This window comes from Myodes glareolus, chromosome 24 (assembly GCF_982192425.1).
Source record: "Myodes glareolus chromosome 24, mMyoGla1.1, whole genome shotgun sequence".
NCBI classification, from domain to species: Eukaryota; Metazoa; Chordata; class Mammalia; order Rodentia; family Cricetidae; genus Myodes; species Myodes glareolus.
In genome coordinates this window covers 22,967,519-23,039,607 of record NC_142049.1, presented here as the reverse complement: position 1 = coordinate 23,039,607, position 72,089 = coordinate 22,967,519, and the positions used below count along the sequence as shown (strand labels likewise).

The following is a 72,089-nucleotide window of genomic DNA, read 5'->3' as shown; positions in this document are numbered from 1 at the left end:
CTCCAGTTGCTAGATCTTGTTCCTTGAACTTGGCTAGACATTAGAATCACCTGGACGCGCATTAAAAAAATATAGACTCCTGGACCCGGCACTAGACTTAGTGAATCAGAATTTCCGAGGGGAGGTCCAAGACCTGTGATTTAGAAAGCGCCCCCAGATCATTTTGACGAGGGACCAGCTTTGGAAAGGCTTGCGGGAAGTGAGTTGTGTTTTAGGACTATCTCCCAACCAAGGCAAAAGGAATCTTAAGTTATCAACGTTGTTGGGGTAGAATTGTGATTCTCTAGCCACCCGTTTGAAATTACAAAATGAACCATCTCTACAAGACCGTTCTTTCAGATCTTATAAAGAAATTGCCTCGAGTGTGAACAAAACCTCCTCGAGGCTGCTCTCGCTGTGGTAAGAACACAAATGTTCACTCACGACAGGACTAAGTCAATGTATTTCCCTGTGTTCGGGAAATACCGTACATTAACCTACAAATGTTTTAAGCTAGGAACACAAATGTGTCCACAATAAAAGAAACAAGCTCAGTATGTTACAAGAGAGAATGGATATTTCCAGTCTGTTCTTTCGAACACTGTAAAAATGGGAGGGATTAACAAGAAAAGGACAGAGGAGGGATTCGTGCTAGTGTTTGCCCTCTTAGATGTCTTTTAATTTTACAGTGTTTCTGTAGACGGCATGGATTTTAGAAACTATGAAGGGAAAAAAAATAAAGTTTGTAACTGTCTTTGGGAGGAGAAATCTGGCACTGGGATTTTTATTTGACAACCCAAGGCATCTGAGAGGAGCATTATCCCCTGTTTAGGCCATTCCATTTAAATGCTTTCATAAATATGCATACATATTTTAAAAGTTCACAGAACAGTAGATTCCAAAATGGCCTTTTCAAATATTCTTAGTGTTAGTCACCCCTCTCCCCATTCCCTTCTGGGCTCTCCCACCCCATCCTTCTCCCATATGGTCCTCCCTCCCCATGAAAACTAGAGAGGACCTGAGTGTAGCGGTGAATGTCTACAATCCCAGCCCTGGGATGGCTGAGGCAGACCAGATTGGGCTACAAAATGCATACCTTCCCTACTTTTTTTGAGAAAAAAAAAGATAAAAAAGATAAAGAAGAATTTTATTCTTTTACTGTTGTAAAAATTCAAATACCTCCCTTGGAAATAAAAAGGACAAGTTGTGATTACACTCCTGGTGTACAGAAAAGAACAGCAATGTGTATTATATATGTGCATGAAGTGTCATAATGGAGCCCATTGTTTGTGCACTTAATTTGCCAATAAAAACATGCTCTTGTAGGGGGGCAAGGGGATGAGATTCCCCCCATATATTAAGGAGAGCCAAGACTGTGAAGGATATAAATTTTTTAAATCTCTTATTACGCATTGAAAGGAGACAGACTTTAAATATGAAAGAGAAGTTAGGGTATGTGAAGAATCTATCTAGGAAGTCCAAAAGAAACTGGCTGTGTTCCTCCAAAGCCCCAGTCCCAGAGATCTGTCTGTCTTAATTTGTCCTATCTTATATTTCTCTGGACAATCCAACTATGAAATCTTGCTCACTACAAATAGCATTTCCCCAAGCCTTAACCCTAAGCAATCAGCAGTGACTGTTGAACACTGAAGCTGCCGGAAGCAAGGATGGCGCTGAAGGCTGATGACCAGGATGCTTTAGAAATGCCCACCATCTTCCAGGGGATGTTGAAGCCCAGACGGATGGACAGGTCTGTGCTCAAGCCCAGGCCAAAACACATGCCCAGGAAAGATCTGAGAAGATTCTCAGCTCTCACATCTTGCTGATCCTGGCATTGCAGAAGCAGGGGGCTAGGGCACAATGTACACTATCTGCCTGAAGGCTAAAGCATGTTCCGTCCTGCTCTAAAAGGAAGAACAGTTCTTTAGGTGAAAACAAGAGAGCATGAGGGAGCAATTCAGATTTACACGAAAATAAAAAACAGACTTAAAAAGACAGTTACATAAGGGCAAAGGTAGTATATGTGTTTTTATTGCTTTTAGGGGGTGGAAAGATGGCTCAGTGGTTAAGATCCCTGGCTGCTGTTCCAGAGATCCAGGTTGGGTTTCCAGCACCCACATGGCAGCTCACAACTACCTGTCACTCCAATTCCAACAGGTTCCAGTATTCTCTTCCGGTCTCTTTGGACAACACACACACACACACACACACACACACACACACACACACGGCACACAGGCACATATGCAGACAAAATACCCATACTCATAAAACTAAAATAAGTTGAGTCTAATTTAAAACACAGCTGAATAAAGATGTAATTGCAAACATTTTTGTAAACTGTGAATGCATAAAAAAACAGAGCAAACAAAACAAACAAACATGAAACCATGAGAGTATCTAAATAATTGCTGAGATGGCTCAGCAGGTTAAGGCACTTGCCACCAAGCCTAACCATCTGAGTTTGATGCCCAGAAGCCACAAGGTGGAATGGGAACAGTCTTCCAAAAGTTATCATCTGACTCCACATGCACACAGTAGTATGGGCACCCCTGACACACACACTGAATAAATAAATATATGTTAAAAAAATAAAAGTATATGAAAAGCTTAGGTGTCTTCAGGCTGCCCTAAGAAAATGCCACAGACTGAGAGGCTTAAACAGCAGATTATATTTTAGCGCAGTTCCCGGTTCTGGCAAGTTCAAGGTGAAGGTGCAGGCTGATTTGGTATCTAGCGAGGACACTCCTCTGTGCTTGGAAAGGGCCGCCTTGTTGCTATGTCTCTACAGGGTCCCTTTCTCCAATAAAGACACGAGCTCTATCAGATTACATCCCTACAGAGGTGGCCTTACTTGACCTTCCTCAAATTCTTGCAAGCTCGCTCTATGAATCCAGTCCCATTAGGATCAGGGAGGAGAGGCACATAAACACTCAGGCCATAGCAAAAAGTTTATAGACTATAAAAACTATTTTTACAATCCTACTGTAAATGTGATTAAATGTTGTTAATAACTGTAGGCACTGTGCTCTCCAGAGCGTGGTCATCTCATGGCTGCAGGGTGAAGCCTCTGAGCCACCGTTCCCTGTGTCTTCTCCCCTGTGCTCTGCGACTCTAACTGCTTCGGGCTCCACTTGGGAGGATGAAGTCTATTTGCCCTTCTGAATGACTTGTTTCCATTAGTGTGATTTCCTCCAGAACTCTGCTAAGATCTTAATCATCACCTCTCTCTCTCTCTTTCTCTCTCTCTCTTCCTCTCTCTCTCTCTCTCTTTTTCTCTCTCTCTCTCTCTCTCTCTCTCTCTCTCTCTGTCTCTCTCTCTGTCTGTCTGTCTGTCTGTCTCTCTCTCTCTCTAAAGGGTAACTACATAGCGCAAAAGGTTGTTAATTAGGTTCATAATAGTAATCCTCTCCCAATGTGTACATCAAAACATCACACTGTTCACATTCAAGACATGATTTCATACTTTTTTATTTGACCTCAATAAAGACGGATGAAGCTGGATTAATTATAAATGTGTGTACGGATGAGAACAAAGTGCATGAAGTCCGTGGCAATAACAGCATAAAGAAAGAGAAGGAAGATCTTGCAGAATATAATTTTTAATAGTCTCGCTTGGTCTTTATTCTAAAGGTGATTTCAATTTTTTTTTAAAGTTATTGTTCATGTGGGACAAAAGGTTGAGGTCAGAGGTCAGCTTGTCGTAGCTGGTTCTTCTATTGTGTGGGTCTTAGCTGGCTTCTCTATGCTGTGACAAAACACTACAACCAAATGCAACTCATTTCACCTTACAACCTATAAGTACATCATCAAAGGAAGTCAGGGCAGGAACCTAGAAGCAGGAACAAAGGCAAAGGCCATGGAGGAGGGCTGCTTACTGTTTTGTTCCTCATGGCTTGCTCAGCCTGCTTTCTTACAGCACCCAGAATCACCAGCCCAGGGATGGCACCACCCATAACGGACTGAGTATTCTCATATCAATTATTATCATCATTAGTAACAACAACAATAATAACAATAATAATAATAAAGCAACACAGGTCAATCTGATGGAGGCATTTTCTCAGTTAAGGTTTCCAATTAAGGTTATCCAATTGACTTTGGCTTGTGCCAAGCTGATGTAAAATTAGCCAGCACATGGGTATTGAACTCAGGTTGTCAGGAAAGGAAGTAAACACCTTTACTTGCTGAGCCATCTTGAGAACCCCTAAAGTTAAGTTTTAGAAACAGAGTAACCTCAAAATGTATAGTAGAAGATTTTAGCTAGAATACTAGGTTATATCAGTTTCATATACCAAAAGAAAATAATCACAGAATATGGCCATATCAATATGAATAGATAGAAGTGGAAAGTAAACGTATGAAAAAATGACTTACCACATGACTATATTGGAAAGTGATATTTTAAATGGCGGGGTAGTTTGAATTCATCCTACTAGCAAAAAATTAAGAACTACTGCTAAAAGATGAGGACACAAGCACCATGCATCCTGGATGTGGGGGAACCTGGTAGAGGCTGTGAGGGAAGGTTTTATCTCTGTGCTCTTTGAGCCAACAAGTCCACTTGCAGGGAGAAAAGCACACATGGGTTCCTAAAGTCAGTGTGACAAAGCGACCCAGAACAAGACACGTATCTGAGTGCAGGGGGTGAGGCACTGCCTTCCAAAAAATCAGATCTGCTAATACAGTTGATTAAATGATAAATACACAAGTGGTTTATACATTCTATACGAGTCCATCAAGAACAGTGTCTCTTTTTTTTTTTCTTGTCATAGCAGTTGATGGAAGAATTTTTGTGGAAAAAGGCTGACTCCACTAAGAAAATGGGAAAGTGCTCTCACCAAGCCTTTTACTAATAGGCTCCAAGCTTCTAAGATGCACTTGTGGGGAGGAGTCACGAGAACTCCACACAGAGGAAGGAGGTGGCTTGAAAGATGGCTCAGCAGGTAGGGCACACACATGGTGGAAGGAGAGAGGCAACTCCTCAAAACTTTTCCTCTGACCTCCACATGTGCACTGTGACACACATACCCAAACACACATCACACATCACACACATCACACACACACACACACACACACACACACACACACCAATAATAAGTCACACATCACATGTACATTAAGAGAAGAAGGAGAGGATTAAGAGAGGTTACAGCCTTTGTGGTTTGTCCTGCTTAATGTATTTTTTAACTTTTGAAACTTTGTAGGTGTATGGTGTATGTGTGTACATTTGTGTATGTGAATATGGGGATACATGTGCCATGGCCTATGTATAAGAACAGCAACCCCAGGTGTTGGTCTTTAAGGCAAATTCTCTTGTTGACTCCTATGCATACATCAGGCTGCTGTGGGACAGTGGTGTGTACCCTGTCAATTGTATTTTAATAAAACACTGTTTGGTCAGTAGCCAGGCAGGAAGTATAGGCAAAGCAACCAGGCAGGAAGTAGAGGCAGGGCAACAAGAATGCTGGGAAGAGGGAAGAGCAGTCTGCAGTCATGACCCAGACACAGGGGAAGCAAGATGTGACTTCCTCACCAAAAAAGTACCAAGCCACGTGACTAACATAGACAAGAATAATGGGCTAATTGAAGATGTAAGAATTAGTTAATAAGAAGCTAATGGGCCAATCAGTTTATGATTAATGTAGACCTCTGTGTGATTTCTTTGGGACTTAATGGCTGCAGGGACCGGGTGGGACAGAAAATTCGGTCAACACCAGGCTTGCTGATGCTCAGGCTGATGGGAATTCTCTTGTATTTACCTCGAACCTCAGCACGAACACGCTGCCATCATCAGCCTACACTCCATCTGACTTTTACATGAATTCGAGGATCTGACCTTGGGTCTGCATGTTTGCAGAGCAAGTGTTTTATCCACTTAGCTGTCTCACCAACTCAATATGCCCTTCTTCTAAGACCCTTGCCCCCACAGACACACACACACACATACACACACACACATACACATACACACATACACATACACATACACACACGTACACACACACACATACACACATGTACACACACATACACACACACAAACACATACACACACACATACACATACACACATACACACACATACACACATACACACACATACACACACACACAAACACACACACATATACACACACACATACACACATACACACACACACAAACACACACACACATACACATACACACACATACACATACACACATACACACACACATATACACACATACACACACACACACACACACACACACACACCACTGGTAACATTACTTAATTCATCTGAAAGTGGGCCGCACATATTTAATCCCTGGCCCATCAATCCTGGAAGAAGAGAGTATGCAGAGTGTTAACACCACACGGAATATTCCCACAGCACCGCTGCAAGCCAGATGGGCTCTGAGTACTTCTGGCTGATTATCTCATTTCTCCATCACACTAATTTCATAAGACAGGGACGCCTGCTGCCTCCATCTTGCAGGCTGGTCAATGCAGGCAGAGGTGGATACGAAACTTAGCCAAAAGTGCACAGAGCCAGAGCTTGAACCCCTTCACCTCAGCTCCGGAGTCTACCTCTTCCTCGCCCTACCCATCAACCGATCTCTCCCGGAAATGGAGTAGGAGAAAGTTCCCAGCACTCCCAATGCCACTGAAACTGAGCCAGCACTGGCAGGCTCTCCCTGAGTCTGCCCACCTATGCCTCTACCTCTCTATTGGAAGTCTCACTCCTCTACTCCCTGCCAGCTATTCCTTCATGGCGGGCAGACCTTCATCTTTCATCTGTAGAAAAGCTTGCCTACATCCTAAAACTGACATTTTTAGACACCATGCGGCAGAGCTATCCTGGGACGAAGAAGTCTTCAGACAGCCAGAGCCGCATTTCTCTGAAGTTCTAGAATTGTTCTCTCATGCCTGTGGCCCTCTAGACATCGCTAGCTGCTCTGTGGAGTCCCCATTCCACAATGCAACAACCGTCCAGATTCTGATGCATCCTCCTTCATTCTTCAAGGCAGCGCCAGTGTACAATACTGACATCCTTCTAGCAAGGCAGTTCCCAAATTATTCAAACCAATATAACTGTGACTTATTGTAGTAATAGATTTTTGCGGGGGGGATGGATAAATTTGTAAGTCAAAGGTAATTTTTTTTGCTAGCCCAAGTTCTCTTTTTAACATTTGGTAATATATGTATATGCACAGAGATTAATATGGAAAACATTCTAATTCTTTTAATTAATACAATTAAATTAACTAAGGAAGTACTGTAATAGAAAAAGTTGGAAATTCCTTTAAACAAAAAGGGTAGAAAAATCATCCGAATTTTCTACCAAAGTGTAGAAAAATGTACAGAAATAAACTACCTTAGTGTTTTAATATGCACCCCAGACATACTTCTATACATATGTATTTATGCAAAAATGAGATATGTACTGCTTCTAACCTCTGTCATCTAACCATGCTATAAAGAACACTGCCAATTTTCCAAGTTTATCATTGTCCAAATGTTCATCATTGGCACCGTCTTAGGGTTTTTATTGCTGTGAAGAGACACCATGACCATGGCAACTCTTACAAAGAAAAAAATTAATCGGGGTGGCTTGTTTATACCATTATACAGAAGTTCAGTCCATTACCATCATGGCGGGGAGCATGGCACCACATGGTACCGGAGAGGGAGCTGAGAGTCCTACATCCCGCAGACAACAGGAAATGAACTGAGACACAGGATGGTGTCCTGAGCATAGGAAACCTCAAATCCGCCCCCACAGTGCCACACTTCCTCCAGCAAAGCCATAGCCACTCCAGCAAAGCCAAAGCCACACCTCCTAACAGCGCCACTCCCTAGGAGATAATGGGGGTCAATTACACTCAAACGACCATGGTCACTTTCTGAATTCTACAACCCGGAAGTATTCCAGAAGATAGATACATCTGGCTTATTTCACCTGTCTCTTACTTTTAAGTATTGTATGATTGCATTTGACCAATTATTTAGTTGTCTCAACTTTTGCTTAAAGTCCCCGTCTAAAAGAACAGAATTGAAGAAACACTCTTCCGGCAATGATCCAAAGTCACACAGAATCCTTTCTCACCCTGAGTTTCATTCTCTGTTTTAGGCTTCGGTGGATAAACCCTTCTCGCCTGTCACCAAACCCTCTGACCCATCCAAACCCTCCCCCTCCTTGATCTTTCCCTCCCTCACCAGCTGCCGGCCTGCAACTTCTCTGGAGCGACTTCTTTGCATTTCCTGCGCCCACTTCTGCTGTCTCCTCTGGTCCTTTCATCGTCTGGCCCTCGGTCCTGTTGACTCAAGCGTCGTTTGAAGCCTACTGTACAACAGACACGTGTGAGGTCCCGTGGGGATCAAAGGGTGTCTGTGGCCCATCCTGAGTGTTAAAGACATTCTCGGTCTAATTGGAAATGCAAGGTACGTATAAGCAACAGTTATGGTAAATTGGCTGTCTGAGGGGGGGAACAAAACCCTTGATGCACAGGCTTGCCAATTTCCATGCTATAACATATCCCCGCCATGGCCAAGCCCCAATATGATGTCATCAAGCTAAGGAAGAGTTGGAAAGTGCTGTGCATAGATTAGCTCCAGGACACAACGGAATGGGTGAGAGAAGCTAAGATGCATGCATACACGTGTTGATGTGTGTATCCACACATACATATGCATGTGTAGTATGTATATATGTACACGTGCATGTAAATAAATATGTTCCCTAACTTCTCAGACATTGTCACGTATATGCATATAAATAGCCAGAAAAAAATAAGCAAAGTAGATGTTTCAGAGCACACAGTCACGCCATCACCACTACAACATCATTTTCAGCATCAGCCACATAAATTGAGCACATAGAATTCACCCAGTGCTGTGCCCACTGTTTAAAATATGATCTCTCTAAAATATACTCCTATGACGTGGGTGATTAGTGCCGTCCATTTTACATCACCTTTGCAAAACTGGAATCCAGAAGACACAGGTCAGTTGCCCCTGGTCATTCAATACAGTGAGTAATGACGCTAACGTTATATTAAGGTCCCTCTGGTTCTCGAGCCCAGGCTTTGGTGGCTTTGGTGACTGCCCTCTTCTGCTGCTTCCTGCTAAGGGTCTAGACAGACCCTTATGGCTCGTGCTGCAGATTCCGAAGACAGATCAGCCATGAGACAAAAGATACAGCTTGAGCTGTTTGGAGTCACGTGACCAAGCTGCTTCTGCATTGTGACATCTCTCTTCTGTGAGACACTGTAAAGAGCTATCTGTTAGCACCCAATGTTGTCCTTCAAGGCACTACACAATTCTCTATTTTCTCCTCATTCTTACCCAAAGTCTCCCTTGGGGTTTTCTTTCATTTTGTTTATTTTTAACCATAGGTTATGTGTGCCATTTGTTTATTATTCGTTTGACTTCTTTTTCAAATTACTCTCTCTTAATTATCTCTATTAATTATCATGGATGATCATTCCTTATAGAAACTGGGAGACAGAGAATTTATCTAACTAGAGAGAGGACATATATGCAAAGAAAGCAGATGGAAATCTCAGGGACAGGCAGGTCTCCCAGGTGTCAGCAGGGTGAACTCACCACTTCAAGGGCACACCCGCATGTTACTCTAGTAACGTTGGGTGGGAATGGCAGTTAGGTAAGAATTCTTCCATGCCTGGGCTCTGGGAGACTCTCAATCCAGTTCCATAACAGAAAGACTTCATCAGAACCCCACAAAGATGATTAAATAATTGAAAACGAGACTAATAGTGGACCAAGAGTCTCCCTGCTTATGACAAAGGTTGAGCAGGGAACAAAGGACAGTCACACATGGAAGACCGGAGTGGAAGGTTAATGCTTCTCGGCTACCAGTTTCTACATTATGTCAAATCCTAAATAGCAGCTCTCCTAAGGGGGCCTTAGGGGTCCACGGGTTTGCAAAGATAGGTACTGGCCTCCTAGCAGAGCCCTGACGACTCAGAAAGCAAACCCTTTTCCTTTGACATGTTTTCTCCACCATAAAGATTGCCTGCTGTTGAGGTCACAGGGCAGCAACACTTTCGGTATCCGAGGTCAAATAACTTTCTTGGGAGCAATGCTGTGCATGGTAAGATATTTAGACACCCTCAGTCTCAATTCTGTAGATGCCACTAGCATCCCCAACATAGGCCAGCCGTGACAACCTAAAGCCTCTCTGGGCCTGACCCAATGTTCCCGGCAGGTAATGTCCCTTCCAGGTAAGCGGCCCTGGAGCAGGCATTTGCAGCACACCCATGTCTAACCACTCTCCAGGTCACCAAAAGAGACTTTTAAATCAGGCAGCCCAGAAATAAACAAATCCGTGTGGGGTCATGTGTCCTGTTAACTGTAGTACACGTTGCTGCCCCCTGGTTGGAGAATAGCCTTTCCTTCTCCATAGACAATAGAAAGAAGGGTGTGTGCGTACTGACCTTTTGATTGAGGCTGGGTACCAGTCAGCCTGCATGGTATGCCTTAACTCATTTTATCCTCCAATGGACTCGTGAGGTGAATACAGTGATGGTTTACATTTTGCAGAAGAGGAAGCTAAATCCGGCCGCAGAATAAAAGTCTGCATGTGGCTAAAATCAGCCCTCTCAGACCTGCTTCTTCAGGCCTCCTCTTACAGGGGCCTCACTGATACCCTCCCTGATAGCGTACCTGATGCAATGCAGTCTGGTCAACTGCTGCACAAGGGCTGTTAGAACAGGTCACCTACGTGGGAGCAGACGAAGCCCCATGCAAAGCAGAGAAATTTAAACACCTAGTGCTAAGTATAAGCTCGGCATGATTGGAGATACCACCTGCCCCATCCCTGGCGCACAGATAAAGACACAAGTAGTGACTGTGGAATGAAGGACAAAACTGACAACCAAGGGACAAGTAGAAAAAGCAAGGCTACAACAGGCAGTCCCCTGGCTCTCATATCCCAGATGAAGGCTCTCGCCTGCGGCAGAATCGAACAGGGCATTGACGATCCGGTCCAGCACCACTGCCTCCGTTGAGGACTTGCAGTTTTCACGAGTGGCTCTGGAATTGTGGAGCAGGTAGATGCTGGCTTGGGAGAACCAGATGGCTTTGCCTGATGCTCTAAGTGAATTCCCTCATTCTGCTCCTGACAGCCAGCTCTTGGGGAGGAGCACCTCTCTTCCCCATTTCAGAGAACAGGAAATGAAAGCTAAGTCAGCCCAACCTCCATGAAGCAATTCTTGACTGTCCCAGGTGACGGTTTACCACTCCTAAAATTGTCCAGCCCACTCTGGAGCCCCCATAGTCACAGCCCCAGGCACTGGCCGGTCTCTTCTATCCAGGCAGGTCCAGGGTCCTTGTTGGACCACAGGACGGGTGGCGTGAGAAAAAGTTGTATATTGTTCTTATCATTCTGAAGGCAGGTTGCACTCTCAAAGGCTTTTTCCCTGTGCATTCAAATGATGAGCTTCTGTCTGTGAGTGTCTGTCTGTCCTAATCTTCTCATAAAGACACCAGTCACACTTAAATCAGGGATTGCACTAAAACCCTCGGCTTTACTCCTTCTGCCTGGGGGTCATCCAGTCCCCACCCTGGACGGAGCCCTGGCAAGCCTCTTTCCCACTCAAGACACAGATCAATGACATCAGTTTTAACTACAGAGGCAAAGAGGGAAGCGGTGGCTCGCCCACGTCTCCAATTGCCTGAATTCATCCACAGGTTCCTTTAGTGTCTTCTTTGGGTCCCCTGAAGCCAGCATGTTCTTCCTTGACTCTGCTGCCTCTGTCCCTAGGGCTTTATGTTTGGCCCTGTGGGAAACCAAGCCAGAAGGCATTGATGTCCCCCAGGTCAGCTCTGAAAGACGGACTCATGTTTTCTTTTCAGCTCCCAGACAGGGCTCCCTCATGGGCCACTGCACACCAGGCAACCTCTCCCTCCACAGCCCAGCCCTTGTGGTCCCCCTAAGCAAACCAGGCTTCAATGCCTCGGTGTTTACACTCCAACCTGTGGCTCGGGCTGTTTGCTCTCAGTGGGCTGTGACCCTACCTCCCAGGATGCTACTGTGCATCTGTTGAATTTGCAGCTTCCTGTCCTCCCATGTTTTCTCCCCTTCTCCATCTGTAAATGGCATTTCTCGGGGCAGGAGGGAGGCTCTGGACCGCAGCTTTGTTTCCTGTCTCTGCTGGCCTTGCCGGTTCCAATCAAAGGCAGATGCCTGTGGTGTGCCCGCTCTGTTGGGCTTAGGAGGGAGGTCAGAGGGAAAAGAGCCCCCCCCCCCCCCCCCGCACACACACACCAGACCTGCTCTGTTAACCACCTCTGTTTCTTTGCTTAGCCCAGGACAGCAACACAATACAGCAGTTTTGAATTCCAAAGACCGGGGTTCAAATCCCACATTGGGGTTTCTTAATGGCCCCTGCTGAGTCTCCTCTTGGGGCAGTAGGATGGAGGTTGGGTGACAGGATACGCCACATGAGGGCAGAGAGTGCAGAGAGACGGCCCCTCCTTCGTGGGGTTGTTGCGGGGATGAATTGGTAGAGCCTGGGAAGAGGTCTGGACCTGGTGAACCACCCATGATGCCAGTGTCTTCCAATTCCACACCACAGGATCTGAGCCAGCACGTCGTTCTGCTGCCAAAGAAGAGCACCAGGGACTCTGATCACTTGTACTCACCCCTGCCCACCCCTGTACTCACCCCTGCCCACCCCTGTACTCACCCCTGCCTACCCCTGTACTCACCCCTGCCACTGCCAGGATCACCCCTGAATCTAAGCCAGCGGACCGAGGAAGGGAGGCGAAGCCAATGTGTTTCTGTATCAACGACCTACGCCTGACTTTCTGCCTTTCTATTTTATAATAAAACACTTCCATGTTTCATGTTGAAAAATGAGACTAACTCTTCTTTTAAGAAGAAATATCAACACATCCAATTTTAAGTGAAAACAAAAGTTTTCCCCAGACTTCAGGAACTTTCTGTGGCAGGGATTTTAAACCGTCAGCAGCGCCCAAACCCGCATCAGCTCTTAACTCTTGAGGGAAATGGAGTTAACTCCTCCAAGGTCAGCTGAGAGAGGATACTTTGTGTCTGTCACATAACCGAGGTGGGGATGGCAGCTGCCTTCCGCACCACACACACACACACACACACACACACACACACACACACACACACACACACTTTCTTTTACCCTGACCCCATCCTCTCCAACACCTACCTCCAAAAGCAGCCACCACCAATAACGACCGAAGAAGCTGCTTTCTTCCTTGAGAAGGATTTCTAGGACTATTAGTCTGCAGTAGTTTGAATATAGTTGGCCCCCCATAACCTTATAGGGAATGGCACTGTTGGGAGGTGTGACTTTGCAGGAGTGGGTATGGCCTTGCTGGAGGAAGTGTGTCCACTGTGGGGACAGGCTTTGAGGTCTTTTGTTTGAGCTTCACAGCCAGTCGACTTTCTGTTCCCTGCAAGCCAAGATGTAGCCAGCACCATGTCTGCCTCTGTGCCACCATGCTCCCTGCCATGATGATAATGGACTGAACCTCTGAAACTGTAAGAGAGCCACCCCAATTAAGTGTTCTCTTCATAAGAGTTGCTGTGGTCATGGTGTCTCCTCACAGCTATAGAAACCCAAACAAAGACATAGACCCCCCCCTTTCTGTCAAGCACCCCTGAAAGCTAAGCAAGAAGGCTACCAGTCTTCCCACTTCCCAAGGAGGCTCCAAGGAAATTCATGGAGATGACAGAAACGTAGCCCCAGGCCCGAGTTCACTCTGAGGTCTACTACCAACCTCCCGAATGGCCCTGAGTTGCCCAAGGAGGAATACACAGGGCAAAGGAGAAAACAGGAGGTGAAAGGCAACTCATAAGGAAACCCTCCTCCCCACCATTCCTTCTGACATAGATATTGGTATTGACGTCTCCATACCTGTGTTCTCACAGATCCCAAATCACACACACCCAGAATGTCGTGCAGTCAAGCCAACCAGTTGCCCTCGGGCCAAACATATTATGGTAAACCAGGTTCCAAGGAGATTTATTATGGGTCAGAAGCCTAAAGAAGCCCCAGTTCAATTTAACCCCTGAAGATGCCAGAAGAGCGCTTTGAGCTGGTTTCATGCAGGGGAGTTATCTTTAGAAGGAATGGTCTGGAGGCATGCTCTCCAAACGAGCCAAGAGATGGTCACAGCTCACCTGGGGCATCTGGCAATGTGTTATTATTTCCTGTAGACACTCCAGACTCTGGCGTGGAGCCATGGACTCTCCAAGGAAAGAGTTATGTCCTCCTCACCTGAAGGGAAGCCAGGCTCCTAGAGACAGCAGGTGTGTAGCAATGGCACCAAGGAGAAAGCAACATCCAGTCACCTTGACTTGCCACGGCTTGGAAAATACGCAGTTACTGAAAAGCCAGGGGTCCTGGCATCTCTGAATCCTGAAACACAAAGGTTCACGATCAGTGTGTGTCTGCATCTCTGTCCCTTTCTCTCTCTCTATCTATCTAGATGTCTCTCGGTCTTCTGGATTTTTGGAGATATCGATGACGGGAGTGTTTTCACTGAGCTTCTGAGTTTGAATTATCACATGGATTTCTATCCCACTCCATCTGCTTCCAGAACTGTGTGCAAACACTTACATCCAAAGCCCAGAAAAAGGGAGGAGGGACATAAAACATTTTTATTTGTCCTGACCAGAAAAGACAGACGATCCAGGATGTGTGAAAGAAAGTCAGAAAAAGAAAGGGAAACAGATTGTCAGTCCTGGTCATAGCCCACAAGGAGCCTCGCAAACCCAAACAAAGAGGCGCCTGGCTACAGATATACTAAGACCCAGGACGTAGTTCACACCCGACCACGCAGTCTTGCAAGTCGTCTCCCTCATACAGACCTGGAATGAAATCCTGACTCTCCAGCTTGCTACTGTATGGGCTTGAACAAACCACTTAGCCTGAGACTCGGTTCCCTCCGCTGTGAAACGGGACGGCCACAAAGGTGCCTAGTAAATGAGAATGGCAAAGCAGGGTAGTGGTGCTGATGGTGGAGGGTTAGTAAAGATAAAGACATTGAAGGTGGTGATGGTAGTGACAGCAAAGGGGTTGGTCGGGGGTAGCGTGGAGGTCGTGGTGAAACTGGTGGTGGTGGTGGTGGTTACGAAGGTAACGGTGATGGTGGCGATTGGTGGAAGAGCTGGTGCAGATGATGGTGTTGGAGGTGAGGGTGGTGGTAACGGTAGAGACTGACAGAGCAGATGGTGATGGAGATCGTGGTGGTAGTAAAGAGAGTGGTGGTGGTGACGATGGCACAGAGGTGACAACGGTAGAGAGAGAGGTGGAGATAACGGGGAGGGTGGTGGTGATAAAGGTAATGGTGATGATGGCGGTATCGGTGGAGTGACGCGGTGGACAGTTCGTGGTGGCTTGTGGTGCCAACAGAGGTAATAATGACAAGGACGAGGGTGGTGGTGGTGGTGTTAGTAAACCTGAGAATGCCGTAGGGGGTTACAGTGGGGATGCTAAAGACAGCAGCAATGGCAGTCGTAATTAATGGGGCTGTTAGAGGCGGTGGTGGTAGTTGGATATAGTGGTGTAAGCAGAGAAGCTGCTGGTGGGAGGGACCGTGGAGGAGATGGTTGCCATGGTGCTGCTGGAAGTGGCAGGAGCCGGGTGGGTTTGCTCATTCCCAGGCCTTTCCCAATTCTGTCTCCCTTTAGAAAAGCCATACCTACCAGTGACAGCATGTCTCCTCGGGGGACTTCCCAAGTCACTGTGACACACTGAAATCTCTTCCGCTGAAGACAAATGGGACATGGGTGTGTGATGAGGGAGAAATGTCTGTATTCTGTCAATCATATTTTAATAAAATGCTGATTGGCCAGGTAGGAAGTATAGGCGGGTCAACCAGACAGGAAGTAGAGGTGGGGCGATGAGAACAGGAGTATTTCTTCTGGGAAGAAGGAAGCTCTTCCAGCACTCCTGTGCAGACCACCAAAGAGGCAACATGTAAGCTGACAGCTGAAAAAGGTACGGAGCCATGTGCTAACGTAGATAAGGATAATGGGGTAACATAAGTTATAAGAGCTAATAAGTAGCCTGACCTAATGGGCCAATCAGTTTATAATCTTATGGAGTCCTGTGTGTGATCTTTCTTTGGGGTTTGCCGGTTGTGTGGTACTGGGCGGGACAGAAACTGCAACAAGCCGGCCCCCTCATGTTACAGGTGTGATTTTGAACTCCTCAGCAAACCCAGCCGGGGCCACACCCAGGATCAGGGAGCGCTTGAGTGAAGACTCATAGAGTTTGCCTTCTCCCTCTAAATCAGTGGTTCTCAACCCTCCTAACGCTGCTGCGACCCTTTAGAGCAGTCCCTCCCATTGTGGCGACCCCCAGCCACAAAACTATTTCCTCGTTACTTTGTAACTGTAATTTTGCTACTGTTATGAACCGTAATGTAAATATCTGATATTTCAATAGTCTTAGGAAACCCCTTCTTGCCTCCAAAGTCCTCAACTTCCTCACAGGGTCCTTCCCACTCTCTCTCCCTCTCCCTTTCCCCCTGAAAACCTGATTTTTTTCAGGCTCTCGGGTGAAAAAAAAAAGCCAAAGAGAACACTAAAATTACAGTTCTCACGCCAAAGCCTTGCTGTCCGCATCCTAGCTACCATAATAAGATTGTCAAGGTCCAGAAAACAAACTAGATACCAAAGTGAACGGTTGGGGAACATTCCTTTCAGGTGTGTGACTTTTGTTTACGCTGCGTCTGTTTAACTCTGTGAAGCTGTGTCACTGTGCCTGTCTAAAACGCCTGATGGCTGTAATAAAGAGAAGAACGGCCAATAGCAAGGTAGGAGCAAGAACAGGCAGGGCTTGCAGACAGAGAGAATAAATAGAAGCAGAAGCCTGGGCAGAGTGAGAAGGAGGAACAAGAGAAAGAGAACAAGGAGAGGAGGACACCAGGGGTAGTCACCCAACTACACTGCAAGCCATGGAGAAAAAAAGCAAAGAAAGGTATATGGAAATAAAGGGAAAAGTGCAGAGGCAAAAAGTATTTGGGATAACATAAAAAAGCTGGCAAGTAACAAGCCAAGCTAAGGCCAGGCATTCATAACTTAAGGAGAAGCCTCCATGAGTGATTTATTTGGGAGCTGGGTGGTGGGCCCCTCAAAAACCTAAAAGAGTTAACCACCACACAGCAGTGAATCTCAAAACAGTGAGAACAAATTGAAGTCAGAAGAATTTTGAGTCAAGAATTGAGTGTACTAGGATTTCTTCTTTTCAGTACTTATTAATTGTACAAAACCACGGTTTTTATTGTGACATTTTTCACCCACACATATATAAACTATTTTTGAAAGACGAATTTGAAGACTATTAACAGAGAGCTCATTTCATCCGTAAGCAGAAGGTTCTGGAGAACAGAGCCATGAAGTAATTCTGCAGGAAGTACGTCCTGTGGCGATCTGGGAAGTGTGGTACAGTAGGGATATGAGAGCTGAGTCACATGGTTGGCGCGGGTCCGGATCCACTGGCAGCGATCCACGCCACCGCCTCACCCCTCCATCTCACATTCATCTATGTAAAGTTGGAAAAAAATGGTTTTGAAATGGTGAAGGGCTCTACAAACATGAGAGCCTTGTTTGTTTTATTCTCTGGTTCACTTAAACATCTACTTTCTTTTTAATTTTTTTTTTCCTTTCAGAGCCGTGTATCTCAGGTTGAACGCAAGCCTGCTATGTAGCTGAGGATGACCTTGAACTTCTGACCCTCACCTCTGTCTCCTAAATGCTGGGCTTAAGGTTATGTGCCACCATGCCTGGTTTACCTGTAGCTGGGAGTTCAGGCTTCATTCATCATAGGCAAGCTGTATCCTCCGAGCAACATCCCCAACCCTGAACATATTTTTAAAATAAACTTCCTTCCTAGCAAGGATATGGTTCCCATCTGTCCTAACGTGAAATCAATGACCCCAGATCATTCTGCACCCCTGGGTTATAATAAGCTCCGTGATAAACAAGGAGATGCCTGGCACAGTCTCACAGCAAGAGCTATCTGCAATTGGGCAGCGTCGAAGGCTTTTCTTTCCACCCACTATGCTCTCTCCCTAGCCTCCTGACCAGGCTGTTTACTTAGCCCATCACTCCTATTGTAGGAAACCTTCCCTTCCCCCATCTTCTACTCCACATTGTAGTCTTAGAACAGCTCAGACACAAATCTCTGCATCCCTCTGGTGTGGGACAATTGCCAATATTCTGCCAATTATGTTTTAAATAAACGCTGATCGGCCAGTGACCAGGCAGGAAGTATAGGCGGGACAACCAGACAGAAAGTAGAGGCGGGCCAATGAGAACAGGAGAATTCTGGGAAAGAGGAAATCCATTCCTCCCCAGTCCTGGCCCATCCACTGAAGAAGCAGGATGTGATGTGATTGCCTTGCTGAAAAAGGTACTGAGCCATGTGGCTAACATAGATAAGAATAATGGTCTAATATAAGTTATGAGAGTTAATAAGAAGCCTGAGCTAATGGGCCAATCAGTTTATAGTTAATGTAGACCTCTGTGTGATTTCTTCGGGGCTAAATGGCTGTGGGACCTGGTGGGAGGACAGAAGCCAGGCAGGACAGAAAACCTCAGTCAACATCCCTCCCCCCAGTTCTGAACTCATCGGTTGACTGTTTCCCATATGTGAGTTACATGAGAGCCAGGTCTAAGCTGTCTTTTGTCTGCACGTCTCCAACCCCAAGGATATTAAGAAGGGTTTGTTTATTAGTGTCGAGAGCCTATTTAGACTCTGTTCGCTCAGAGATCAGGTGCCAATTACATCAATGGAGAAATGGCCAAAATACAGGGGCACATTTGACCTGGGAATTTTTAAATACAATGCCCAAAGCAGAGATGACAAGATCCCAAGGCAGCCCAAGTCTTTCCTAAGGTCGAGGAATGTGGCCTCCTCCAACTCACTGAAAACTCTGACAACTGGCTAAGCTCCAGAGTTCTCTGAGATGGAGATGTTTATTCCTTTGTCCTCTGTTTCTCGCTGCCCTTGAAAACACTGATCTGATCTCTGTATTCACGGAAAAGTATGCTAGATGTCTCCAGGCCAGGGGATGTTCCCAGCGCCTTCCCTACATTCTACCAGGTGTCTGCCACCGTCACCATTAGAATTTGGGCCTGAGTGGGAACCAAGACCTTCTCCCACATCCCACCCCCAGACTGACTGAGAGGGACAGGCTGTTTGCCTGACAGGACAGTGACACAGTCGAGGGAGGGACTAGATTTTCCTTTAGGTTAGAGCAGACCACAATCACCAAGGCTAGAGAAGTACCTAAGCTGGGCTTAATTCAGCCTCCCAAAGAACCTTTAACCACTTGTTAGAACACCACAAGATGCCAACTGAAGATTAAAATGTCATCCCACACAAAGCTAATCAGAGGGATGCTAGTCACAAACAAGCAAATGGGTTGACACTTACCACGTAAAAACATACACAGTGTCCTACAGTATACATATACAGTATACATTCCAAGCAGAGTGTTGGAAGAAGGGAAGGAAGGAGGGTAGGAAAGAAAGAAGGAAGGAAGGGAGAGATGAGAGGAAAGGGAGAAAGGAGGCAAGAAAAGGAAGAAATAAAAAGGAAGAGAAGGGAAGAGGAAGAGAAGGCAAAAAAGAAGGAAGAAGATGAAGCTAGTGTATAGCCATAAAGTACCAGCTTGGCACCTCTTTGGGTCTAGTCCAGCATGGATGTACATAAAAGCCAAGACTGTCATGGGAAGCTGATATACAATGCAGCCTGGGGGTAGAAGGTAGCCAGTGGCCCTGGAGCAGCCAATGGGCATCACCAGTGAAGGTCAGAGATCTTTCTGTCTCTGTCCTTCGCAGCCCATCAAGCTCCCTGCATCACAGGTCAAGACTCCGCCTCTAGCTACCTGTGCCTTCTAACTCAATTCCTTTAGACTCAAGCCCTACCTTGGCCAGGAGCAAACGGAGTTTAGGAAAAACGTCAGCTGCCCACAGCAGAGTCAGTCACCTGCATTGAGTTTCTTGCCAAGGTCACGTAGATGTAGAGAGGGGACACGGGAGCACACACCAGCTCTACCCTTTATACAGCCATCTTCCCCATCACATGCAAAGCCCGCACAGCTGGGTCCGGGACACTTTGCAGGCAGGAGAACCACGTTGTGGTAGGAGGTGGCAGGAACGGAGAAACAGGACCCGAATCCAGAAGCCTGAAGAGAGAGGGGCATGCGCACTTTGTGCAGGCATGTCTAGTCTAGGAGGCCACGCCCAAGTGGGCGGGTAACTTAAAGGCTACTGGCTGAAGGATTTCCTACAGCACCACAGTTCCCAAGTAAATGGCTACCGACAAATAGTTGGTGTTCTGCCCCCTTGATCCTAAGGTCTGCATCTTGACCTGGGAACCACGGCTGGATGTGACGAGTAACACAATGAACCAATGTTTCCTGAGGTCAGTGTGTGGTAAAGTATCTCCCTGTAGTCTAGGACACATACCTAGGAGCTCTCACACCTCCTACCCCAGTCAACCCAACAGTATAAGAAAGACAGCATGTGCTGGGAGTGGCGGGATACCCTTTAAATCCCAGTACTTGGGAGGGAGAAGCAGGTGGATCTTTATGAGTTCAAATCCAGCCTGGTCTAGAAAGTGAGTTCCAGGACAGCCAGAGTTGTCACAGTGAAAATCCCTGCCCCAGGGAGAGGAGGAATAAAGAAAGAAGACAGCATACTTCCAAGACTGGCCTTCAGTGGGCACTTGGTTCTTCACCACACCGCCCACTGCCAGAAAAGGATCAGGGTCTTACCCTGGTTCCCAGCGATCAAGCACGGGTGTGCGTCTCACCAAGTGAAGAGTGAATGAATCTGCCTGTATCACTTCCTTTATCTGTCCTAATCCAAAGCAAGTAAAGCCATGAACATGGCCTAGAATAGGAGGATAAGACAGACAACAGCAGGCCAGCACCAGTCCTGAGATTCCTGAGCCAGACTGATGCTCCCTCACTCCCTGGATGCACAGTATCAAGTTATGTTGGCAAAGGGCACTGTTAGCCTCAGCCTCATCCTGCATCGGTCTTGCCTTTGAGCACCGGTTCTTTCTGCTCATGGACTAAACCAAGCATTTTTTGAAGCTCTGCTTTGGGCAGGAAGGCACTGAGATTTGAAAAGCAGCATGCTTCCCTGCTTATGTGCTTATCTCCCTTGGGGGGTAGAAGCTCAATCCTAGAGGCTATTAACACCTGACCCAAGGGCAGAGAGAATCAGAACCACAGGGAAGGCCACTAGGAAGGGCTTGGCCTTCACTCAGCTACACACAAAGGAACCGGTTTAAAGACAAGGGTTTCACAATCTTGTTTGCTTTTATTTTAATTATCACACTGCTATCTATTCATTTTGTGTCTGTGTATGTGTACATGTGCACACGTGTGGAGGAGCCTGTGTGGAGGGCAGAGGGCAGAGAGAAATAGTTCCCTTCTTTACACCATGTGAGTTCAGGGACTTATCTTAGGCTGTAACAAAGAAATGGAACAGTTTGGGTGAACAAATTTTGCACGTATGAGAGGTAACTTAATAGTCACTAAACAATTTTGGAACTCTAAGCATATATAACCCTTTGAAGTTGGGGCTAAATATGTCTACTTGACAGTGGACTATTGGGGGTGCAATAATTTTAGCCACGAAGCTGGGCAGCGATGTTAGTAAGAAACTGAGGTGCAGAAAGGCATTGCGAAAGCTGACAGGATTGTCCCAAATGGTGAGTGGTGCTGCAAAGGTCTTTTGATTAATTTATTTATTTTTCTATTTGTTTAAAGACGCATGTCATGACGTGTGTGGAGGTCAGAGGACAGCTGGCAGGAGCTGGTTCTCTCCCACCACTATGTCGGGGCTGGGGAATACCACTCAGGTGGTTAGGCTGGCCAGTAAGCTAGCTGCTTTACCTGCTGAGCCAATCTCACCAAACCCTAGGGTTTCAAATCAGCAAAGGACCAGTCCTCATTGCAGCTGCAATCTGAGTAAGTGAATCCACATAAAGCAATGACTTGATTTGTCCATCTAGGAGTTAGGTTTTCAACTCCCACAGTATACAGAGATCCCACCCCATCCCATAATAGGTCCTAAACACATTGGGAGGTCATGCAAGATATGGGGCACTTGGTTACTGTGGAGGGATCTAGGCACTGACACAGTTGACATCTTTGTCCCTCGGCTATTGTCGCCTGCTGTCACTGCAACGGTGAAAACGCCCATGTTCTGCACACCCCTTAGTAGAATGGAGAGCAGTCATTCTGGAGACGTACACATAGCTTCTGTACAGGATACATCTCGGGCTCAGGATCATCGGGAAAAGAAAACAATACAGTCTACAGTAGGGAAAAGAAGGTCAAAGGGACAAGCAAGGACAGGACAAACTATGGATACATGTCTTTACATCAGTGTATCTATTGAAATGTGTCAGGCTACAAGTAAAGGGAGTTCCCTGAGAGCTGAATTTCACGGTAAGGAAAAGCACAAGGACTTATATCAAAGGAAGCCAAGAGCTGTACAGTTGAACCCCCTCATTCCTGGGATGTTTTCCCAAGAACCTCGGGAGATACCAAGGTTCCAAATCTTATACAGACTACATTTTGCTACAAATAAAATTAAATTTATAAATTAGACATGCAAGAGATCAACAGCAGCCAGGCGGTGGTGAAATCCCAGAACTTGGACACAGAGGCTGGCAAATCTCTGTGAGATCGGCGTCAACCTGGTCTACAGAGCAAGTTCCAGGACAGCCAGGGCTATACAGGAAACCGTTTCAAAAAACCAGAGAGAGAAAGAGAGAGAGAGAGAGAGAGAGAGAGAGAGAGAGAGAGAGAGAGAGAGAGAGCAATCAGTGGCAAAAAAAATCAGTAAGAAAGCAAAAGAATTACAAGAGCATACTATTTCAAAAGTTATGTGTCTACGTTCTCTTCTAAATGTCTGTGTACACGGTGTGAGTGTGTGTGCACTTGTGTGCGTGTACAGCCCAGAAGTTGACATGGAGTGTCTTCCTTGTTCACGCTCCACTTTATTTACTGAGGGAGCATCTCAAACTGAACCCAGAGTTTGCCAGTCCTGGTGACTTCATCCAGCCAACTCGCCCTAACTCTGTGTCTGCCTCTGTCCCCTGAGTGCGGAGATTACAGGCAGTGGGCACCAGATTACTGTCTTTTACATGGGTTCTGGGGATCTGAACCTGTGTTCTTTGCTTATGCCACAGGCACTCCATGCACTGAGCCACCCTACAGCCCTCTCGGGATGCTGCTGTCCTGTACCTATCGATCTTGTGACGATGTGGGTTGATATTTAGAGAAGCACTCCTAGCTTCTCTTGGATATAGTCACAGGGCCAGCATCACTACTCGTGGGCTTTGAGTCTGTTACTAGGTAGAATAAGGGTGATTTCAATGTAAAGATGGAGTGCCACAGCCAGCTTTTAAAGGTTTTTTTAATTTTTTGAAAATTATATACATGATTACTATATTTACATCATTTCTACTTCTCCCCCTCCCCCATCCAGCTCCTTCTGCGTCTCCCCTCCCCGTCAAATTCATGACTTCTTCTATTATTATTGTTCTACACACACATACAAAACCTATTGAGTCTACTGAGCGTTGCTCATACATACACGTTTAGGGCTAATCCATTTGGGATTGGCTAATCTTTGGAGAAGACTGACTCTCCCTCAATCAGGGGCGGGACCTTGAGAAATCTTCCATGTCCAACGTTCTGCCGCGGTCAGCTCGACAAGGAACTGACAGGGAGCTATTGCCAAATGGAAGGGGGATTCACATCCAAGACAGGGTTGAGATGGATGGGGTGGGATTTCGTCACCTCACCAGAACACCACACAACTTCAGGCTTGTGCATAGTTTATTTCGGGAATTTTCCATTGAATATTTTGAAACAGTGTTTGGCTTTGGATAGCTGACTCCTTTTTTATACGAGGACAGGCATCACCATGGCTGGTTATACAGAAATCAGATTTTAAAAAGGAAAAAAAGTAAAATAGACTCTAAAAGAAGCCATTTGATACTAATAAATAAGATGAAAATTGCCCAGTACTTAAATCTCTACCCACTCCATATTCTCCTTAGTGGTGGGCTTGCTAGATGTTTATCAGCTACTCAAATCCCAATAAGATCTTGACCTTTGGATTTAATGAAATTTCTTCAAGAAAATCTGGGCCGCATTTGGAAGTGAAGAAAGGGAGGAACTGAGGCTGCAGGCCTCGGTTTGGGCCCTGTGGGGTTCTTCAGCACAGGTGGGGCTTAAAGGGCACTTTGGGGACAGTCATGAGCTGAGCAGATAGCCTTGGGGTTCCTTTGGGACTGTGTCCTGGGTGATGTGGGGGTGCTCCATGTCTGCACTGAGGTTATAGCAGATGACATTGAACTTTGAGGCTTGGTAGTTCCAGGGTCAGAGCACATCTTTGGATGGGAAGGCTGCCCAAGAGCTTGCCACAACCACGTGCCTGAATTTGTAGTGGTGGGGCGCATGTGGAGGCTATGGGACAAGTGTGGCCGTTACTCCAGGCACCAGCCACTTTATATTTGAGACAGGGTCTCTCCTGTCAGAAACTCACCAAGCAGGTTAAGCAGGTTGGCCAGTGAGCCCCAGCAATCTGTCTCCACCCTCCCAGTCGGGTGGTGGTTGAGTTCTGGCCTACAGATCAGTTCCAGATCTAGTCGCTCACAGCTCCCTGCTGTTGTTAGGCCCAGCTACATCACAACCCTGATTCAGTCCCCTCCATACTGCTCCCATTCAAATGGCTCTCCTGATAGCTCTTTCCCATTCCCTAGTCCCCGGTAGATGTTTAGAGTCTATGTCTGTGTGCATCTATGTATGCATCCTCTGTCATCAGTCCATGAACATCAATGACCTATCATCAATCTCTCTATCGATCCTGTGCCCGTGCATGTATCACGTTATCTAATCTAATCTTCATAAGACATAGTTTTGCTGAGACACGACTCACATTCTGCAGAAACCGTCTCTCTGAAGAGGTTCGGCTACTGTTATTTTAACCGTAGTCATCTTCAATTCTAACAACCAAAAATAGGTCCGATTTGGTGTTAGAGACAGAAGGAATCAGCTTATAAAAGATGTTTCATTTTTTTATTTTGATTAAAATATACATAACACTGACTATTTTACCCACTTATAATCTGCTTCAGGGAGATTGCGGCCCTGCTCTGTGTACCACCATATGTACCAAGGATGGAAGCAAATGAGGTAAGACACAAAGGATTAAAACAATGGTTCTGGAAGTGCCTAGACTGAAAGACCGGCTTTTAACCTTCCAGTCCTTGTGGGATCTGCTTGTAGTCCTATCACGCATGACAGGGTGTGGCTTCCACTCATGACTTCTGGCATGCCTGAATTGATCTACTCCGTTCAGTGAGCTGACTCTGATAAACTCTTGTTTGGATATCATGACAACTTGATAGAACAGTACACAAATTCCTAATTCTCATATTCAATTTACAAATCAGTTAAAACAGCATTATACCATAAATAATATCATGAATATTATTTATGAATCATGCCATAAATAATATCACATCAGAGATATCTTCTTGAATGGGTGCCCCTCTAGTTTTCCTCCTGATTTCCCACTTACACATAGATTCTTTTTTTCTAGAACAATCCAGAGTACCCCCCGGTCACATTTTGGTCCCAGCTGTGCTTTCTGAACTTCCCAGCAAAGCCAAGCTGCCATTGGGAGCCATTTCCCCACCACTGCCGACAGGTGGCTGGCCTGCAGCCCAGAGCCCACTCCTGTCCTCAAGGCCAGCCTCCTTCATGGCCACGTGCCATCTTAGCTCATTTCCCGAGCTCTGCGCATACTGTGGGGACTTGTGGAACCTCAGACCGGGGCAAAGAAACCAGTCTGGGGTTGGAAGTTAGAGTAGGAAGCTCTTGGGCCCTCAGGCGGTTGTTAACGAGAGGGCAGCACCAAAGGAAAGACAGTTACCAAATGCAAAATGGTAATAATAGCAGGGTACCGGGAAGCCTTTATTGAGACGCAACAGTCAAACCACATAGTTGTTAAATGACCATAACTCTGTCTTAAATAATCAGTTCAGCTGGTCTCTATTTAACATAATGGCTGCCTATTAAACTTAAATTAAGTACAGAGTTAAATGTCTCTAGGACACAGAAACCCCGAAACAACTGCCAAGCCCAGAACGAAAGCTCTGGCAGGAATGAGCTCTGAGCTTGTCCCCTGGTCTGGGTATGCACTGCAGCCCCTGCCCAGCTGCCCAAGCTGCACTTGGAAAATGCTTTTTTTCCAGAACTGGGGAGGAGTGAGGGACCGTCTTCATTGCACTTTTCAATCTTAACGGTATCTCAAAAGTTTCTAGTTTCATAGACATGCCTAAATAAACTGGAAATTTATATAGAAATATAAAGAAAACATATAGAAATGCCTCCAAGAAGCCCTATGAGGCCTCTCTGGACTCAAATATGCCAGAACAGCTGTGGGTTCCGCGCTTCCTTTGTACGTCACTCGGTGCCATAGCGCACACCTCACCCAAGACTGAGATCACAGAGCTTGTTGCCTCCCGACCTCTGCCAATTCTTTCTCCTCCTGCCATTATCAACTAGCCCATCCTTCTATCCTCCCTAAATTCCCTCCTCCACAAAACACTGCATACCTACTATGTGCTAACACTGCATACCTACTATGTGCTAACACTGCATACCTACTATGTGCTAACACTGCATACCTACTATGTGCTAACACTCAGGTAGCAGTGCAGTGGGAGCAAAAGCAGACATCGGGGGCTTAACTTTCGGTAGAGGAGGCAGCCGTTGTTCGGTGTGGTCTTTCCCCCAAAGCAGCTTGTCTCCTGCCCCTCTGTCTCCAGGAATCAAAGATCCTCTTTGCCTCCTCATTCCTCTCCTTTATGTCTCTGTTCTCCTTCTCCAGGGGCCTGCCAAGCACGCCCTTGTACTGGTAGTCTTCACAGTTCCCTCTGGATACAACCGGCAGGAGAATGACCTTTCTGACTTTATGTGTTCCTGGAGATGGTGCACCCAAGGCTTGGAGGACCCTAGGCAAACACTCTATACCCCTGAGCCATCTTTTAAATGTTTAGTAATTTGCCTTGGTGACTTTGCTGTATTCTGTGGCTAGCAAGTGTCTTCCCAGTGCTCACAACATCCGGAGCTTTGCCACAAGCGCCCCTCTGTTTGGATGTTACCCTCAGTCCTCTTGGCCTGTGTGAAGACTCTCATCCAACAAGACTCAGCTGTCATTGGCTCTGGTCACCTCCTCAAGGCTTTTCTGGACCTGCTACTCCACAGCAACAGATCTGGCAGCTCACTACCTGGCAGTGTCTTATGGATCCCTCTACTGCTCAAACCTGTGGAGACTTCCGGCAAAGCCTCCCTAGGCCTTGTGGCACTGCTGTGAGACTGTGGTCCCCAGTGTCAGAGCCCTGAAAATCTATCTTTCCTCCATCTCCCAAACCCTGAGAAGGACATGCATGCTACCAGCCCTCTCCTGCTTGCTGCAGTACAGAGACAAACATCCAAGAGATGGAGGGTTGCTCAGCTGGTAGAATATGTCCCCTGAATCATGCAAACCAGGCATAATCTCTACACTTGAGAGGTGGAGGCAGAAAGACTAGAAATTCAAGGCCATCCTCAACTCTATACTGAGTTCAAGCTCAGCCAGAGCTATGAAAGACCTTGTTTGTCTCAAGAGAAACAAACAGAAAAAGAAAAAGAAGACCATCATTGGTGGTACACACCTTTAATCTCAGCACTCAGGAGGCAGAGGCAGGTGAATCTCTGAGTGTGAGGTCAGCCTGGTCTGTAAAGCAAATTCCAGGATGTCCATGGCTGTTACAGAGAGAAACCCTGTCTCGAAAAAGAGAGAGGAGGGAGGGAGAGGTGAACTCTCTCTACGCCTGCCTCCCAGCTTCCACGGATCCATCTGCTTCTCTTTACCACACAATCACAGTCTCAATAGGATGGTGATTGTTATTTTGTGTTCAGCTTTTGCCTATCATCTGATACTTCCTCTCCTGGAGAAGACTGGCGATGCCTAGCATCCCTCCAAGTCCCCAATAAACAGCAGATTTCATAGCTTTTCTGTAGGGAGCGTTTCAGGAAATGTTGGAAATGTCTTCCTGCTGTGTTTCCTGAAACGCTCCTTACAGAAAAGATGCGAGAAGGGGGTCGCCAAGGCTGATGGGGGCGAGAAGCTGTGAGAAGGGGGTCCCCAAGGCTGATGGGAGTGAGAAGCTGTAAGAAGGGGGTCCCCAAGGCTGGTGGGGGCAAGGAGCTGCAAGAAGAGGTCGCCAAGGCTGATGGGGGCGAGGAGCTACAAGAAGGGGGTCCCCAAGGTTGATGGGGGAGAGGAGCTGTGAGAAGGGGGTCGCCAAGGCTGATGGGGGAGAGGAGCCATGAGAAGGGGGTTGCCAAGGCTGATGGGGGCCAAGAGCTTGCTGCTGTCTTTAGTCTTCCACCCACTTGGAAGGGCCCATAGCAGGCTAGTGCTGTAGAAGATTAGTTAAAGATATCTGACATTTGTATGTGCTCTGGAACATTTGGTTAATGGTGCAAAAATGTGTTGCATTTGTTTAATTCTATTAAGCTGCATTACTTTGCCTGCCTAAAACACCTGATTAGTCTAATAAAGAGATGAACAGCCAATAACTAGTCAGGAGAAAAAGGATAGGCAGGGCTGACAGGCAGAAAATAAATAGGAGGAGAAAAAGAAAAGAAAAGAAGGCGGAGTAAAAGGAGGAGAGGACGCTAAGGGCCAGCTACCCAGTCACCCAGTCACATAGCCACAGAGTAAGAAAGGAAGAAAGATATATAGAAAAGACAAAGGTAGAAGCCTTTTAAGAAAAGTTGATAAGAAACAAGATGGGAGTTAATATATTGCTGCCACTGGGCACACGGTGCCAGAGCTGCCTATGGGAGTCATGCCTGGGTCCATGGCCCTGTCACAGGCTGTGTCTGTGTTGATGTTCATGGCTTCAGTAACCACTAAAGTCTATGTGATGAACAGGGTCTGGGCTGTCACCTGAGGCTAGTGGGGATCTGAGGATCATACTGCAGCCAGGGTCATACAGATCTGAGAGGCTTGCTCTGCCACAAGGTGCCATGGTGACATCAGGGCCCAGGCTGCAGCTGGAGCCACATCTGGGTCTGTGGCCCTACCACAGCCAGGGTCTGTGTTGATGTCTGTAGTTCCTGATACCATCAAAGGCCATGTGAATCCCATGGGTCTTAGCTACTACCTGGGGCCGTGTAGGTGTCCAAGGGCCACTTTGAAGCAGGGGCCATGCCTATTTGTTCTGCCTTCACTGGGACCATGGTGACATCCAAGCCTGGGCTGTTGCCGGGCACCATGTCTAGGTCCGTGGTCCTACCACAGCTGGGGTCTGTATTGATGTTCAAGGCCCATGGTACCACCTACCAAAGACCATATGGATCCCTGTGATCTGGGACACAATCTGTGGCCATGTTGGTATCTGAAGGCCATGCTGTCATTAGCATCATACTGATCTGGGTGGTTGTAGGCAGAGACTATTATTTCACTTCCCAGCTGCTCAGACCTGAATAATCACACAGAAACTATATTAATTACAAAACTACTCAGCCAATGACTCAGGCTTATTCCTAGCTAACACTTAAATATTAAATTAACCTATTTCTATTAATCTCTGTATCACCACGAGGCTGTGACTTACCATTAAATATTCTGGGGGTGTCTGTTTCCTTTGGCAGCTGCATGGTGTCTGTTTGACTCCATCTATTCTCATCTATCTATCTATCATCTATCTATCTATCTATCATCTATCTATCTATCATCTATCTTTCTATCTATCTATCTATCATCTATCTATCTATCTATCTATCTATCTATCTATCTATCTATCTCTTTTCTGATTTCCTGCCTGACTTTGCTCTGCAAAGCCATTGGCCAAAACAGCTTTATTCATTAACTGATGGTAATAAAACATATTCACAGCCTGCAGAGGGGAATCCCACATCAGGTGGCCTGTGCTGTCTCATGGGACCATGGTGTAATCTGGGCCCAGGCTACTGCTGTGGGCCATATCTGGGTCCATGGCTCATCAGCAGCCAAGATCTGAGTTGATGTCCATGGCTCCCATTGCCACTAGAGGCTGTGTGGATTCCCAGGTTCTGGAGAGCCATCTGAGACCATATTTGTGTCTGGGGACCTTGTTGCTGCTGGAGCCAGATTGATCTGGGTGACCTGTGCTGCCATCGGGGCCATAGTGACATCCAGGCCTAAGCTGCTGCTGTAAAGGCCATGTCTGAACCCATGTTCCCGACGTAGCTAGGGTCTGTGATTAGGTCCATGGCCCATGTTACCACAAGGGATTATAGGAACCGTGAGTGTTGGAATTCAAGGGTCATGTTAAGCTTGTCCCGCTCCTCACTGGCCCTGGGATAGCTCTTCCTGCCCTTCATGGGAGAGTTGGCCCTACCCCTCACCATGGGCATGGGAGAGTTGGCCCTGATGACATGGGCCTAGGAGGACTAGCTCTGCCCCTCACCTGTGGGGCAGTCCAGTGGACCAGACCAACCAGCTCAGCTACCACCCAGACTCACATCCTGGGCCTTGAATTGGCCCACTCTAGCATCTATCCTATCTATGACCTACTGGAGGGCTTGAAGGAACTGGTCCTGTGGACCCATAGTCCCAGGCTCTCCATGACTCAGGGCAGCTGCAGGATACCTAAGAGGAGTTTTGGTGAGGGTCCAGTGATGGTGATGGGCCAGAGGCCTTGAACCAGACCAATGACTCATTGCAATGAACATTGTGTGGGCGGGGCTGATGGGACAAAATGGTGTACTATGTGACATACCGCAGCTCCCAAAGCCACTAGGATGAATGAGGAGGGGTTGTAAAGATGGAAGAGCAAGGTGGAATTTTTTTTGTTTTGTTTTTAATTAATTTGGGAGTTTTTTGAGGGGACATGCTGCAGGGGTGAGGAGAGGATATGGAAGGTGACTGGGAGGGATTGGGGTGCATGATGTGAAACTCCCAAAGAGTCAATAAAAAATTATGTTGAAAGGAAGGAAAGAAGGAAGGAAGGAAGGGAGGGAGGGAGGAAGGAAGGGAGAGGGAAAGAGAACAGGAGGGAGGGAAAAAGAAAAGGAGGGGGAAGAAGGAAGAAAGGAAGAAATGAAGGAAGGGAGGGAGGGAGGAAGGAAGGAAGGAAGGAAGGAAGAAAGAAAAAAAAGAAAGGAAGGGAGGAAGAGAGAAAACAGGAGGGAGGGAAAAAGAAAAGGAGGGGGAAGAAGAAAGGAAGGAGGGAAGGAAGGAAGGGAGGGAGGAAGGAAGGAGGGAGAGAGGAAGGGAGGGAAGGAGGAAGGGAGGGAGGGAAGTAGGAAGGAAGGAAGGAAGAAGGGAAGAGGAGAGGAAGGGAAGAAGGAAGGAAGGGGGGAGAGAGGAAGGAGGGAGAGAGGAAGGGAGGGAAGGAATGGAAGGAGGGAGGGAGAAAGGGAGGGAGGAAGGAAGGAAGGAAAACCAAGATAAAATAAACATGTTCCCAGGGGTCACTCACCATTTGGGACAATCGTCACTTCCAGCAATGTCTCTCAGCACCTCCACTGTTTGTAAGCATAGCTGCCCAGCCTCATACCCAAAGATATAGCACTCTCAGTTTGACTACGTACAAGTAGGCATATTTAGCCCTTATTTCAAAGGGTCATATACGGTTAAATGCCTCTCCTAAGGACAGAACCCATTCACTGAAACCCTTCTACTTCGCTGTCTTGTGATTTTCGAGGCTGTCGCTTTCCTTTTTGACTGCTCTCCCGAGCTCAGATGCTCCCCTTTCAGTCCCCTGTGTGCTGGAACCGCTGTACAGCTCCTCCAGCCAGGAGACGAGTAGGCAGGTCGTCTAAACTATCATCTCACTTAGGAACTGTTGGCAGGGCGTTTCAGCCTTAGTCTGTGACCAGAGGAAGTGGATCGGGTAAGGATAACTGTCACTGGACCGTCTTCTCGGTCATCACTGCCCCCACCGGAACATGGCTGCAGGGCACAGATGAGTAACGCCCTCCCCTTCTGTTTAACAGGAGTGTAATAAAAAGAACTGCCGATAGCCAGCATCTCTTTAAAGGAAGGCCTCTCTGTGCTGCCATTCCTGGAAACTATCTTCTCCAGTTAGGTCTTTTTTAAAAGAGAGGACAGAGGTGCTGAAAAGCCAGGATGAAATGCCAACTCTGTTCTCCTCATCCTTTGCCTCCTGGACTGCTCCCCCCCCCCCACCTCGGCAGCCATAGCTGCCACCTCAGAACCTGGTCCCAAGTAAAAGGAACGAGCTGACTCCCTAGAGCAGGGATGGATCGCTCAGTCAGCCATTCCACAACCCTCTGCGGATGCCAGCTACTCAACACTCACCAGGGTAAGCCCAATCCGTGGTCCATGCCATCTAGGAGCCAGTAGGAGCTGGCAGAAGAGAGAAACGTGTGCTTACCCAGCTTTGACTCTGGACTGAGGACTTATCGGCGATAAACAAAGAGCGCCAGGGGCGGAACATCTTTTTTGCTCTCATTTAAAAAGGCATCAAGAAGGGAGGAAAGGTTGAAAGGGCATTGTCACATAACTGGGGACAAAAAAAATGCTACTTCCCCTACAGTGAGCTCTTCAGCAGCAGCATCAAGGTCAAACCACCTTGTCTGGTCGAGCCAGGAACTGAGGCTGCTCCGAAGCCCCTGGGCTCGTCAGGCAGTGAGTGAACCGGAGGTTTAGGGCTCTGCTGACTTTGACTACAATGAGTTTTGACATGCTAAAGTCTGAGACAAATTTGGAGAAGGGAAGCCTCCCCTCAGGATCCTCCCAGGCCACAATACAGAGCATCAGAAACACATGTTTTCATCTGAGCCTCCATGAAGCGGAAAGTGAGATGGGCAGGAGTCCCAAAAACAGCAACAGGGACAGAGGAAGGTTCCAGGTGCATAGGATGAGGACACACGAGTTAGTGGTCTAAGAGCAATAATAAGCACAATCCAGGTTAACTAATAGAGCCAGCGACAAAATTGCTACAGACGCTTTTCAGAGTGAGGAGGCAAGCTCTCCAAAGGTACCTACTTCGGGCCTCGCTGGGGAACAGGAAAAGCCTCTGGAAGGCACGGTTTGTTGAGTCCGTCAAAGGTCAACATGAAATTATACGTGCTTATCAGGGTGGGCAGAGTGTGGATGATTTTATATCTTAACCCAGCCTGATGTGTCCATCGATCTCCACCTTCACTAACCTCCTCCGTAACACATGTCTCGTTAGAGTCATGTGCACACTACAGAATGTGCCCTCTGCAAGAAAAAGTCTTAGGCCAAAACTCTTAAATTTTGCCCCAAATATTCCATTTGGGGTGGCTTTCCTCCTCCTCCTCCTCCTCCTCCTCCTTCTCCTCTTCAAACTTACTTTAGCAGAAGCAGTTTTTAACTGAAGCCACAATTTCTAATTTTTGCTAGAGAGTTATTGACTAATTTGTGAGTCAAAAGGCTGGTTTTAGCCAGTTCCTGCCGAAGTGGAATGTGCTGTCCCCATCCTTTTGCAAATTACAAACACAGGGCCGTTGTCCATCGTAAACTCCTGGCTCAAGAAATCCAACTTTTCATCATAAATTCTGAGAGAAAAAGCTCGCCTGGGTGTCTCCTTCGCCTCAGCCTGTGTTCCCAGACAACTCACAAGCAACCCAGCCTGTGTACGTCTCCCCAAAGGCTAACACTGCAGACCTGCCAACAGCTGCAAGTTATAAATAGGACAGCTTGGGACAGTCGAAGGGGAGGGTCAAGAAGCAAAATCTAATAAGTATTCAGATGCAATGGCCAAGAAAGCTCTCCAGAGGGATGAGGAAGGAAAACACTGGTGGGGTGTTGCAAACCAAAAGAACAGTCCAGAGGAACGTCATAGAGAATTCTGTGATCACTGGAACCTGCTCAGCCCAGGGAAACTGAGGAAGCCCTTCAGCCCAGGGACATGACCTGGGAATGCCACCTCCTCTGGATTCGATTTTTTTTTAACATATTGCTTGAGAACTTCATGCATGAATATAATGTGTTTTAATCAAGTCCACCCCACCTCTTCCCTTCCAGCTCCCCAGTTATTCCTCCACCACTGATTTTCCTTCCAGCTTCAATGTCCTGTTTTTTAAACCCATTGAGTCCACTCAGTTCTGTCAGCATGCACATGGGAGTAGGGCCGTCCGCTGGAACACGGGCGTCCTCTCAAGAGCGCCACCCAAAGAAAACCGACTGGCCCCTCTGTCGGGGGTCGCTGTCCATTCCCAGCAGCCCCTCGGCTAGGGCTGTGCCCTATCCATGCCCTAGCTTTGGCTGACTTGATCTTGTACAGATCTTATGACACCGTGGTGCCTTTGAAAACCAAAACAAGCTCGGGCATCCAGATCCGGCGGCTGGTTTGGGGAAAATAAGTAGGCAGCCTGAGTCATGGGGGAAGTGGCTTTCATTAAGCATGAGGCACGTGCCCCAGGTAGTGCCGTTACCGTGCCGCACCCTCTAACTACGCCCTCTACCCCTCCTCACTACATCTTCAGAGTGTCACTGTACCTGGCACCCTGCAGACTTTGCTGTCGCCGGCCTTCTCTGCCCAGCCTGGCATTCGCTTCCATCCTCAGTCATGACTACGCTGGGCTATAGGGCCTTACCCAACCCAGTGATTCTCAACCTAAGGGTCGTGACCCCTTGGATCATGTATCAGATATTTATATTACGATTCGTAATGTAGGCAAAATTACAATTATAAAGTAGCAATGAAATTCTTTTGTGGTGGTGGGGGGGGTCACCACAACATGGAACTGTATTAAGGGATCACAGTGTTAGGAAGGTTGAGAACCACTGACCTTAACACACCTGTGCACGCTGCTATACCAAAACATCATCCACCAAGGGACTTGAAGACAGAAGAAATGTACCGTTCACTGCTCTGAAGGCTTAGAAGCCTCAGATCAAGGCACCTGCAGAGAGGATGCCTGTGGACGGCTTCCTTGTTCCTAATGGTGTGTTCCTCATAGCCCCTCCCTCGGTGGGAGGGGCAAGGAAGGAACCTATCTGGAGCCCCTGGAGAGGCACGGATCCGGTTCATTCCTGTTCCATCCTCACGACACAGTCACCTCCCGTGCGTGCCCAATTCTGCCACTTTAGGGATTCGTTTTAACACGTGAATTTGGCTCATTCACAAATAGTCGGGCTACAGCACCGCCTGAAAACCGTCTTTAAGTGAATCTCTGTCAATACTCTACACCCGGCACCTCCAAGGTCATGGGGCCAGGTGATGTTTATGGATGAATGGATTGCTCCCTCAGGAAGACACATACAATTTAAAGAAGCCTCACTTAGGGGACCTTCTTTTTTATATACATCCACAATTTATGACTTCTTTGTTTAGCCATGATGTCAGATGTTCCCTCTAGAAGTATCTTCAGCTTGGGAATTATGAGTAAGCTGTTCCTTTGTAACACGATTGGGCTGTAAAGGGCAAGATGAGAAACCGCAGGAGGGAGGAACTTCTGTCTCCTACACACATTGGCTTCTCATTGTGTTGTTTCGGTTTGGTTTGGTTTTTCTGGATTTGGGTTATTTAGTGGGGTGGGGGGTGTGGTTATTTGGAGACTTTTTGAGACAGGGTCTAATGCAGACCAGGCAGGCTTTAAACTTTATGTAGCTGAAGTTGGCCTTGAACTCTGATCTTCCCACCTCTGCCTCTCAAGTGCTGGGATTACAGGCCTGTGCCACTATACACATCTCAAGCTGGTTTGTCAACGTTCATCGCGATCAGGAGAATGTGCATGATCGTGAACAGTTCCGCTCATAGGAACTACCTGCCTCTTCCTCTTGTGGGCCTTTGCTTCCTAGAACTCAGGATCTTCCCTAAGTCCTTGGGAAGTGGTTCTTCCCTCTGTCCATGTACTACCCTCAGACTCGCTCTCAGAGCTGGGCTAGGAGCACCAAGGAGCCTTCCACCCGCTGATTCCACTCCACCTTCACTTCCCGTGTGTGGAGTGTCCCTGTGCGTGACTGACTCACACCCGTGGAGTTGATAACTTCTACGATAACTCAAGCCATCATCACCATCCTGGCTTCCTCCCTCCCTAGGATCTACACAGCCTGGAGTCAGAGGCAAAGGGAAGGGGCAAAGCTGAAGGCATCTGTCCCACAGGCCCCCAACCAGAGGCCTGAGACGGTAATGGGCGCCCCACTCCATCCCATCCTGCAAATCAGAGTTCACAGTTCCTTGTTCAACCACCATCCCAGGTACACATGCATACTGCAATGACGGCTTTAAAATGCCTTGATAGCCCTGCAGAGCAGAACTGAGGAGCCCCTGAAGAATATGAATGGTGAATGGAATTTCCCTAGATGGAAATCTTAACCTGTGCCCAAGAGTTTCTGCTGTCTTCCGCACTGGCCTGTCCAGTGGGTTTCAGCCTTGCCGGGCCAACCCCTAATATGACATAGATCAATCCCTTCCAGTAAATATGTGTGCCAGTGCACGCAAGTGTGTATGTGTGCCCTACTAGTTTTGTTCTCTGGTGTTCCCTGACCGGCACACATACAAGTAGCAAAAGTTGTTCAAGGTAATAGTATTGTTCTTGCTTGCATCGCTTCTGTCTGCTCAATGCTAAGTAAACCCTGCATCACGTTGATATCCTGCTAAAGGGTCATGAGAAACGGCTTTAAAACAATGCAATGACCACTATCATTGTCTCACACACACACACACACACACACACACACACACACACACACGCCACTGGACGATCTGAATCTCAGGAGCAAGCAGGACTGGCGCCTTTCCATGCTTCATCCCTCCAAGGGGGTGACGTCAGTCACGCACTGGAACGCCTCACGTGTCGTAAACCAAAGAAGAGCCTCCGTGGACGGAAGCACACACTGATGCTCCCAGCCTGGCTCTGAGGCTGAGGCTCGTCGGGATAAATGAACAACGGTGTATGGACCCCCTTCAACGAGGAGCTCTTCAGGGGAAAAGGAATCCCTGCCCTGCAGCACGGAGCAAGTCGGGCAGGCCGGCCCTAGAGGAACTTGGAGAGGCCGCATCAAAGGAAAGGAAGGGGGAGGCGGCGCAGATCAGTGTCAGGATTCCCCAAGAGACTGAGAGAGGAAGGTGGGTGCGTTGATGAGCTCCCTGGAGAACAGAGCAGCAAAGGACAGGATGTTCCTCTCCAGGCGAGAACAAGCCAAGAAAAAAAAATCTTTGGCAGAAACACAGCTAAAGCCAGTAACGCAGAGCCACGGACAAGATCTCAGCAGTGGGAACAGCGTGGTTCTCCGTGACTTCCCGAAGAAACCGGGTTTCACCTGCCAGGCTGAGCAGTCTATGCTAGAAGCTCACTGACCACGTGTGCCCCGTTTGAAGGGTGTTTGTCCTAATTGGGAAAAGAATTCTAAGACTTCTCACATACCATGAATCGATGGTGCTTGAAAACACAAAACAACAAAATCCTCACTAAGTTTCTGCAACAATCAAAGACCTACAGCCGCCAGCAGACTCAAACCCAATGAAACAATTCACTCTTTGGTTTCTGCGGGGAAGGTACTTAACACGGGAAATTAGGTCTTTTTCAGAAGTGATAAGCAGGCTTGCTGAGTGGCCCCAGACCTGAGATCTTAGCAAGAACTCCCAGATAAGGAGCTGCTCCTGATGGAGGCGCCAGCCAATAAGAAAGCCACCGTTTCCTCTGTTGATGCAAGGCACCCTGCATTCTGCTCTGAGTCCTTACCTCCCGAGAGAGGAACTTCTGCTGTGACTGTCACAGGCAAACCTAAAGCTCCCACAATCCTGTAGGCCCAGTAAAAACATGGTCCTGCCTCATGCCGTCCACTCACTTCTTCCAAATCCCATGAGGTAGATCTGCCTGGGGGAAGCCAGGCCACAGGCCAGAGCCAAGCTGTGAGGGACTGTGGGAAATGGAGCTTGCCACTCCGAAGCCCCTGTGGGGGAACATAACAGGTCCCTCGGTGGGATCCATCTCAGACAACTTGCCAGGGATATAACCGGGAACACTCAGAAGCAAGCAAACAGAAACCAGGGTCTCGAGTATCACAGGAACGTTAGGACTTGACGAAGATCTGCTAAAGTCATGGGAGAAATTCTGTCAGACACAAGCTCTGTATGGAGCCTGGTAGCATGGGAGGTGTCGAGCACCATGGCTGGAACAGGGCTTCACGGTGTGAGAGGAGGAAGTAAATGTGGAGCCAAAGGAAATAAGACCATGTTCCTCTCTCTTCCGCTGCCGGCACCGAGGTTCGGAAACACGGAGTTAAGAAATACGGTAGCTCTGGAGCTGTCAGATGCTGACTTTCAAGATGACAGAAACACATTCTTTATACTCCAGAATGCTCCTTGTACCCACTGACACCGGATCCCGGGCACTGTCTCTACAGCCGACTCGTCCATGTTAGAGCTGTCACCTCACTATTGACAGTGTGAGCTTTGGACAAAGTATTAACCTCCCTGCGCTGCTTCCATTTTTTTTTTCTGAAAAAGAAAATTGAAATACATAGAAAAGATAATCGCACCAAGTTTCATCTACGAGTTGTTACATATAAATCTGTATTATATTACGTATAACCTAGTGCCCAACTTAGAGGAACTCTCATCCCCCGCACTTGAAGCTAAGGGAAAGAGAGACGCGCTCATGGTATGGGAAGTCCTTCTGTATATGTGTTGCTTTTATTGGTTAATGAATAAAGAAGCTGTTTTGGTCAGTGGCTTAGCAGACTATAGCTAGGCAGGGAAATCTAAACTGAATGCTAGAAGAAAAAAGGCAGAGTCAGTGAGACGCCTTGGAGCCACCGGAGGGGAAAGACGCAAGCTATCAGCTGGAACACGGGCCTTGTGGTCAAATATAAAATAATGGAAATGGGTTCATTATAGGTGTAAGAGCTAGCTAGCAATACGCTTAAGCTATTGGCCAAAGAGTATTGCAAATAATATAGTTTCTGTGTGATTATTTCGGGGCTGAGCAGCCAGAAATAAACAAGCAGCCTCCTACAACACGCTCACATGATACTCCACATATTAATGAGATCATGGGGCCAGATACATACTTGCCCTTGCCCCTGAGAAATGCCTTCTCTATTGCAAAGGCACCCGAAATTCTAAAATAACCATCATAAGCTGGGCAGTGGTGGCGTATGCCTTTAATCCCAGCACTCAGGAGGCAGAGGCAGGTGGATCTCTGGGAGTTCAAGGCCAGCCTGGTCTACAAGAGCTAGTTCCAGGACAGGCTCCAAAGCCACAGAGAAACCCTGTCTTGAAAAACCAAAAATAAAATAACCATTATAATAGTATTTTTCTCTCTTTCTTTTCTCTTAATTTTTTTTAACAAAAGAATAAACAAGGTTCTAAAAAGATCATATGTTGTCTGTAATCACATGCCTAGAAAACTCTGGATCCAGATTTGAATCTTGCCCTATTCCACTAAGGAATATTGCATTATGTTTACTCCATCACTCCCTGCCTGAAACAGCCCTGAGAAGCCATGTTGGGAGATGCTTCTGTAATGGAAAGGGGGTCCATTGCTGTGTTCCCTCCAGCCCTCGCCCACCTGGCCATGAATAGACATGCTTCCGCATTCCAATGTTGCCCTCTCTGCCCTTTGACGGACAGGCTCCCAGTCTCTAAATGACAGTTTCCACAGGGATCCAGGGACCACTGTTCTTTCTGGTAAGTGATCTCAGGGCAACAAAAGGAGCTGCAAGACAGCTCAAGCAGAGTCAGGGTCCAAGTGTCTATCGGGTCAGCCATTTCCACTGTGATCCACGTGCCCCATGAACCATCAGATGGCACAGCACTGGCACCCACCTTCTTAGGCCTGCCACACAGATCCACCAGCAGCCTGAAGAAAGGATGCCATCAGCCTCGTCCGAGCACTAATTAATAACTAATTAATTTAATTAAACAAAACAAATGTCTTGTGTACCTTTTCTCACCCTGTCCTGGAGGATTGCCTTTCTCATAGGGGAGCACGGCAAGGCCTGTGAGCCAGAGGGTTCAGCACAGGCTGCATAGAGAAAGACAAACTGGTCCTTTTTTGGTTGAACTTGAAACTGAAGTGTTGCACTGGTTAGATTTTTCCTAACTCAAAGGTTCCTAAGATCTGCAAAACCAGGCAGCCTGTACAAATCCAGCAGAGGAGACATTCAGACAGCACAGCTGGCAAGGTGTGCCCAGTGGGCTGACAAGGTTAGTTCTCTTTTAATCTCTTTGTTGTCTTAACTTTCTACAAGCACGCACTGCTTTTATGAATAAGAAAGGTTAAGATTCACACTGACTGCTTGGGTTGTAAGGAAAGGAGAAGCTTGCCATTTAAGGAAAGGCAGGAGGAGACTGTGGTTCCTCATCGCAAGACGCTTGGACTTATCATTTCATATCTGAGGCAGTGTCCTTTGCAACTGCCAACTCCATAAACACGGTGGCTACAAATCACGTTAATAAGGCTTGGCGGGAAAGTCAGTTTTTCATCTGTGGTCCTGCCGATGCTACAAGTGTCACTGAGTTCCAGCTTGGGGAGAAAGATTTCTATTCCAAGTGAGGACAACACACCTACCTTTACACGAGGAGGCAAAGCCAACTGTCTGCGTATTGCTGACTCCTGAGGGGCAGCCATAGTGACCTCCCAGGCCTCCTGCCTGCCTGCACTATCCTGGGTTTTCCTATTTGGTGCTGAGAAAGAATAGCCCGTAACTAGTGTCGTCCATAAATAATGTGGACCTGAGACTGTCTCCGATTCAAACACAAGAGAACATGATCTCAGCAGATTCCTGGATCATCACGGATACACAGTCCTAAAAAGGCAAGGTTGGGATTCCAGGGCAGTAGAGGATGGCTAAAGGCAGTGGGGCACAGGCTTTAAAAGAAATTGTATCCCAGAGAGCCACGGGGAAGCCAGTCAGTGTGCCCAGCTCTAGAGAAAAGTCCAAAGTCAGTGGTCTTGGGAATACTGCTCTCTGGAGTCAGCTGAGGTCATCCTGACTCCTTGGCAGTACCCAAGCTTCTACTCGAGGAAGCCAAGGGCTCTTTTCTTTGTCAGCACTCAGGAGACAAGAGCCTGGAGCCAAGCCCCAAAGCTATCAGCAGCCAGTTCTTAGCCAAAGGCTGGCCACCTTCCAAGGCAAGGTCCAGGGACAGGTGGCTCTGAGCACAGCCTCTTCCCAAGCATCATCTCCACAGACGTCAACTTTTCAACGTCCCCAAGCAGGGCCTTCCCCAGACGCCACACATTTCAAAGTGTGACCCCCGATTTCAAAGGCTGCAGGGAGAGAGTGGCACAACCTTTCCCTCTGGGTTCTTTTCCATAAGGTGGTGAGGTCATCCCCACAGCCATGGGCTAAGGGACCAATGGGCTTTTCATGAGCTGCAGGGTGATGAAGCTGCTAGCTAGCAACACAGCACTTAGACAGGTTCCTAGCATACAGATTTCCCTAAGGTAGCGAAAGTGCTCCACATGGTTAGCCATGGACTAATGACCTTAGGCTATTGGACAGGTTCCTCCACAAGGACAAGGAGCCTCACCCACATCAGCTCCTGCCCCTGTCACATCCCCTCCCACAGCCACCCGTGCTCCCAGTCCCTTGCATCTGTGCCTTTTCTTGGACCCAGAGGTTGTGCATTCTGTTCTTTACAACATCTGCCTAGAATCATTCAAATTTTCTGAACTTCTCTTTGTCCATCCAAATTGCATTTTACTGGGTCTCCTGCATACTCTCTAGTGGCCTAATGCTGTTGTCATTGCCTGCTGTGAGCACCTTAGGCTATGGCATCTGTCTTCTCCATGAAGACTCTGAGTAAATGACAGAGTAAAGAAACCCCACCCTTGTAAGTAAGCATGTCTCTCTTTTTCAGTACCACTCATGGCAAGTGTTCTGAAACCACCCTGACCGCATCTGGATAGGTCTTCTCTCTACCCTTCTTCTACCTCTCTGAATCACACCCGATACCCCAGACATCAATCAAAGAGGACGCAACTATGGTGATGTGGGAAAATGGTCTGTATTCTGTCGATTACATTTTAAATAAATGCTGATTGGCCAGTAGCCAGGCAGGAAGTATAGGCGAGACAACCAGGCAGGAAGTAGAGACAGGGTAACGAGAACAGGAGAATTCTGGGAAGAAGAAAGCTTGATCTACATTCGTGACCCAGCCACAGAAGCAAGATGTGACTGCCTCGCTGAATAAGGTACCGAGCCACATGGCTAACATAGATAAGAATGATGGGCTACTATAAGTTATAAGAGTTCATAAGAAGTCTGAGCTAATGGGCCAATTCGTTTATAACTAATATAGACCTCTGTGTGATTTCTTTGGGACTTAACAATTATGGAAAACTCAGACAACACTATGGTGCCCTTTGCAAACTCAATCAAGTCTGATAAAAAAAATTGAAATAAGCCACCATGCTGAGAACACAGTGTTGTGTGGCCTCCTGATGGGCATGAGGACTTCAGGGAAATGGTTCTTACACTCACGGATGACATCCTCCTCACGGAGTCATAAAGACAATGGTTCATGGTCAGGCTGGCTGGCATCGTCATCTTCCAGTTCCCTGAACGAGCCCATTCTCAGGAGGTTCTGAGCCACAGCCAGCAGCATCCAGAAAGGTTCCCTCAGTGCCTGCCTAGAGCAGAGACCCAACGATAGAGACTTGTCTCCAAAGCTTTCAGAGTTGCTAAAAATATTCTCTATTTCACAAGCAGTCAGGATTTCAAAAAAAAATAGATAGATAGATTTTGTTCCAGTCTTCCTGCTGGGGCTCACTGGGGAAAATGTATCTGGAGCTGCCTAGGGAAATAAAACCTTCCTTCAAGGGCCTTGCAGATCTCCTGAAAGGTTTTGTCTCCAGCTGGCTCAGGAGCGCTTACTCATTAAATTCACTGCACAAGCTGGGTCTCTCAGCAGCTCGGCTTCAGGGCACGCTGCAATCCATCACCTCTAGGAACCTGTCCAAGCCCAGAACCCAAGGCTGGAGGAAGTGCACATGCCCACTGGTCTTCCTCCATCCGTATAAAGCTTTCCCAGTCAAGGGAACCTCACAGTTTGTTAGCCCTTCTGAGGTCCGACTTCTCTGTGAGCAAATCCCCTACTAGAATGTGGTGCAGGAGAATTGTCTGTAATCTGTCAATCATATTTTAAATAAATGCTGATTGGCCAGGCAGGAAGTATAGGCGGGAAAACCAGACAGAAAGCAGAGGTGATGCAAAGAGAACAGGAGAATTCTGGGAAGCAGGAAGCTCCCTCCACTACTCCTGCACAGACCACCAAAGAGGCAGGATGTAACCTACCCAGCTGAGAAAGGTACTGAGCCGTGTGGCTAACGTAAATAAGGATAATGGGGTGGCATAAGTTATAAGAGCTAATAAGTAGCCTGACCTAATGGGCCAATCAGTTTATAACCTAATATAGACTCCGTGTGATTTTCTTTGAGACTTGCTGCCTGTGGGGTACCAGGCGGGACAGAAACCCCAACAAGCCGGCCCTTCATGTTACAAGAATGCACTAAGACTATTAAAGATAAGCCACCTGAATGTGTTCAAGAAGGACTCCTGGAGCACATTCTTCCATGAATGGACCGGATGAGCTAGGCAGACTGCCACATGGATGTGACAACTTCAGATATGTTTAGTTGACAGAATGTGTCCCTTGTAAGTTAAAAAAAAAAAGACCGTCTGTGTGTTCAAATATACATAGAGAGAGGCTGAGAAGGAGGTACATGCCACAATCCCAGCACTTGGGCAATGGAATAAGGAGGGAGGACCAAGAAGGCTTTCCTGAGTTCAACTGCAACACTGTGTAAGTAGAGCAACACAGGTAGATGTCCTAGATGTCACCACCTTCCTTGTGACGAATCATGTTCCTTCTTCTCATTTATCCTAGATCTGCCTTCTAAGATCCAGACTTTTCACAACCCTTGGCCAGAGGATATTTTAAGGCACTGAGGCCATTCGCCCATTCTCTAGAGGAAGGTTAATGTTCAAAACAGATATAAGGTGTGACTCTGGGGGAAACTAGGTGGAGCTGTCCAGATCCCCTTCGCCGTGGTCACCTCCACCCTGAGTGCCCACTACCAGGTCATGTGACTGACGTACGGCTGCAAATACATTACCCTCACCTCACTTCCATCTCTACCTCGGGTCTTGATCACAGAAAATACTCAGACACTCTTTCTAAAGCTTGGGTCTCCCTTAAAACCACTGTATCATTCTAAACCCTAATAGTTGGCAGGGACTCAGAAGTCCCATCTGTGTTCTGCCGACCATACTCTTTATGAATTAGGGACCTGTTGTGAAGAGAGAGAGTGCAGAATTGCAATGCAAAATGAAGCTGATGCACTGCCTAGCCTGTCTCTACCCAGTTGCAACACTCGTAGCTTTGCTTTTACGGATTTGACTCAACCAGAACCTGATAATCTCCTGATGGGAGGACGGCCTGTTCTCAGTTCCATTTCCACCCCAAATCATTCGGTTAAAGACTGTTCCTCCGTCTCTCTCCTTCTCCACAGGTAGACATACCCAACCCAAGCCAAGACCTTCAGAGCATCCTTGTCTGTGGTGGCTGTGATCATCTCCTGGTTCTTCTCTTTCTCAAAGGATCACTGTGATAGTCTGAATGCAGTTGGCCTCCGTAAGCTCACAGGGAGTGGCACTATTGAGAGGTGTGGCCTTGTTGGAGTGGGTGTGGCCTTGTTGGAGTAGGTGTGGCCTTGTTTGAGTGGGTGTGGCCTTGTTGGAGTGGGTGTGGCCTTGTTGGAGTGGGTGTGGCCTTGTTGGAGTGGGTGTGGCCTTGTTGGAGTGGGTGTGGCCTTTGTTGGAGTAGGTGTGGCCTTGTTGGAGTGGGTGTGGCCTTGTTGGAGTAGGTGTGGCCTTGTTGGAGTGGGTGTGGCCTTGTTGGAGTGGGTGTGGCCTTGTTGGAGTAGGTGTGGCCTTGTTGGAGTAGGTGTGGCCTTGTTGGAGTAGGTGTGGCCTTGTTGGAGGAAGTGTGTCACTGTGGAGGCGGGTTTTGAGGTTTCATATAAGCTCAAGCCATGCCCAGTGAGACAGTGCACTTCCTGTTGCCTGTAGAACTATCAGCTCCTTCTCCACCATGTCTGCCTGCACGCTGCCACGTCCCACCATGATGATAATGGGCTGAAGCTCTCAACAGCAAGGCACCCATTTAAATGTTCTCCTTTGTAAGAGTTGCCATGCTTGTGGTGTCTCTTCACAGCAACAGGAATCCTAATTAAGACAATCACCATTCCAAACAGTAAGGGACGGAAGAGTGAGCCAGCTTATACATGTGAGATTCCGTTTGGAGGCTTTTGCCAGAATTTTCTTTCAGCTGATGTTGCTAAGCAATATGAAAGAAGCCATGGTTGCTGGTATAACCACTGCACTGGCTCCCACTGTGTGGGAAAATCCTATCCAAAATTCACTCCACTCCAAGCAAAGAGGAAAGAAACAAAGACAGACACATCCTGGTACATCTGAATGTTTGCATCTGATTGCACCTGAAGCTGACTTACCCTAGGTTTCTCAGTGATGAAAAAAAAAGTGATAACAACTCTGCCACCCCTTTTCTGGCTTGATCCAGTTTTAGCTGGGTTTGCATATCATCCTTTCATTATCTAAAGTAGCCCTGACCTTGCTTTAACCTTAGGATGCATGTCCAACAATCCCTATTGAATACGTCATACCCATTCTCCTCCAAACAGCTTCATGAGTTTGATGTCCCCACCACCTTGCCCCATTGGCCCAAGCCTGGTGGGACATCTAGGATCTCCTGAACCTTCTTCATCCTCCAGGGGCTGCTGTCACGAGAAGCAGAGACCTTCATACTTCCCTTGCAATCAACAGCGCCACCTCACCAGCTTCTCAATATTGATCAGCCTAGGTGACTTAAAGAAAGAAAATGGGCCGGGCAGTGGTGGTGCACGACTTTAATCCCAGCACTCTGGAGGCAGAGGCAGGTGGATCTCTGAGCTGGAGGCCAGCCTGATCTACAGAGTGAGTTCCAGGATAGCCAGTGCTACATGGAATAACTTGTCTCAAAAGACAGAAAGAAGAAAAGAAAAACAAAGGAAGAGAGGGAGAAAGGGAGGGAAGGAGGGGGAAAAAGTGGAATAAGTCAACCAAAAGCAAAAAAATACCCTCTTTGTCATGCTTCCTTTCAGAACCTAATGCCCAGGTTTGCCAGTCAGCCACACATGACTTACAGATAGGAGCTTCAGAGTCTAAGCCAGTGAAGATACCTAGCTGATGAGCTGAAGATGTTGACAGAGAGAGGAGCCTCTCTATGTGTGTGTTTAGCCACCTACCTCCATCCAAACAGAAGAGCAAAGAAAGAAGACGCCAGTCTTGTGGCACAAGCAACAGATTCCCCATATAAATGTCCTTCCTGTCTTAATACATTCCTTTGCTTCAGAGGACCTGGCTCCTGGATTCCCACAGTTTATTCACTAAGATCTCACAGTTTGGGTATCTGTTCACCCACAGAATTTAGATCCACTAAATTCATTGCATATCCCTGTTCCGCATCCTTTCAAGAGACTGCCTCTGCCAATCCAGTGTTCTGGAACACTGGATTTTAGGCACGACATGTCTGCTGTCCCTCGGGAACTCTCAACAGTCTGTGTCCATCATTGTCACAATAACAGACTCCTATCATTCCATCGTGGGGTGGGGGAGCGGCTCACAAAGCCCCATCCCTCCCTGAGGAGGCAGCCGGAGCAACGATGCTCCCTTCAGTGGTCTAACTGCTCCCCAGTTGCCCACGCTCCTATAAGCAACTCTAAGAAACTCATTGGTTCATCCAACCAGACTTATGGAGAATTGTGCTGTCCTGTGTGGGATAAACAGACATTTGTTCAGCTTCCCAGGAGAGGTTAACCTGACTCAGATACTCAAAGCAATATTTTCAGGCCAGGTCAACGAATTCAGCTCCCCCTTTACTCGATTCTTCGAGACAGGGTCTTGCTATAGAGACCTTAATGGCCTGAAACTGGGGACCCTCCCCCATGCCTCCCAATGGCTAGAATTACAGGGGTGTGCCACCACAACCAGTGTGGCTTTCCTCTGTCAACACTGTCAGGACGCTGAATGTGAGAAACGAGGCAGACTCTGTTACCCACCAGGTCATTGCTCTGAGCAATCTCCTCCTGTGGGGTTAAATCCTGCTCTAAAGTTGCTGGTTCCCAGGTTCCCGAGCCTGACTGGATCTACCCACCTTCAAGATTGTCTCAGATAACCCAGAGATCCCTCAAAGCCAGCGTGTTCGAAACAGAACTCGCTGTTTTCTTCCCAAACCTGGCCATCTAACTCTCTTAGCTCAGCCTATGGACTCAGCACACCCATGTGTTCAACTCATGAAGATTATGCCCCGGCCCCTCCTACATCCTGCAGACATTGCATGCTTGATATCTCTGCCCCCCGATTCTCCCCTCCATCCTACAACCAGCCTCGGCCTGACCTCCCATCCCCCACCCACAACTGTACTCTGTCACCCACAGCCACGGACTTGTCCACAACCTAAGTCGCATCCACTTGGTTGTGATCTTGCGGAGCCAGTTCTACGTTCCAAACCTAACTTCACAGGCAGCCAGATCCAGATAGTGCCCAGGGACATGCCAGCTACCGCCAGGCCCTTGGTTCCCTGTTACCCAGAAGGAATGTCTTTCCAGGCTCCATTCCTCACCCTCAATGTCACATATCAACATACCATCTTCTACACCTCCTGGAGCTCCAATATCCCTCTAATGCTATGTTCTTCGCTTGCCTTAGAGTCCGTCTGTACTGGATTAGGGTCAGGGTCACTTCTTAGGGATATGAACTCTATATTTTATCCCCAGCTGAATCCTTACCACACAATCAGCTCTCAGAAACCTAAAGATCAGCAAAAGTTCCCAGTTCCACCCTGTCAGTCATGTTTCCCTTATTTCCCTAGTGACCCCCAAACTAACCTCTGAAAGTATGGGTCTTGGTGCACAGACGAAAACCAATGGGTGGTTGCTATTCCTAGCCCAAAGGAAGCTGCCTCAAAAGTTGGGCAAGGAAAGCCATCCTTCACGAGAGAGAAAAGAGTGGCAGACACTCCCTCCCAACCCTAGGGCAACCTGGAGAACCCCCATGCCTTATCTGTAGTCACCCAGGATACAGGCCTGGTATTTATGAGCCTCAGAGGCCGCTACCATGGCAAGCCTCCAAAGGCAGCCTCCTGCTTTTAAGAAGAGTGGATTCTTTTCCTCTGTCTCATTAGCTAGGAACATTTGATGGTTTAACGCTTGCTCTTCTTCTCACACACAGAAAGAAATGTTAGTGGCTCCTGACCGTGAGAGCCTTTTTCCTTCTCAGTAGGGTCACCCCACCTGGAAGTAATCTGCGGGATGGGAGCTTCAAGCTCCTCCACATGACCCCTAGATAAAACACCAGGAGGGGAGCCCTCAGACCCCAAGGTCTCTTTTCCACATGAAAAGACAGAAGGCATGAAAGGGAAGAATCAACCCTACTGGACAAACTGCAACCCACCAAGCAATGCTTTATGGTAAGGTCTCATAACACGCATGCCTTTATCATTGCAGGGCCCTCCCTTCATGCACTTCGTACACAAATCACTGTAGGTACACAGACAGCCTTCACTCACACCAGTGGAATCCGCAGTCAGTGGCAGTGCCAGAGTTAAAAGGTCAAGCAAAACAACAGGGAAGCCAAAGCAAAAAGGGACCCAGCAGTCCATTGATTCAGTCAACCAAGAATTACTTCTGTGTGGCAGCTCCTACTATGTGCAAGGTTTTGTGAAGGAGGTGGATAAAACAGAGCAGTCCTGTCCCCTTATATTATTGTCTGGAAAAGGATTGTGAAGTGCCTCAAAACCAGTTATGTATGGATTTGATTCTAGGAGTAATCTGAAGTCATCAGGGCTTTTGAGTTGGCAAGTGACATCGTCTGATTTCTATTTTGTCTGAGCCATCCGGCAGATGGAGAAAGTAGGGGTTGCAGGAGGCAGTGATAGAAGCTGAGAGATCAACCCAGGCTGGGGGAATAGATCCAGCACACAAGAACAAGGATGCTGGCTCTACAGATGCTGGGTTGTCCTGGAGTCATGCTACTCCTTGGGATATACCAGTAGGTGCCATGTAGGAGAGAAGAGAAGGAAAACGGTGGAGATGCATCCTTGAGCAATTAGCAGAACACATGCTGTTTCTGAGGTGGAAAGGGCTGAGTAGGAAGAGCAACCATTAATCAGGGAGAAGCAATCAGCTCTGAGCTGGATATTTTGCAGCTGAGATGTACAACTGGTGGCATGCAGAACATTACTGGTCACACAAGTCATAAGCTCAGACTAGGAGGGAGAGCCTGAGTGAGAAGCAGAACCAGCCTTAGAGACTAAATAGCAAAAATGTGATTGTATGTGCTGTACCAGCAAGGAACCAAGCAACGGGATGGCCCCAGAGTTTCCATTCAAGAGTCAGGTTTGTTTCCAAATGGAAAAGAAAAAGGATTCTGAAGGAGTGGTATCACTGTTATCAACAAATTCCAGATTTCCCATGTTTTGGAAGAAGGGCAACCATCCATCAGGAGGACCAGCCTCCCATTCCCTGTTCCAAGCCAACACTCTTCAAGATCGCAGATAGGTCATGGAGCGCATATACTGAAGCCTCAAGGTCTTCATGTAAGAGATGATGTAACTACAGTCTCTTCAGCCCCTGTTTGGAACCCACCTCATTCTGGGACTCATGAGCTTAGGTCAGTACAATGTTAGGGACAGTGGGGAACAGGTGCTTAGATATACTCAGCAAGTCCCCAAACTAAAAAGTTCTTCCAACTGGGCGGTGATGGTGCACACCTTTAACCGCAGCACTCAAGAGGCAGAGGCAGACAGATCTCTGTGAGTTCAAGGCCAGCCTGGTCTACAGAGTAAGTTCCAGAACAGCCAGTGCTGTTATATAGAGAAACTTTGTCTTGGAAAATCAAAAAAAGGAAGGAAGGAAAAATAAATTCTTCCAAGGTTGGGAATTGTAGAGCATACCTTTAATCCCAGAACTCAGGAGATAGGGGCATGTGAATCTCTGTGAATCTGGGCTAGCCTGATCTACATAGTGAGTTCCACGACAGCCAGGGCTATGTAGAGAGACCCTGTCTCAAAAAAAAAAAGAAAGAAAGAAAGAAAGAAAGAAAGAAAGATAGATAGATAGATAGATAGATAGATAGAAGGAAGAGAAGAAGAGAGAGATAGAGAAAGGAAGAAAGAGAAATTAATTCTTTCATGAATTTAGAGAAGCCAGACACTAAGAACACAGTGCAGACCTTGCAGATGGCTCCCACAATTGATTGAGGTACTGACTTGAGCTGCTCTAATGATGGGCAGATGCTTCTTGTGATGGAGGAAACCAAGCGTTACTTATCATTTTCTCTTGTGCTGCCATCTGGGCTACAAGCAAAGCTCCTGCGGGTTTACAGGGAGAAAGGTAAAGAAAATTACCTACTAGATCCGCTGCTCCAGCTCAGAGCCTAGCACTGAGATTCAAACCGTTACCACTCATTAGGTTCAAGGCTGCTTCCCCCTATGGGGCAGGAAGATGTGGATAAAGAGGGAAGGAAACAGGAAAGGGGACTAGCAGACTGGAGAAGATGCTGATACTGAAGATAATTGTAAGAAGCAAGCAATATCAAAATATGCACAGAATCCAGAACTAAAACCCAATAGGAGAAGTGCCATGGAGGTGAAGGGGGTGATGGATGCCAATCATACTAGGGCACTGCCACAAAAAGAGCCCTGTACTGCCACAGCAAGGATGAAACCCTAAAATGCCATGCTACATTAAATAAGCCAGTTAATAACACACCACATAAGGTATAATTCCATTTGTATGAAATATAGTTTATATCCAGAATAGAGACAGAAGGTAGATTCATGGTTGCTTAGGGCTACAGGGAAAGGGGGACAGGGATCTACTAGAGGGTTTACTGTTTTGTTAGGAATAATGAAAGCATTTAAAACTTGATTGTAGAAATGGTTGCATAGTACTTGCTGGGGAATATACTGAAAATATCACTGAGTTGTATGGTGTATGAGGTAGATGTCACAAGAGCTGATGTTTTTCATGTACCGGAAGCAGCTGGTCTAATTGCACACGTTGGGACTAATATTAGATACTGCTTAATTCCAAATGACGAAAAACTGAAGCTGACGATTGATTCCATTAATGAAGGTAGGGCCACTCCCCTGTGACGAGAGAGCAGAGACTAGTCCAGAAATGTTCAAAACAGAAAAACAACGTGCCGGACTCTTTCTATTCCTAAATCTCTCTGGTGGTTGGAAGGGATGGCAGAGCTGGTCGTTTGGAAGGTGTGAGCAAATGAAGTGCATGTTTTACAAGAAGTGCCACTCCTGTCCGTTCTGGCAGCTGCAATCCATGCAAGAATGAAGCCTTCCCCAGAGGATGTGTAAGTGGGGCGCTATGTTTGCATGGAGGAGAGCCAGAGGGATGGAGATGCTGGGAGCCGTGGGGGTGTGGCTTGAACTCATGATTAAGATGATAGATAACAAACCACTCATAATTCTGCGAGCTGCAACAAAGCAGCCTTGATAAGGAAATTAAGTCCTGCCTTGACTTTCTGTTTATGACCCTGACCTTGGTCCTGCCCGAATCCAGCCCACCTCAAGCCTGAGCTACCTCAGAGTCACCTGGTCGGTTTGTGAGAGCACAGCTTTCTGGAAATGGCACAGTTTCTGATTTAGCCAGTTTGGGAATTTTATGTTTTGGGTTTTTTGTTTTGTTTTGTTTTTTGTTTTTTGATTTTTCAAGACAGGGTTTCTCTGTGTAGCTTTTGGAGTCTGACCTGTAACTCACTTTGTAGTCCAGGCTGGCCTCGAACTCACAGACATCTGCCTGCTTCTGCCTCCTGGATGCTGGGATTTAAGGGCGTGCGCCACCACCACCACCCAGCAGATTTTACATTTCTAACAAGGTTTAGATCAGTGGTTCTCAACTTGTGGGTCTCAACACCCAATGGGGGTCGAATGACCCTGCATAGGGGTCACATGTCAGATATCCTGCATATCAGATATTTACATTGTGATTCATATAACAGGGGCAAAATTAGAGTTATGAAGTAGCAATGAGAATAATTTTTGGTTGGGGGGGTTCATCACAACATGAGGAACTGTATTAGAGGGTCACAGCTTTAGGAAGATTGAGACCCGCAGCTGTAGATGGTGCAGATGCTGATGCTGAAGCCACATAGAAGGGGTGAATCTATTGATCTCACTTGTGAGCAGCAGTAGCAGATCCAACCTGCCAAGCGCATCCTGGGGCTGGATGATAAGCGTGGGCGGGCTCTTCACCCAACATAGCTGCAGATGCTCCAGGGGTAGGAAGGGTTAAGGAAGGAAGTATTGTTCTAGTACAAGAGAATCATCTGGGGCCCTTGTGCCATCTAAATTGGATTCTCAGCTTCTCGCTCATTGATTACAATCAGTCAAGCTATCCCGGTAATAAATTGCCTTAAATTATTGAAGTGGTAATGGACACAGCTGGGTAAATAGCGCACAGGCCGGCAAAGATCTATATTCATGAAGAGGTTGTCCACACAGCATGGCTCCCACTGGGTTTGCCTCAAAGATATTTGTCCCTACCGGCCTGCTAGTTCTCAGTGCTCGCCCATCTGCCGGCTCTCCAGCCAAGGAGGCTGAAGTCCCTCACACACTCAGGGCTGGTCTCGGAAAGCCAAGGCTTCATAGTTTTGCAGCACATACCCATAAAAGCAGGACTCCTATGTGTCTTTAATCTACCTAACAGCATGCGTGCCAAGAATATTTAAACATCCTCCGATGAAAATGAAACTTGCGATTTAAAACAAGGATCTCTCAATGACAGGTTGCACTTGGGGCAAATAAATGAAGTTGAAACCAAGTTTTGTTTGTTCTCACTTTGTTTTCAAAGTGGATTTTCTTTCTTTAAAAAAAAAAAAAGTGCGATTTCAAGATTGTGATTTTTGTCCCAGTGAAGTGAGCATTGGTAAATATCACTGTTTTCTTAAGAAAACCTTTCACGTAATGACGTAGGAGGGAAAGCAGCTGCAGTAGGACTGAGCGAGACTAAGGCTCCTTGGGAAGCATCATGAATCAAAGCATGCAAATCACCATGGAAACTAAGTCAGGTAATTATTACGTAATAGGATAATAGGTTCACTAATATCCTAGGAAAGTAAGGAAGTCCGCTACCTAAGAGATCATAGTGGGTATCAACGAGCAGTACAGCAAGAAAATGGAAGAGCGGGGGTGGCTGGGAACACCCACCTTCCCTGACCTGGCCAACAGGTATCTGCCAAGCTTAGCAGGAAAGCGCCTTGCTGTCCTGTGGACGTTTCCAGTGCCCTTGCAGCCTCTCAGATGCTTGGGTTATAGAGGACTGCACTAGTAGTTACTTCCTCTTGTAACGAAACAGCTGACAAAAGCAACGTCAGGAACAAAGAGTTTATTCAGCCTCGGAGTTAAAGACGAGATTCTGTGCCTGGCGGTAGGAACACGAGGCGGCTGGTCACAGTGTGTTCACCCAGGAATTGGATATGTGTGGTGATGTTCAGCTTGCATTCTTCCTCTTCAGTCTAGGTCCCCACTCATAGGATGGTGCCACCTACATTAGGGTGGCTCTTCCCTGTGCAGTTAAACCTTTCTGGAACTATCCTCACGGACACATCTAGAAGGGTTTCCATGACGATTCTAAATCCAACTGATAAAGATCAACCAGTCCAGGGAAGGTACTGCTCTTGGTGTACCTCGGAAGACAGCCCAGCCCTCTCACACTTACATCTCAGTGCAAGGTGCAAGAGCCTAAGAACAAGGAGAGGAGGACACGACCCACCCTGGGCACCTGCGCCATGCAAGGGTTTCCAAACCCTTTTTGGAAAAAAGGTTTTCCAAACCCTTTTCCAAACGCTTTTTTAAAATTTGATCAACAGATGATTGGATTTCCAAAAAAAAAAAAAAAAATTAGAGTAAAAAACGAATTGAATTCCATAAAGTTTCTAAAAAAGAACAGAAACTTGGTCAAGATTAAACATCCATGACAGATAGTGGTGGCGCATGCCCTTAATTCCAGCACTTGGGAGGCAGAGGCAGGCAGATCTCTGTGAGTTCGAGGCCAACTGGTCTATAGAGTGAGTTCCAGGACAGCCAGGGCTATTCCGAGAAACCCTGTCTCAAAAAAAAAAAAAACAAAAAAACAAACACATCTGTTGGACATCAATTATTCCCAGCACTGAGGTCTCTTCTTTTCATCTTGAATAATCTCAAACCCAAGGGAGTAAAGACCTAACACCTTCCAGAAAACACAAGCTAGACTCAAGACATACAAAACCATCACATCTATTTGGGATCTTTTATCTTTTTAAGCATAAGTTATGTAACATAATGTGGTGGTTTGAAAGGAAATGGCCCCCAAAGGTAGTGGCATTATTAGGAGGTGTGACATTGTTGGAGAAAGTGTGTCACTGTTGGGGAAGTCTTTGAGGTCCCTTTTGCTCAAGTTTCCCTCAGTGTGACAGTCAGTCGACTTCCTGTTGCCTGCAAGGTGTAGCACTCTCAACTCCAGCACCACGTCTGTGCACGCCCCTATAATTCCCACCATGATGATAATGAACTAGACCTCTGAAACTGTAAGAGAGCCACCCCAATTAAATGCTTTCTTCATAAGTGTTGCCACTAAAACACATGATTAAAATAACTTCTAAAATATTCACTTAGAGTTGGTTGGGAAAATTCTTCTATGTTTTTATGCTTTTATTAAGTATCTGTAAATAAATGATATTATATCTTTTTCTAATTGTTTTCACAGTGTACTTGTACACTGCAACCTAATGTTTTTGCTAAAATTCCTTCCCTTGGGGAGAGATGTAAAACATCTACCTCTCCTCCTAGGCTCCCAACAACAAGGTGAGGCATAGTTTCGCTGAAGTTCACCAGGCAGGAAACCAATGAGCTTATCGGGCTTACTTACAAAGCGATAGGCGAGGGGTTACCAGCAGGACCGTAGGTAACCTAAAGAAACTACATTAGAAGTTCTGTACCTGGTAGGGCTGAACCCATCTCACCTCATCCTCCCCCACCTACATATTTGAGGCCCTCCCTAAGACACTAAGTCCACACACAGTTAGGGCAGCATTGCAAACAGCTGGTTGGGAGGAGTGACGGGAGGCATGGTCGACATTTACCAAGCCCAGCTGTGATGATCTCTGGCGAGCAAGCCAAGCTGGCCTCCTGAAGACAGTGATGGTTTGACTCGGAGGCTAGACTGCACAAAAATGTGTTCCTTCAAATTTCAGCTTTTGAGGATTTGGGGTACGGATCCATGTAGATTAATATCTGAGCTCAGTGCACAGCTAAGCTTATCCATCCCTTGACACAGAGCTATTACAAAGAGTGGAGTCTGAATGAAAGATTTGAGACTCAAGATCTCGAGTGCTAGAATGGGTTTATGTGCATTTCCCAAGTGGGCCAAGCTCTATCAGGGTCTGTATTGTGTGACCAAGCTGTGAATGGCACATAGTTATGGACTTGGGTCCACTGGGCCTGGTTTCCAAAGGCTGTGTTTAAAATCAGAGTAAAAGGACTCTACATTTATCCACAATTTAATCGACAATTATTTCAGTCATGTTAATGTCCTCAAAGCATGCCTGGGTCTTCAGGATGAGGAAACACAAGATTCAGTGAAGGCGTCAGTCACAAACAATCCCACACCAGTTTGGAATTATGATTAAGAGAATGGTTATTTATTTAAAGGGGAAAAAAACTTACAGATTGCCGTCCCAGACAACAGCCCCTCTGCACCATCAGAAAAGGAGTTTAGGAGCCAGAAGTGGAGCAGGAAGCCAGAGAGAGAATGGAGGACAGCCACTGCTTTTTTAAAGAGAGAGAGACCACGCCCCAGTGGACTGGTATCTCAGCAGCTATTGGCTGAAGGAGCGGAAGGAGCTCCCGCAGCAGTTCAGAAACACAACCCTCAGATTTTAAGCTACCTGCTTCCTAAAGCAGTCAGTCACCTTTCCCTAAGGCATCCACATGAACTGAAACATGATTCTGAACAGGGACAATATGACTTGCGTCGAAATCCGAACCCCTAGAGAGTTCTATGCACACAGCTCTCATCTACCGGAGCTAGAGCTATGTACAGGGCTCTAAAGTGAATCTGCCGATTTTGTCCTAAAGCCAAGCTGATACTGTCATCTGCTGAGTAGTTCATGAATGCCACCCGAGACCACTGCACCACCTCAGCCCCCCAACTCTTGCCCCAGCTCCCTCCTGACCTCCTCTCTCCTGTCAGCATTGACATGGGTCGTGGATCTCAGTGGTCTCTCTGTCATAGGCTGTACTTCTGCTGTCGTTGTCACTGTTCTCATTCTGACTGACACTGAGCTGGGCTGATGACATCCTGCCAGGTATACTCGCTCCCATGGATAGCTTTCACATACCAAGTCCTCCAGGCCTCTGGTCCGCTCTGTCACACATGACTCTCTCCCTGGTATCCAGTGTCCTAGCAATGAAAGATTCTCAAATTACCTACCAAAGTGCAACCCAGTGCCTTCCAAAAGTCATATTTAGATTTTTCAGCCTGCTAACAATAGAGTCTGAAGTGACAGCGTCACCATGCCCCCAACTTGCCATGGGCTTCCCTCCCTTACAAGAGCTTCTTGTAAAGCCTTGGACTTGATTTTGCATTCGTAATATTGTTTCTTCGAGTAAAAATATTGGGGGCTGGAGATAGCTGTCAGTAGAGCCCTTCTTTCAGGAGTCTGAGGACTGGAGTAGAGTCCCCAACATCCATGTGAAAACAAAACAAAACAAACCACCAGGACAGGCATGGTGGTGCAGACTTGTAATCCCAGGTCTAGGAAAGCAGACAGGATACTGGGGTCTGGTTGGCCAAACTAATCAGCAAGCTGAAGGATCTCAGAATAAAGTGTGGCCTCACACACCACACACACACCATGCAAATAAATAACATCGAAATCCTCCGAACCCGCCCTCAAACCCAGTCCTCCCAACAGAAATGACTGCTTTACCCTGGGACTGTCCCAGTGAGCACTGCAGAGTACAGAGGTTTGGTCCCTGGATTCAAGCACAGAGTGGCGCTTCCCTTTGCCTGCCTCCTCCCACTGGTTCCTCAGGCTTGGACCCATCACCCACCCCGCCTGGTACTCATTGACATTGGTCAAGCCTGCTCCACCATGGCCTTCAAGCAGGACAGGAGGCGCCCAGGCTCCCAGCTCAGCGATCTGAGCCCCACCCTGCTCCAGCTGTGTCCACTGGCCTCTCCTGGGACTGGCCAGGCCCAGGCCAGATGATCTGGCATGAAGGAAAGGGGAAATTCTTGGCATTCCTTCTGCAGAAGACATCTGCCCAGCTCAGGGCAGTGAGCAGCAATGAGATGGAACCTCAGAGACATCTTCAACCCCAACACAGTCTAGGGTAGAAAAGAACCAAGTCCCCTCTCATCGAGCGCTTACATAGGGACCAAATATACACTGCAGAGCAAGGAGCCTGCAGAAGGGAAGTGGGATCCCTTCAGGCAGGCCAAGGGAGGATACAAGACCAAGCCCTGAAATTCCCTCTCAATGCACACAGACTTCCAGTTTTGGAAAAATGTCTTCATATTCCCAGAAATGACCCAATGGAACAATCAGATTGCAGTATTCTCTCCAGTCGCCAATGTTCAGCCATGGTCCCAGACAGAAAGGGCCACAATCTTGTTTTTAACTCTATCTAGACTGCCACACTAACTCGTGACTGCGACTCCCTCCTAGAGATCCCGTTTGCTCAGTTTCCTTTCTCACCAGCCACAAAAGAGGCTCACTGGAGAATCCTCGGTTTCGCAGCGTGAACTTGCCAAACCAAGCTCAGCGTCCACCAGGCACTGGAGGACTGCCCGGCAGTCTGGCTGAAGCTCTCCTACCCCACAGCCAGAGAAACGATATACAGCTCGGAGTCTCTGCCCGGCAGACCCTCTGAGGGGCCCGGACGCTCTAATTAGCCAGCATCCTTGTATCATCTGAGACTCTTGGCAAAATCCAATCTTTCCTTCAAGTCTCAGCTCATCAACGCCACGAAGCCCCGTTTAGCACCTTGCCCACTAGACTGAGCCGGTCGTTCACCCGTCCTTCCACAGCTTCATTAGACACGCAGTCCTTTTTCTGGGTTCTACACTCAAGGATCCAGCCATCCAAGAGCAAAAATATAGTACTGTCAAAAAACAAAAACAAAAGACCAGGTGGATAGTTCCTGAGAAATGTCACCTGAGGCTGACCTCCGGACTCTGGACGCTAGCTAGACTCGGATTCAAAGTCCAAGAAGAGTTTCATGTCACCTTTCCTCTGATCCTTGCTGAACGCGCCTTTCATTCCAACCTACAGGAGCGCGCCCAAGGTGAGCGCAGCACACTGTCTCTCACCATCGTGAGCTAGATTCCCACCAGATTCACAGCCGTGTCTCCCCGCCTCTCCATAGCACACATTAACAGCAATAGCAACAGGTGCAAGTCAGCAGTCAGCACACGTGACGGGAACCCGGGCCACTCCACACTGAATCAGAGGGCGTCCTTACGGAAGCTCTGACAGATGTGCACGGAGAGGAAAGCTGGACACCCACAGGACCCCAAGAGAGCCCAACCTGCAGCAATTAAAGGAGCGCGTCTCACTGGGTCATGCACAGACATAAGTAGTAAATACTGTTGGCGCTGTGTGTGTATGTACACACACATGTGGGGGCCAGAGGGCAAACTTGGGTGATTTCTTGTTCCATTTGTTTTTTTGTTTGTTTGTTTGTTTTGTTTTGTGTTTGTTTGTTTTTGAGACAGGGTGTTCCATTGGCCAGGAACTCCACCAGTAGTCCAGGCTGGCCAGCCAGTAAATTCCAGGTATCCACCTGTCTCCACCTTCCAGGGCTGAGAATACCCGGACATGCCACCACGCCCAGCTTTTTAAATTTTCATTTCACTATTTTTTTTTCTCTGTGGGTTGTGGAAAATTAAATTCAGGTCCTTCTCCTTGCTAAGCAAGCATTTTGCGGCCTGAACTGTTGGCCCAGCCCTCAGTTATTGTGTTTTTAATTTGAGACACTAATCCTAAACAAGAACCACCTGTGTGGCCCACGCTACACTGTGTGGATCCTGTCCTACACCTAAGCCTTCGGGCTCTGCAGGCTCCTGGCTCCTAACCCACCCAGCACACCGAGCGACCCTTCCGTAAATGTTCTGAGCCCATCATTCCCCGCGTTGCTGGGAAGATACCGCTGGTTTCTCCAAAACTTGAAAGGAAGGGAGCAAATAAAGTGTGGGTTTTGAGCTCCTTGCTAAATGACTAGATAATAAAATGCATGTTTTGCCACGTGGAAAAACACGCCCAAAGATGAAGTAATAAGGGAATAGCCACGAGCCTTAGGGGCTGTCCATAAACCAAACCTAGGATGGGTTTGAAAAATCCCCTTATAAAGCCATATGAGACATGCCACTGGCGAGTCCTCTGGAGCCCAGCTGTGTGTGGCGCGGAGCTGAAGCCAGCCCCAAGGAATCCTGGGTTACAAGAAGGTCAGAGCATTTGCTGTGACCAGCCAGCTCTACAATTAGTCCTGGGTGTGTGGGGAAGTGACCCCTGACTGGAAGGACTCATGCCGGAGGAAACTGGGACCCTTCTCCAGAGGCGGGGGCGGGGAGGCTCAGCGTTTCTCAGCCTGCTGGAATTTCATTAGCCCGTTCACACTGTACAGATGGGAATTAAATAATTAATTAGGGAATAGTTCACTCCCGAGCCCATGCAGGGGGATTATGCAAATCAAACGAATTTGTAGCAAGGGGCTGAATATTTTATAGTGTGTTTAATTTGCAAATATTAGCCACGGAGAAGGCTTACGCAGGAAACGATCCTCATCATAATTATTATTAGTCATGCAAAAGTACTTCAGCTGCCATCAAACCTTCTTCCTTTCAACCGCTTTCAAACGCTTCCCCTAAGAAATGTATTTTTTTAAAAAAAAATGGAAAACAGTAAAGTACAAAAGCATATTAAGAATGAAATGAACCTGCCTGGAAAACAGGAAAATCAATGCGCACTGTACCTGCCACCCAGCCCAGGAAAGTCTCTAAACACTAACATAGTTTCCACCCCGCTAATATTCTCTCTCAGAGTCTCTGGGCACCGACCGAACTGGGAAGCTGGGCAACCGAAGACAGCGATACATTTCCTCCTCTGTATCTGCATTAGGCCACTGTTGATTTTGTGAGCTCTCCCCGTCCCCTCCTCCCTGACCCTTCTGGCACACCCTTTTCCTTTGCTCAAATAAACTCTTACCTCTCATTGAGAACCCTAACTGCTGTAGCCTCCTGGATAAGACGGGTGAGAGGTTCACACATCCAGGGGGCTCCAGGCAGTTCCTCGACTCTACCACCTCAGCCTGGAAGCTCAGTCATCCAGAGCAGCATTGGCAAACTTGGCTGGACAGGGCCAGGCAGTAAATGTTTTAGGCTTTCTGGGCCATACATTCTCTGGTGCAGTGTCTCAATTCTACTGCGAAGGCACAAACACGGCCCCTGCCAATGTGACAACAGATGAGGCTGGCTGTATTCCAGAAGGGCCTTATTTACAAAAAGAGGTAGCGGGCCAGATATGGCCGCCATCCAGACCTTTCGTCAGTTTAGTGTGTGTGTGTGTGTGTGTGTGTGTGTGTGTGTGTGTGTGTGTTTTAGATTCCCTGCAATTTTATTCTTTTTCCTTAAGTCATTCATACTCTAGGCATACATATGGAGACTTAAAAGCACTAGATTATCTCTGCTTCCTGTATTGAAGTAGCAATACTGGGATTACGGATGTGTTCCCACATCTAGCTTCTTCCACGGGTCTGGGGGATAACACCTAGGCCATCAAGAAGCAAGCACTTCTACTCCCTGAGCCAGCTCCCTAGCAGAAATGCATGGTCATGAAATATCAGGCAGAGGTTTAATCACAGACACCCCACACACACACACTTCCAGATCTCTGTCTTGAAATTCATAATAAATGCTTGCACGAGAGCCCTGCATTTTTATCTTGCACGCAGTCCCACACAATATGTTGTCAGGGCTGCTAGAGACACAAGCATGAGAGATGATCACTTCTGGGGAAGTGGCACCGGCCTCTTGAAGGTAGAGTCCGGGAGGCTGCAAATCGTCCTACACCGAGCAGGGTCCCACAGTACAGCAAAGGATTATTAAAATGTCAACCATGCCAAAGTGGAGAAACCCTGAATTAGGCAAAGTGAAATTGCCAATAACTCTGCCATTGTTGATCTCAAATATAAGCAATTTCATGTGGTGCAGCCAAAATTGCCGTGTTTGAAATCTTTGTAGGACTTAACAAAATGTTATAACCCGTAAAAATAATCCTCTCCCAGTGTAAGCCTTTCTGATATATTTTTGCTCACTATAATAAACTCCTCTGAATCTGCTCCCGTTTCTATATTCATAGATTTATTTATTGGTTAGTTTTTCTCTTTTAAGTGTTTTTATTACATTTATGTATTTGTATGTGCCTGTTACAACATGGACACACGTTTGCATATCATAACATACATATAGGGATCAGATAATAATTTGGGGGAGTCAATTCTTGCTGTTTACCACGTGGGCTGAGGGAGTGAACCCCGTTCATCAGGCAAGCGCCTTTACCTACTAAGCCATCTTGCTGGCCCTTTTTGTTGTTGTTGTTGTTTTCTAAATAAATAATATATTTAGAGGCCCAAACTGTTGAAAGACAGAAACACTCTCAGTAAAAGAGAATCCCCCTTTGTGTCTCAGGGTAGAAGCTATAATCTCCAATTCTCTGTCGCCCTCCAAAACCAATCCCTCTCTGATGCCCTTCTCAGAGAAATCAGCAATCAAAGTTATGTTTTCCCTGGTGTTGTGCAAATATTTTAGGGGGGGATCCTAAACACCCTCCTGTTTGCTTTAGGCTATCCTTTCCATGACTGGCTAAACTACCCAAGAAGATCGCCTGCACCTGGCCTATCTCTGCTTTCGTGAAGCTGTTTTACCAGGGCCTCCTGCTTCCCTCTCAAGGACCCCACTCTCTACAAACCCTCTGCTTCAGCCACTCTGCCTCCTAGAACTAAACTTGAGAAACTTGAGAGATTTCACTGTGTCCCCTTTTGTGTGACAAACCTTTTCCTGGGGAGATGCAATACACACGTGTCTGCTCAGCCTACAGAGGGGACCCATGACAGACCAAAGTACAGATACCAGCAAAGTCCAATCTGGTGTGCAATGTATTTTACTGGGGTTACTTACAGGCATGAGGGGGAGGGGTTACTTACGGAGGCAGAAATGACTCAAAGGCAGCTGTATCACCAAGGCGCACCTCAAGGCGGGTGGCAGCTCACAAAGCTGGGCACCTGGAGCACACTGCCCAGCTTGCAGGCAGCTCATCAGGCTGGAGAGTTAGTCACTGCTTCTTCCAGGTGGCTGGTCTGGCCTCTTCTTTTCAGTTAGCTTGCCTGAGAGCCTTCTATACGGCTCCGCTTCCTTGGGTCTGAGAGGGACTCTCAATTCTTGCTTACTCTGGCAGAGAGGGAGCCCAGAGAATCTGGTCAGTTTCAGGAACTTCCTGAAGGTATTTTGGGTTGTCCACCTTCCAATTTAAGGAGCTTCCCTGCAGGACGGAATGCTTCTACCACAGAGGAAATTGTTAACACCACACGCTTCTTCAGAAATCCCGTCCAGATGAGAAGTTTTATTTGGTTTTTCTATTTCCTGACTTCTCTCCCTTAATGCTCCTTGTATAGGGATGTATTTTTGTTCTGCTAGGGTACCTGTCAAAGTCATGATAGCAAACAAAATGAACGGCTCTTGCACTTGATTCAGAACAAATCCCTTTAAACACGGGCTTGCCCTTTTCTGTTTCAATAAGAGAAGACAGTTGATGCTGGCAGCTCAAGCCTCTGACGCCTTAGGAAGAGCTAAGGAGGGACTGTCCCTGCTTTATGTATGAGCAGAGTTGTATATCTCCATGAGTGTGCCCCCTCCATTGTCCATGTCCTCTGTAAACCACAAAGGAAAAAAGACAGGTAACAGAACAATATAAGCAAGCAAGGAACACCTCCCCACGAGAACAGCTGATCAGAGTCATTGATCCACTCTCTTGATTCAAGGGCAACATCTCCACTTTAGGGAAGGAAGCTACGGCTGGGAGCCCACCTTGCAGCAGATGTGTGACTTGCCTGTGGTCAGTCCACAGTCACAAAGCTGGAGCCAAGACTCACCATCAGAGCTGTCTGGCCTGTTGGCTGATGTTCTAATCTCATATCTCCCCTTCCTGCTCATCTTCCCTCCCCCGTACCTCCAAAGCAGTCACAAGGTGTCCATACCCATTGCACCCCCGAGGGTAAGTAGAAGCAGCTCACAAATTTCAAAGACTTAAAAACGTAAGCCAACTTAGAGATTAGGGGCACGGGGAAAGCAGGAGAAGGTTGTAGTGTTTGGGAACACTCTGCCAATCTTCCCATCATCTAGCCAGTGGGGTTCAGACTCAGGAGTTCCCACAAAGGGAGCTCTGTCTAACCAAGCCTGGGGTATGTCTTTGAAGTTCAAGGACACTCACTACCTTGCAGCTCACAAAGTTCCTACCAGATACTTTCAGGGACCACCAAGTGAGTTGAGCGTGTTCCCATAGCGTCTTACAAGTCATGTCCTGTCTCCTTCCCAGTGCTTACCTCAGAAAGTTCCCACTGATGGGATGAAGGTGTGAGCACACACTCCTACGCCACAGGTCTCCAGTTGCATGGTTGGAATGCTGTATCCTGAGCGCTTCCAGGGAAACAAGAGCTGGCTGTCCATCATCCGTGAATTCCATGCCTATGAATTCAACCCGCTGTAGACTAGACATACTCAAGAAACATCATTTGAACATGCATAGATTTTTCTTGCCACTTTCCCCCAGCAATGCAGTTTAAAGAATAGCCACTGTGTGTGTGTGGGGGGGGGGGGGGTGGGTGGCACACACCTTTAATCCCAGCACTCAGGAGGCAGAGGCAGGCAAATTTCTGAGTTCAAAGCCAGCCTGGTCTACAGAGTGAGTTCCCGGACAGCCAGAGCTACACAAAGAAAATCCTGTCTTGAAAAACCAACAACAATAAAAAGAACATCCACCAATAGGACATTCACACTGTGTTAGAAATAAAGTCACCTCAAGCAGATTTTTCAAGCCTATGAAAATGTAGATAGGTTCCATGCAAATGCCACACTACTTAATATGATAACTGGAGCATCCTCAGATATTGGTAGCCTTTGTCCATGAAGACGGAGGGCTACATACATATTCTTGTACACAGAGATTTTTGAGACATTGGCTCATGAAATTGTGGGGTTGGAAAATTCAGACTGTGGTAGGCTGGGCAATCTGCTGACTTAGACAGCAGACAGAACTCTTCGAGAAACGCCAGTCCTTCTTTGTTTGTTTGTTTGTTTAGGCTTTTTAGTTGATCAAGATTCAACCAAACTATAAAGGGTGATGTGATACCGCCGACTGTCACTGTCAACCACCTCTAAGGTCTTGGCGACGGCATCCACATTAGAGTTTGATCCAAGTGGCCCCCACAGCCAGGCCCAACTGATGTTTAAAAGAAATTTACTACAAGCACATGCGTCCCTCGAAAACCTGGAGATTTACAACAACACTGCAGACACTTCTAAAGGGAGGGAGAGAGAGATGCCAGAAACTGGTGATTGCCAACAGTATGATGGCATTGAACTTGTAATCACCAGGTCTAGAGTTAGCATGCCGTCACTATTGCCTTCTGTACACTTGCAGAAGTTAGTTAAAGGATCAGAGAATCAAGCAAAACCCCAGACACCGTCAAGAGCACAATCAGTGAACCTCGCTAAAGCTTCACTCTAGGTAACAAAAATGCTCTTTTTATCTCGACCAAACCACACAGTTTGAGAGCTTTGAATGGCCTTGACTTGGAAGCCCTTGTTTTCCAGGGAACCCATGACCTCAGAGATAAATTAGCTTACTGACAGCTACATTCCACTAAGCTAAACGCCTCAGTCTTTCTTTCCAATGGGTTCACAATCTCCTTAACTCAACCATTAGTGAGTCCTTACCCGACGTAAGGCTTGTTGGAGATCCTGCCAGCGGTCTCTTGAAAGTCCCCTCAGTCTCTCCACGATACTGGTGTATTATCAGTCTTATTTTGTGGAAGAAACTATTGAAAGTGTAAGGAATTTTCTTGGGGTCACTGAGCATAAGACAAGACCTCTGGAACTCAAATGCCCAATGTCTGGCTCCTGACATAGCAGGCCAGCTCTGGAGGAAGATGAGAGCCGTTCTTGTCCAACAGGAGTCTCGGAGCATGCCCAAGAGTAACATGGCAAGACAGGCAAATACGGAGTAGGGTATCAGGGGGCTCAGACTCTGGAGAACCTGAAGCTGATAAAATCAGGGATGTGAATTTGATATGAAAATGAATATTTGCTTAGAATAAGAAAAATCCATAGACTTTAAAGAGTTTATCACAAATTATTTACCATCTAGATGAACCAACTAGTCTTTTGCTTAATCAGCTGCCTAGCAACCTCTACGGTGCCTGCATCTCCATACACTTTCTATACATTCTTCTCTCACCTTTCTATAGCAAGGTAATGTCTTCTATACACATACACATGCATGCACACGCGCACACACACAAGATAATTCACCCCTTCCTCTGGTGAGGTTGATAGAAATTTGGTTTTTGTCAGGTCGTGGTGGTGGAACACACCTTTAATCCCATCACTTGGAAGGCAAATGCAGATGGGTCTCCAAGTTCGAGTCCAGCCTGGTCTATAAAGCGAGTTCCAGGGCAGTCAGGGTTACACAGAGAAACAAAAAGGAAATTTGATTTTTATTACTAGCTGTTTAGGAAATAAAGTTTTCCAACTAACTTCCGATGTGGCTGTGCAAATGTTCAAGGCAGCTGTCAAAACTGAGAAACCTTCAAGGTTCTGTGAGATCAGGAATTTCTAGGGATATCACAGGGAACTTCTATGTTTCCTATGCACTGACCAGTCTTAGAACTGGTAAAGCACATTGGCCAATTTGCTGTGGATGTCTTCATGACTGTGTGTATTAGGAATGTAGTCATCTTAATAATATCACAATTTGAGGTCAAATCAGCAGGAAACTGAAAATTTATCTCAAAATACCCATATGATTCAGCCCTTAATTAACTGAGCTACCAAAATGCCTACGGGCTCACTCATCATTTCCCTCACAAGTAAAACATCTTTCACTAAATGACTTTCTTTTAATAACATTATCGTTTCTGTCTTACAGGTTTTTTTTGTTTTGTTTTGTTTTGTTTTGACAGGATTTTTCTATATAGCCCTGTCTGGTCTGGAACTCTTTACAGAGCCCAGGCTGGCCTCAAACTCACAGTGATCCCCTTGCCTCACCCTCCCAGGTTTCTGGGAATACAGGCATCCACCACCACAGCTGGCCTATTACAATTTTTATTGTCAAAATAATTTCACTGATTTCTATTTAGTTTGTTCATGGTTCGATTTATTGAGTTTTATTAATCCTTAGGTGACCGAGTCTCGCCAGGTTGCTTGTGTTGGTCTCTCATTCTTAAGGGGGATCCTGCCTCAGCTTCATTCTTTAAAAAACAAATTTAACAAATACAAAAGAGCTTCGCTTTCATCCGCAGTCAGATTAGAGTCTGTAACTCTCGCTTGTTCTACTCAAATATTCCAAACTGTTTCCAAATTCCAAAATATGAATATTCAAGCTTTCTCAACTTTTTCAATACGTCTTTTGCCTCTCGTTTATGTCCCGGCTTTCTTCCAAGTCTTTGAGAATATCTCTTTCAGTTCTTGACATGCCTGCCTATGTCGTAAGGCTTGAGCAATTTCCTCAAAGGCAGACACCCCCACCACACACTCACCAAAGACAGATCAATTCTTGTCATGAACAGGGTTCATGTTAAGAGTCAAAGTACTGACTCGGCCAACAGGAAGACAAGGAGAGAATACGTTCAAGGTGACCTTCACTTGCAGCCACCTGTCTTGGTTTTACAACTGCAACCAAACCAGAAAGCTTTTCTAGGACACTTACCCAGGCTCCACAGCTGAATCAAAGAGAACCTGGGTGTTCTGGGAGAGCCAGGAGGAGGGCAGTACCAATCAAGGACAGCACCCAGGCATGAAGAGAGAGTTTGGCCTTGGGGTGACGAGGGCCTCAGAAAGAGCTTTGGTTTTGAGGTGACAGCTTCTGTTTTGTTTTCCTGGTTCTCACCCCCCCACACACACACACACCAAGAAGAAAGGAGAATGGAAAAATGGCACTTATGCGTACAGAGTTTCAGTTGGGGTGGTGCAGAAGGATTGCCACAAATTCAAGGCCAGTGTGTTCTGCACAATCTAAAGACACCCAGAGCTACAAGGGAGACCTTGTCTCCACCTCAAAGAAATAGACTTCATGCCACAGAACTTGGGCTTAAAAATTATTGTAATGGTAAATGGTATGCTATATACATTTTACTGCAATACAAAAAAAAATGATTAATAGGGCTAGGGAGGCAGCTCAGTTAGGAAAATGCTTCTCTTTTGATCACGAGGACCTGAATTTGGCGCATTAGAAACCACATAAAACTTAAAAACAAAACCACTAGGTGTGGTGGCACATGCTTGTAATCCAGAGTCAGGGGAACAGAGACAGGTGACTCATCGGATTACCCTAGCCAACCTAGCCTATTTAGAGAGTTCCAGGCCACGAGAGACCTTGTCTCAAAAGGCAAGGTGATCAACAGTCAACATTGTTCTCTGGCCATTACATGCATGCACACATGCATGTACATAGCCACACCACACATACACATATGGACCTCCACACGTGAGCCTACGCACACAGAGAGAAGGATGAATAAAATATAATTTTAGCTAACTAGTCAGGTGAGATCATTGCAAACGCACACATAATATCAAAACATAATTGAGAAATCTCTTATACACTTAGCTTCCTTGAACAGTTTTGCAGAATTGCAGTACAATATCCCAGGCAGGACATTTGCAAGTCTACTTCCCTCCTTGCTTTATCCAGATGACCCGGTTTGCCTTGTGTTCACCGGCCCTCATGTGCTAAGTCAATATAATTGCATCTTCTCTGTAAGCTCACATAATAACCACCACTGTCAAATCGCTCAATAGCTCCCGTTTACAAAGACCCTTCCTGTTGCACCGTTGTAAGCATATCTACTTCCCTTCCAGCCTGGCTTCTTCCCATCGCAAAGCCCTGGAATCCTTGTCATCGTTTTGATAATGCTATATACATGCAATCAAATATCCATGCATACCTGTATATCAAATATACACATCCTCTTCAAGATAAATCCTCTTCAAGATTTATTTTAGTGTGTATGTTCATGTGTGTGTTCCTGTGGTGCTTGCTCATCTATGTGTTTGGGGTACCTGCATAAAAGTCAGAAGAGGGTATTGGGGTCCCCCTATTCCTTTGAGGAAGGGTCTCTCCCTGAAGCTGGGACTTGCATTTTTTTAAGCTATATTGGAAATCAGGTAGTATCAGAGACCCTACTGTCTCTGTTCCCTACTGAAGAGAAGGGCTCCAGGCACACAGGGCCTCTGGCTTGTTCCGTGGGTGGTGGGACATGAACTCTGGCCCTCATCATGACACAGCAGACATTCTCAGCCACAAAGCCACCTTTCTGACCCTGTTTTGTCTTTTTCTGCTTCGTATTCTTTCCCAGAGACCTCTCCTCTCAGTGGAATGTGCTAGTAATTGAATCCTTGTGCTGAATAGCTGTCCAAGGTGCAGGCATATCACAGCTGTACAGCCATTCTTCTACGGAAAGACCTCTGGGCCACCAAAAGATGGTTTGCGCTGTTCTAAATGAAGTTTCTCTGGGTATCTATCTTCACTGGCGTTCATGTGGATGCAGTTTTTCTTCCCCAGGGGTTTATGCTGAAGGCTGCAATTATGGAGTTAAATGTAGTCGTATGTTTAGTTTTAAAACAAATGGTCAAACTTTGAGGCCGCAAAGATGAATCAGTGGGTGACGATGCCCACTGAACAGACATGAGGACCTGAGTTCAAATCCCCAACACCCACCAAAAAAAAAAAAAAAAAAGCTAAGCCTGGTGGTGCGTGCCTGTAACCTGTAGAGACAGAGACAAACGGATCACTCCAACTTGCTAGCCAGTCTAGCAGAAACGGAGAGTGCTGGTTTCAGCTAGAGGTCCTGTCTCAAAAGCTAAGGTGGGGACCCCAGAGCCCAGTGAACATCCCAGTAGGAGAAGGCAGTGGCGAGAAAAAACAGGGACAAAACCAAGCAAAAAGAGTGTCTTCCGGATGTGATAGGACCACTGCACAGCAGCTGGGCTTGCCCCGTCAAGATGGAGTCAGTCAGCATTCCAGCATGGAGAGGGGAGGGCTCATGAGCCCCCACTCCTAGGGGAGCTACTGACAGCTGACGGCCCTCAGGGAGGGAGAGCGAGCCATTTCCTTTAAGGGTGCGGCTCCTAGTAGGTCGCGACTGTGCTTCAATGAATAGCCCCACACCCATGAATATAGGGCAGCGCAAACTGAACCAGATGAGCTATGAGAAAGGAAAAGGACACGGAGCTGAGGGGGGCATGAGGAGATAGGGAGTGGATCGGAGGAAGGAGTGAATGGGCTCAGAATAAATTCTACACGTGCGTGAAATTCTCAAGTCACAAGAATATTTTGCCTTTAAAAATAAGGAGAGAAATAGGTAGACACCTGAAGTCTGACTTTGTCCTCTGGACACATGCTCACACACTATGTGTGTGCACGCACACATACACACCACACACACACACACACACACACACACACACACACATGCATGTGCGTGCACACATAAACACAAAGAGAAAAGAAAGGAAGGGAGGTGTAAACTGTCTTCCAGAGTGGCTGTGCCATTTTATGGCCCCTCCACCCTTGTGATTGCCCTAGGCTAGCCACATCCTTGCCTGCACTCGCTACTGTCTTTGTTTCTATTTCGGTCACCCTGACAGTGTGGTGTACCCTGCTATGACTTGGCTTTGCGTTTCCCTCCCTAGTGTCTACTGGCGCTGACCAGCCTTTTGTGGAGCACCGTGAAGCAGCGTCAGGCCAGGGCAAACTTCTGAAAAGCCGCTATGAGAAGGTGGTTCAAACAGTCCCTGACAAAAGCCACAGGGAGCCTGAGCCAGAGTGTGGCAAGAAGGGACAGGGTAAGATGAGGGTTGGGGACTCTAGAAATGTCTAGAAAGCTGGCCAGATGACTCCTGAGACAGGGAGACTGAGAGACGCTGCTAAGGAAGATGGAGGGATCCAAAGTAACTTCTGGGTTTCTAACTCAGAGAAGACTCTCCCGAAACCCTCTGTGTTGCCTGTAAGCACTCCGTATAACTCAGAAGCGCTGGATATGAGCCCTCAAAACTGTACTTGATCCAAAGATAAAAATTTGAAGGCTCAGCTCTTCTCTCACCGATCTTTAAACTCTAGCTCACTAGATTCTATCTGCAGGCCTGCGATGCCCAGAACCTCAGCATCTAACGTCGACAGGCACACAAGGCATTCTCTATAGCCCATGACACACACACATCCCATACCTCAAGCACCATTTATCCAGGTGACGGAGATGAGGTTTCATGTCAGGAGCTCATTTTAAGATTTGTACATTTTAATTTTTTCCCCCCACTGTGATTATTTTTTTCCATCGGATAATGAAAATGGAATCTGGTGGGAAAGCAGGCAAAATGTTAAGTCCTTCAGAAGTGGTTGTCACTTCTGGCAGCTAACAGGCCTTCCTGGGGAGCAGGGTCTCAGACATGTTGGCTTTCTGGTCCCCTGGGTATTAGTGGACTTTGAAGGAGTTCCCGCCCTGCCCCTAGGCCTCCCCACTCCTGCCGCAGGTGGCCTTCCCTTTGAACCTGAGATTCTCTTCCACAGCCCATAGGGCTGAGGGTGCGCTGAGGTGCGCCCTTGGCCCGGGAATTCATCCCTTGGTTCCTGGTCCTCCCTGGTGAACAGTGTTATCTGGGAGGGGGTCTTCTACTAGTTTCTAGAACCCACACTTGCAGCACGGGTGTGAATTTTGCAGACTTTATGGTTTCAAAATTGCATTTCCTAAGATTTATCAATCACTAAACACACACCAGCAATACCCATGTCATGTAGCCTCCAGGTAATGTGGCGTGAAAAGGAAGCCCAGCAGCCCAAGCACAGACGGAGAGAGCAGCCGATGCTCAAACCTGGGCCCTCACTGCAAGCTTACAGCCGGAAACACAAACCACCCTACCCAACCAGACCTTTTAATATGCAAGGCGGCCCACGGAGAAGTTCGGCCAAAGCCCAGAAAATACAGACTCCAAGCCTTGCCGCTGGCGTTTCATAAATCAGCTGCTTCGGTTCAGTCCCGAAGAAATTGAGGTTATCCTTCGAGGTACGGGAGGGAGGTTAATGAGCAAAAGCCAGCTGGCTCCGCTTTATCACCTGACTCACACAGTCACCGATCCTGGGTAATGCAGAAGCCACAGGTCAAATCCAAGATCTTTCTGCAAATCAGGGAGTTTTTCCTCCCAGGAATATGAAATTGACCTTGTGTCGCCTGATAATACCTCAGAAGTCTTCAGCCCCGGGGAATTGGAAGGAGGGATGACACTGAATTGTAAGCCTGAATGGCAGGGCTAGCTCTGCATCCACCCAAGTGATTGCCTCCGTTCTGCAGATTTGGCCTTCCAGCCTCCGTGCTATGCTTCTGCTTCTGCTTCTGCTTCTGCTTCTGCTTCTGCTTCTGCTTCTGCTTCTGCTTCTGCTTCTGCTTCTGCTTCTGCTTCTGCTTCTGCTTCTGCTTCTGCTTCTGCTTCTGCTTCTGCTTCTGCTTCTGCTTCTGCTTCTGCTTCTGCTTCTGCTTCTGCTTCTGCTTCTGCTTCTGCTTCTGCTTCTGCTTCTGCTTCTGCTTCTGCTTCTTCTCCTCCTCCTCCTCCTTCTTCTTCTTCTTCTTTTTTTCCACAACCCAGAAAATAGTGAAGCTTCATTTTTTTCCCATTTATATTTGTCTTTTTT

The 72,089-nt window shown here is 47.0% G+C and overlaps 2 long non-coding RNA genes across 2 annotated transcripts; both read right to left on the bottom strand.

Moving 5' to 3' along the window:
• Positions 1-13,177: 13,177 nt before the first annotated feature.
• On the bottom strand, positions 13,178-15,972 carry LOC148117978 (uncharacterized). The gene is made up of 3 exons (XR_015736346.1): positions 15,684-15,972; positions 14,847-14,954; positions 13,178-14,394 (listed from the first exon to the last, which is right to left on the bottom strand). It is a non-coding gene; the product is annotated as an uncharacterized LOC148117978 (long non-coding RNA).
• Positions 15,973-19,798: 3,826 nt separating this feature from the next.
• LOC146889901 (uncharacterized) lies at positions 19,799-64,000 on the bottom strand. Its single transcript, XR_015736370.1, has 3 exons — positions 63,733-64,000; positions 62,338-63,060; positions 19,799-20,176 (listed from the first exon to the last, which is right to left on the bottom strand). It is a non-coding gene; the product is annotated as an uncharacterized LOC146889901 (long non-coding RNA).
• Between the last annotated feature and the right edge of the window lie 8,089 nt (positions 64,001-72,089).